General features: G+C 47.7%; 5 protein-coding genes across 6 annotated transcripts; all 5 read left to right on the top strand.

The window, feature by feature from the left end:
• The first annotated feature begins 12618 nt into the window (after positions 1 to 12618).
• Positions 12619 to 19966, top strand: LOC136551017 (AUGMIN subunit 3-like). The gene is made up of 18 exons (XM_066542616.1): positions 12619 to 12855; positions 13453 to 13489; positions 13693 to 13796; positions 14224 to 14419; positions 14919 to 14985; positions 15206 to 15309; positions 15954 to 15993; positions 16334 to 16388; positions 17041 to 17172; positions 17368 to 17437; positions 18095 to 18152; positions 18252 to 18307; positions 18391 to 18546; positions 18653 to 18764; positions 18871 to 19012; positions 19166 to 19241; positions 19325 to 19420; positions 19548 to 19966. Exons 1-18 carry the CDS (start codon positions 12677 to 12679, stop codon positions 19674 to 19676), a joined length of 1809 nt encoding a protein of 602 aa, XP_066398713.1. The 5' UTR covers positions 12619 to 12676; the 3' UTR covers positions 19677 to 19966.
• A 1753-nt stretch (positions 19967 to 21719) lies between these two features.
• Positions 21720 to 24288, top strand: LOC136548111 (uncharacterized). Its single transcript, XM_066539747.1, has 5 exons — positions 21720 to 21782; positions 22862 to 22931; positions 23014 to 23062; positions 23194 to 23317; positions 24129 to 24288. Exons 1-5 carry the CDS (start codon positions 21720 to 21722, stop codon positions 24171 to 24173), a joined length of 351 nt encoding a protein of 116 aa, XP_066395844.1. The 3' UTR covers positions 24174 to 24288.
• Positions 24289 to 24620: 332 nt separating this feature from the next.
• LOC136551018 (uncharacterized) lies at positions 24621 to 27334 on the top strand. Of its 2 annotated transcripts, none has more exons than XM_066542618.1 (4): positions 24621 to 24833; positions 24927 to 25120; positions 26190 to 27058; positions 27248 to 27334. In XM_066542618.1, the coding sequence occupies exons 1-3, from the start codon at positions 24731 to 24733 to the stop codon at positions 26310 to 26312; spliced, it is 420 nt and encodes a 139-aa protein (XP_066398715.1). In that variant the 5' UTR covers positions 24621 to 24730; the 3' UTR covers positions 26313 to 27058; positions 27248 to 27334. The 2 variants fall into 2 exon arrangements, with proteins under 2 accessions (XP_066398715.1, XP_066398714.1); XM_066542617.1 differs by having other exon boundaries at positions 27194 to 27329.
• A 17840-nt stretch (positions 27335 to 45174) lies between these two features.
• On the top strand, positions 45175 to 47373 carry LOC136551020 (F-box protein At2g23160-like). Its single transcript, XM_066542619.1, has 2 exons — positions 45175 to 45311; positions 45392 to 47373. The coding sequence occupies exon 2, from the start codon at positions 45425 to 45427 to the stop codon at positions 46655 to 46657; it is 1233 nt and encodes a 410-aa protein (XP_066398716.1). The 5' UTR covers positions 45175 to 45311; positions 45392 to 45424; the 3' UTR covers positions 46658 to 47373.
• Positions 47374 to 61881: 14508 nt separating this feature from the next.
• On the top strand, positions 61882 to 65043 carry LOC136548112 (uncharacterized). The gene is made up of 5 exons (XM_066539748.1): positions 61882 to 61911; positions 61997 to 62622; positions 62706 to 63245; positions 64417 to 64744; positions 65011 to 65043. Exons 1-5 carry the CDS (start codon positions 61882 to 61884, stop codon positions 65041 to 65043), a joined length of 1557 nt encoding a protein of 518 aa, XP_066395845.1.
• The last annotated feature ends 5069 nt before the right edge of the window (positions 65044 to 70112 follow it).

The raw sequence follows: 70112 nt of genomic DNA on the forward strand, positions 1-70112 counted from the left end.
GAGTACTTGGTTTGCGAGGCTTCTTGGAGACAGGCAAGCCAGATGAAGACCCGTCCATCCGCCCCCTCTTCGGGACGCTGCGAGGTCCACGAGGGACTAGACGAGGAACATACTCTTCATATAGATCATCAGATCCGAAAGATACCCCAGGAAGGGCTGTAAAAGTTTGAGACTTACTAATTACAGAAGTACCGGCTAGATGATCCCCGGCCTCCGCCACAGCAGGGAGAACATCAAGGCGGATCGGATCAACAAAGTTCCGACCAAGCACCTACGAAAAAAGACAAAACACCAAGACAAAGAAAAACTAAGCAAGAACGGACGCACAAAGAGTACATAAAGAACTCAAATAAAAGAAAAAGGAGGATAGACAACTCACAGCTGGGGGCGGGTTGTTGGCCGAGTACTCAGGGACGGCAGGAGGAATGACGCTCACTCCTTTCAGCATTTTCTGGAGACGCTCGAGTACCTCCTCACCGGTCAGCTCAAGAGCTGGGACCATGCGCGAAGAATCCTCAGCCCCAGAATACTCAAAGCCGAGATGTCCCCGCTCTTTCAAGGGCTGAACCCGACGACGAAGAAAACTTGAGACAATACCAAAGCCGGTCAATCCTTGCTGTTTCAGTGTACTAATCCTATCAAGGAGAGGTTGGATCGCTTGAATCTCAGCGGGAGACTCAAGCTTTTTGTCCCACCGGTCGTTCGCCACAGGACCGGATCCGGAGTGGACAACAAGAGAAGGGATCAAATTGGCAGCGTAAAACCACTCGGCGCGCCAATCCTTGACAGAATCGACCAGGTCATAATCAAAAAACTTGATTTTGAGACCCTGGCGAAACTGAATCCCGCAACCGCCAAGGACACTGGTTTCCTCGCGGCGGGGTTGAGGTTTTAGGCGAAAGAAAAAACGAAAAAGAGATAGAGAAGGAGGAATCCCAAGGAAGGCTTCACAAAGATGGACAAAAACGGAAAGATGGAGAACGGCATTGGGGGTTAGATGGTTCAAACTAACCCCAAAATACCCAAGAAACTGATGAAGGAAGACAGAAGCAGGGAGACAGAGACCTGCGCGGACAAAAGAGACAAAAAGGACAATCTCACCAGGACCCAAGGGCGGAACCCGATGCTCGCCCGGAACTCTCCATTCAGCGATGACTTTGTTCTGGATCAAGCCATCACTAACGAGCTCGCGCAGCTGGTCTTCGCTGGTTGTTGGAGCCGGCCAAACCTTCTGAGCTGCCCTCATGGCCACGAACTCCTGGTTTTCGATCAAAGAAAGCGACGACTCCTCGTCCACAAAGGTCGCCTGAGATTTGCTTGCGGTCTTCTTCTTTCCCATGAATTGGCGGAAGCAACAAAGGCGCTAAGGAGGATGAAGCTAGAACGATGGAGCTCGGGCGATAACGACAATGACGGCGGCGGTTTTCTGAGAACTAGGGTTTAAAGGAAAGAGCTGGGTGACAAGGGAAAGAAGATAAAAGGTCTTTAAATAGATTTCTCAGTGATACAAACGGCCCATAAGGCCCGTTAAAGCACATCGTGGGAAAACAACGGTCCATTTACCGACGCAGCTAAAACGACGGAGGGCACGAATCCACACAACGGTACGAACCAACGGGCGGATTTCAGACTTATCCGCGCAGCAACACAGCAGGGTTATCAGATGACCACAGGAACAACTCGTTGAACCAAGAAGAAAGAAAGGGCTACCTCACGAGTAACAAAAGAACCCGGTTATGTAAGAAAGAACTCGGTAGTCCCATGAATGACAGGGATCACAACAGAAGAGTCAAAGACAACTCAGAAGACAAGATTCGTTACATTACAAGCAACTTCAAAAGTAGAAGATTACAAACCCTACAAGACCCAACGAACTCGGCACCACGAAAAGCAAAGTAGCAAAGAGGAACACGGACACGACTAGACTCTGGAACGACTACGTGTCCCAAATTGCTACTCGGAAGGACAGACCGCCATCAGCTACACTGTTTTCTTCAAAGGACGAACGCAGTGCATCCAAGGCGGAAATCGGCAGCATGGCAGGGCAACATGGAGCAGAGAAGGCCGGCGGGCATCTGTCTACCCAAGACCAATGTGATGCTGGATATGATGTTGATCTGCACCGGACGGTCTCAAGACAGGCGACGAGGATCAACCCGGAACTGCCGGATGAAGGAACGAAGCCCACATCACAAGACTTCCTCCAACTACCACCACGTACATCCTGGCACAATGCTGTCGCGGGATTAGCCTACCTCTAATCCCTATCACAAGACTTCCTCCAGCTACGACAAGACACACAGGAACTACAAAATACGCCCGGGGGCTGCTCTACTTCACAAACTACCATGTTCACAACCAAGAAGGTTTCAACAGAATGTCCAATGGATGAAAACAAGCACTCCGGGACAGTATTTATAGGCCAAAGGATCGGCGCACATGGACCAGGAGCACCAACGAAATAAGCCCAACAAAGGACACAGTGAAAAGACAGGACTCAATAATGGATGACTCAGGCGAGAAGAAACAGTACTCGAAGACGGGCATATTCGGAAGAATATACTAGCACAGTACAACCCGTGAACAAAAGGCATTTACGCTCAACCACCACAATACAACTACATCTGGCAACAGCAGACTATCAAAGAATACGCCAAGACCTCGCATCCGAGTTCTTCCTGAAACAAAAAGAACCCGGACATAAGCTCGGAGGCTACATGCCGCGAAACTACTCGGATAACGAAATAATCCAAGTCTCGGGGACTACTTCAGAACACAAATTCTTCAAACAACATAAAAGATCAAGACCCTCTAACTTTTTGTTCCAAATAGCAAGAGGATCGGGGGCTACACTCAGTGAGTGCACTTTTTCCTCGAAAAAGCGCACGTCACCAAAAGATTTCCTCAACGCAGACCACTTCAAGACATTACGACAAAAAGAACCCGGAACGATCCATATTCGAGCTCTTTTTAAAACTTCAACGAACAATCAGAGCAACTTCAAGACAAGATCCTCCAGCTCCTTGTTCCAAATAGCAAGAGGCTCGGGGGCTACAACTAGATGGATGTATTTTTTCTTCAAAAAGCACTCGCGACTCAAAGATCCCAAGAAGCGCTACAAGGTTTCACTCCAGAAAGCACTCGGATGACATTTTGTTCCTACTCAACAAGACTTGAAGGAGCAGAGCGAGACTTTCAGAGCTCAACCATGAAGTGCTCGGGGGCTTGTCGATGCGGGACCCATAGGATACCCCGCAAAGGACAGAGAAGATCTAGTCTAACTAGGATTCTTCCCCTGTAATCTTAGTAGTATAACTATTAAGCAATCCTACTAGGATATCTCATTATAAACCGACTAGGACTCTGGCCTCCTGACTATATAAAGGAGGGCAGGGCTCCTAAGACAGAGAGAACAATTGTACAACACAACACTTGAGAATCAATCCAACGCAAAGGCTAAGGCCGACTGGACGTAAGGTTATTACTCGATCTACGATCGAGGGCCTGAACCAGGATAAATCGACTGTGTCTTGCATTAACCATCGTGTTCGGCATACGCCGAAGCCCGAACATACTGCCCCGGGTACCCCCGTGGCAGGCTATCGGTGATAAAACATCGACAAGAACACAGATTAGAACTTAGGGCAAAACCAAAATGTCACTGCGATACAGGAGGTAGTATTTGCTAAGTTCCTCCAGACTTCAGTAGAAAAAAAAGCCATCCTACATATCCCACAGTTGTAACTTGTCATTGGAAAGTATGAAATTTGTTTAGCCAAAGCCCCTGCAGATTACAAGATGTCCTTCCTGTCAAAATGCTTTACACTACTAGCCTACTAGTAAGAAAAGATCAAGGAAAAAAGAAAGAAAAATATTGCTAACATAACATACATTCAAATCAATAGGAGGCGGCTGATGTGATTTCCCCAGATTCTTAGAAGGGCTGCTGATGTGATTTCCCCATATTCAAATCAAGGAAAAAAGAAAGAAAAATATTGCTAACATAACAAGGTAGCATAACCAAGATAGCATTCTAAATGTATATAGCACTTTTATTCTAGAGGTAGCATAATTCAGTTGCCAATTACGCTCCAAGGATTAGTATAATAGGAAATCATTTTGGATGAGCAAATGCAAATTAAACCACAAATATTTTTTATATAAACCTAAAGCTGATTCTATGTGTAAGTAGCTAGCCTTCCAGATTTCTCAATACAACCTTGAGAGACATCTCATCAAGCAATTTACACCGCACTACATCTTACAGTCTCCATGCAGTGCAGATATTTGTGTCAATATAGATATAGCAATGTTGAGAAAAAACAAGGACATATAGAGAAGCTGTAGGTGAAAAAAATGAGGAATTGACCAAGATTGTAGCATCACTTAAAATTAGTTTGCTATTGAGTGCGCGTGAATCCAATCTATGGGTACAGAAGTGCCAGTTATTAGTAAGAATACAGAACATCTGTAACTAAGTTGACAAAAAGTGAGATTGTGTCTACAATGGATGCAAGGTAAAACAGATAGGATCAACCATGGCAACAAAAAGGGGAGGGGCACCGGCGGGGGAGAAGAAGGGGGAGGGGAGGGCCGCCGCCACCACCACGCCCCGCCGCCGGCCACGACCACCGCCGCCGCAGCCACTCGCCGGATCCGGGAGAGGGAGGGCCGGATCCGGCCGGGTGAAGAAGGGGGAGGGGAGGGGCACCCGCCGGGGAAGAAGAAGGGGGAGGGGAGGGGCGCTGGCGGGGGAGAAGAAGGGGGAGGGTGCGGATCTGCTCAGTCGGCGACGGCGGCGACGGATCCGGATGCGCTGCTCGGGTGAAGGGTGAAGAGGGAGACGGATCCGGCGTCGAGGGTGAAGGAAAGGGGCCGCGCCCGCCGGGTCGATGAAGAGGGAGAGGGAGGAGGGGAGGAGCGGCGGCGCTGCTCGAGGAGGGGAGGAGCCCCCGCGCTGAGTCGCAGAGGGAGGGGCACGGCGCTGAAAGGAGAGAGTGAGGGAGGGGGCATGGTCTACTGCGTGCGTGAGAGGGTGTTTGGGGGCGCGGCGGCCGGCGGGTTAGGGTTTGGATTTTTCTGTGCGTGCACATTTTTTTTCCGTGCGTTTTTAAAGAACCAACAGAATAAATTGTATTTTTCTGTGAGTGCTGATTTTTTCCGTGTGTATATTGTCACGCACAGAAAAATCATATAATTTTTCTGTGGGTTTTTGTATTTTTCTGTCGGTATATTTTGGAACCGACAGAAAAATCATAATTTTTCTATGCGTGCCGAAAAAAATGCACAGAAAAATTCATCACCCACAGAAAAAAGCGAGATTCCAGTAGTGTAAGCTGGGGACTCCTTAGCGTACCGATTCTTCGCCGCCGACCAGTTGGTTGGGCTGCTCGGTGCATGATTATTCACCAACCAACTGGTTGGATTGTTCGTCATTTCATCGTCAGCTACGCTGGGGCTCGTCAGCTAAGCTGGGGACTCCTCGGTGTTCCGATTCTTCACCGCCGACCAGTTGGTTGGGCTGCTCGGTGCATGATTCTTCACTAGCCAACCGGTCGGATTGTCCATCGCTTCATCGTTAGCTACGCTGGGGCTCGCCAGCTAAGCTGGGGACTCCTCGACATATCGATTCTTCGCCGCCGACCAATTGGTTGGGCTGTTCGGTGCACGATTCTTCACCAACCAACTGGTCGGATTATCCGTCGCTTCATCGTCAGCTACACTGGGGCTCGCCAGCTAAGTTGGGGACTCCTCGGCATACCGATTCTTCTCTGCCGACCAGTCGGTTGGGCTGCTTGGTGCATGATTTTTCGCCAACCAACTAGTCGGATTGTCCGTCGCTTCATCATCAGCTACGCTGGGGCTCACCAGCTAAGCTGGGACTCCTTGGCGTACCGATTCTTCACCGCCGACCAGTTGGTTGGGCTGCTCAGTGCACGATTATTCATCAACCAACTGGTTGGATTGTCTGTCGCTTCATCGTCAGCTACGCTGAGGCTCGCTAGCTAAGCTGGGGAGTCCTCAGTGTTCCGATTCTTCACCACCGACCAGTTGGTTGGGCTGCTCGGTGCACGATTCTTCACCAGCCAACTGGTCGGATTGTCCATCGCTTCATCATCAGCTACGCTGGGGCTTGCCAGCTAAGCTAGGGACTCCTCGGCATACTGATTCTTTGCCGCCGACCAGTTGGTTGGGTTGTTCGGTGCACGATTCTTCACCAACCAACTGGTTGGATTGTCCGTCGCTTCATCGTCAGCTACACTGGGGACTCCTCGGCGTACCGATTCTTCTCCGCCGACCAGTCGGTTGGGCTGCTTGGTGCACGATTCTTCGCCAACCAACTAGTCAGATTGTCCGTCGCTTTATCATCAGCTACGCTGGGCTCGCCAGCTAAGCTGGGGACTCCTCGGCGTGCTGATTCTTCACCACCGACTAGTTGGTTGGGCTGCTCGGTGCACGATTCTTCACCAACCAACTGGTTGGATTGTCCTTCGCTTCATCGTTAGCTACGTTGGGGCTTGCTTGCTAAGCTGGGGACTCCTCGGCGTTTTGATTCTTCGTGCAAGCGTCACCAGCTAAGCTAGGGACTCTCTTGGTGGTCGGATCTTGCTACGTCTCATCAATGTGCTATCAACTTGCTCCATGTTGTTCGGATCAGGGTACTGATCTTGGGTAGCACATCTGGGGTCTTGATATGCACATGACAGATGACATTGGCAAGCTTTTAGGCTTATTTTCTTTGACCCTGCTACAAGATTCATTCTTCATCTTCCAGCAGGCTCGAGGACTAAGTGGCTATACTTCATCTGACGATGAATGTAGTGTTTATTTCTTGATTTACCCTCCTTATTGACGGAGTCTAAATGGCTACACTTCTCCTAAGTGGAAGAATTTTCAAATTTTATCTTGAGCTTCTTATATCCTTCTGGCAAGCCTTACTTGGCTAAGTTCGAGGTCTCCTAACCAGTTAAATTGGTCGGCATTGATTTTCACCGTCCAGGTCACCAGTTAAACTGGTCAGCTTTGATTTTCACCGCCCAGGTCGTCAGTTAAACTGGTTGGTTTCGACTTCCACTGCTCGGATCACCAGTTAAACTGATCGACTTCACATCAAACTGCTCGAACTTGTTCAAGACAACGTTGCTCAAAGGATACAAGGTGCTCGAGGACTAGCTGTGGGGGATATACCCCCCGGTATCCATAAGACAAGACATAGGCCGCGCCCCAAAGGTGGTCCAGCCCACAAGATCAAGGCGTGCATCGCAAGACTACATGAAGATGTGATTTATTGTATAATACCAAATATGATATTTTCCTTGTAACCCTACCCCTCCAGAGTATATAAGGAGAGGCAGGGATCCCCTAGACCATATATCGAATCTGATATACAATCAATATAAATCAACAGAGCATAGAATGTAGGGTTTTACGTCACATTGATGGCCTAAACCTGTATAAATCTTGTGTCTTGTGTCTCTGTTATCATCTAGTTCCTGATCATGTGCATCTCTACCAATCAATCTACCTTTATGGGATACCCCTCGAAGGTCTGCCGAGCATCTTTTGTCGACAGAGTTATACAGTAGCATCTAGAAAAAAATCATAAAATTAAAATAAAGCATAATAAAACTAAAAAAATCATAAAACTAACGTCATGGTTCCTTTTCAGCTTTAAGACAGCCTTCGTATTTAGGATAGGTACAAGTACAACCAAGGAATTCCAGCAATTCACTGAGCATTTTTTATAAGCATTGACGACAAACATTTGGTAGAGTCTAGAGATGCAACAAATTAACCCAATATATTCCAAACAAGAAAAAAACATTTGATTTTCTTTGTCAATATCCGTGCCATACTCCCTCCACCACTAATCTCCACAATCACATCAGTGCCATACTCCCTCCGTCACTAAAGCATATCAATCCACATTTGCTTTGCTTTGTCGATATCAAATTTCCTTGCTTTCAGAAATCTCTAGAGCATATTTAGCTGGATTTATGTAGCTCAGCATCATATGATAGTCATCATGTCTTGCAGGCAACAACTCATCAAAGAGTAGTGCTTGTCTAAATGCTTCAACAGCTCCTCTAGATCGTGCACGTACTTGGTCTCCTGTTTGATTTACCTCCCTAAATTATTCCAAGAGGTTGGTATATCACAAATGTTCTCAAACATTTAAATCAACTAATGTAAAGTACAATGTAAACCATTTATTCTGCCATCATTTTAGCAAGCCAATCATTTACACATAAATATGTGAAATCGAGCAGCATCAGATGCTTACTATCAGTGGAATCAAGAAATGCAGACAACATGTAGTAATTTAGTAGGGCAGCTATGATAAAACCTGATGATCCAAAACTGTAGCAACATATATAACAAACTACAAAAGACAGAGAACAATGTATGAAACCCACACTCACATCATTGTACTATGGCTTTGCTTTCCTCTTCTGACCATAGCCTTTCTTCTTTCCTTCTACATGTAGAAATTAGTTGCTCCAATTTCAGTTGAACTTTCCCATATTCTATTTCTGAATCAAAGATCTTGGTTGCCCTTTACCTACATAAGGTTGTAGTTGATGCGATCTTCACTTCTTATCCGCAGTTTCCTGACATTTTTAGATAGAATATGCTTCTAAAAGAACTGTTAAATCAAAACTATAATCTAGACTAGAGGAACATAGAACATGTTGTCGCCTGTGATTGTTCTCCATTGATAAAAAAATCAGTTTCTATGAATACTCAAATGACAATCAGCTCACAAAATTTAGATCTGCAACTTAGTCCTCTAATGCATACATTTGAAAAGGAAAACCGACCATAATTCCTACCTGAAGCTTGTCATTTTCTTTTGACATCACCTTGCAACCTCTCTGCAAAGCTCGCATCTCTTGCACACATAGCCAAACAAGAACAAACTGCAGTCAATAGAGTATATAATTTGGCTTCAGAACTTGAGTATATATCCAGCTTTATTTAACCAAATCGCAATCACACATTAGCAAAGCAAGATCGTGACCATGACTTGTTTAAAAAATAATGACCACTGAAGTGTTGAACCTGAGTTGCTATCAAGATTTCCAGAACTGCTAGATTTTTTAAGGAAGTTGAGAAGTCACTGCTACATATTCAGAGAGTTAATTGTTGAACATTTACATAGTCAATGCATAGGAAATGCACCGCTTTTCTACTTACCTACACAAAAATCAGTAGCAACAACATCATTTGCAAATTTTATTCTTCTATTATATCCAGCCCTCTCTATTGCCTTTTTGAAATGGATCTTCAACTTTCTGCAAACAAAAGAAAATCTGAAGTGGAACTTGAATTTTCTTAACAATTCATTTACTTGAAGACCCTATCTTACCAATTCATTTATTGGAACAAACAAAAGCCAGGTTTCAGTAGTAACATTTCTAAGGTGAAATGATTACGGACAGTATGATAGCTTACCATTTCTGTAATCACAGTGGGGGCAGTAGGATAGTTTGCATTTCTCCCTCACTTTTTTCAAAGTCAAGGTGATTTGGGTACTGTCACCATCCTGCTGCAAATGTTGTGAAAGCAGAGGCAAATCTTTTCAAGATTAAGAAATTGGAAAGTGTAGATTGATGTTTCTCCATGACGAAGATAGATGATCTATACGTAGTGGGTCTTTATGAGCAAAAATGAAATTGCTAACAGCGGGGTCACTTGATTGGAATGGAGAGTGCACCTCTACAACGTCAGGTCTGATGCATATCTGTTTGAGGTCTGCAATCTTCATCCTTCACTCTAGCTTCTTCTTATTGGACAGACCTCCATCCTTCTTCTTATCGGCCTTCTCCGGCATGTACTCTACCTCCACCTCCGCCCCCATTTTTCACACCAATTCTCATCCTCGACAGGCAGTGCTAGGCACTTTGTGGCGGAGTCAACATATATTGGGGGGAATAAGCCATGTGTTTGCACGGGATCCATACGGCAAAATTCCCAAACTGCAAATGCAGAAAAGGTTATTCTCACCGAGAGTTCTCGAACTACATCATTCAATTTAATATTCAGTACAATAAAATAAAAAACAATGGCAAAGCATATTCACTATTATAACCTTGTTGTGACCCACAAGACCTTTCATAAAAAAATGCATGATAACAACCAGTCATATAATTTATCAGACTGCAGGTTTTTGCATGGAATCCATATGGCAAAATTCCCAAACTGCAGGTTGTAACTCAATTGTTTCCCTCCTTTTTTGCCTGTCTTTTCTTTTTTTTGGTTTCATAAGCTGTTCTTGTACCAGTACAAATAAAAACATGAAGTAAAGAGAAGTAAGCACAGAAGATAATGAAGATTTAAGGTTACTAACATTAGCAAACGCATTGCTGAGTTGTTATAGCAGGTCCACCAGGGAGTGGCTAACGTTGTGTGGCTTCCTTGCCAAGTAGAAACTGAAGCAACAACTTGCAGAAGCTTCCCATTGCAAACCTTCACCTGGGCACAGACGAACTCCTTCATTAGGCGTATGCTCATACCCACACGTCTAAATCGGTTGTTGCAAGTTTGCAATTCAACTCAAAAGTGCAAATCAAATTGATTGGCTATCGTACCACTGTGAATGAACTCTAATTTTGCTAGTGCATTCAAGTGTGTGCATGAGAACTCACCTCGATTTCCAAGTAATCGCCTTCCTGAGAAGCACCATTCGCCTCTTTCCTCATGATAACGGCAGAAACGACGCACGCACCTCGCCGCCGCCACCACACAAGCCTCCGCCTGCAACGCCGCACACGGATCCGCCGCCGCAGCCACGCTTGACTCAGCTAAAACACTAAGGGCTCTGGTGAACCCGGTCTGCATTCCTTCCTCATCACAGATACAACGCGAAACCCTCAAAATCCTCACCCCCGCAAAACCACGTAGAAAACCACAAGCAGAAATCGACCTCACACAACCACCTGAACCACATCGGCGGAGATCACCCACCGCGCGGAATTCCACAACTGGGACCCGCACCGGAGCTCACCTGGGGCGGATCTGGACGAAATCACGAGCGCGGGGCGCCTTTCGAACGCCCGCCGTGCTCCCTCTAGCTCTGCCGCCGCAGAGGCGTAACGTGCAACCACACGCTCAGCCCTGGCATCGACGGCGGCGCGCCACGCCTCGGCGAGCTTCGTGTTCATCGGCGCGCCGCGGGCCGGGAGATCCTCTGTGAGCAGGCCGTGTGATTAGCTTGGAGCGTTGAATCGTGGTTGGCTTCGAGCGTTGAATCGCGGTCGCGGAGTGTGAGGAGGGCGCGGGGGTGCGGGGGTGCGGGGGTGAGAAGGCGGGGTGAGAAGCCTGGCATCCCACATCCAATCGTGGCCATCGGATTTGGGTTAGGTGTTTTATTAGCCCTTGATTTTAATGGAGATGAATTTTTGTGTGTAATTTTGTGGGTGCATGTGGGGGTACGACCCCGGATACCCACGACAGACTATATGGGTTGCGCTGCCAGAGGCGGTCCAGCTCATAAGACGAAGATTTACGGTGCACGGTATTGCTCGGCGCGTACCGCAAGACATCAAGGGCGATATCCTGAAGATGCGACGAGATCTGTTAGGATATGCTCGATCCCGTGATTTATGTAATCTGTTATTACTTACCGGTTATCTCCTAGATCTAACCGACTTATAACCCTACCCCTGGCTATATAAGGCGAGTAGGGGACCCCTCAAAACACACGCAAATATCATACGATAGCCAATATAAACTGACAGATCACAGGAGTAGGGTATTACGTCGTGCTGACGGCCCGAACATGTCTAACTCTTGTGTCTCTGTTGCCTTCTTGTTCTCGATTACGCGCACCTCTGACAATCAATCTACCTTCGTGGGATACCCCTCGGAGGACTGCCGACGATATTCTGTCTACAATTAGCGCGCCAGGTAGGAGTATGTGTGCTATTTCTATACTTAAAAATAGTTTTAAATAAACTCAAGCCAACAGAGCGAAGAGCTTTGCGTTTAAGCTACTACCTCTCTCCCTCTGCGAAGTGCTTGAAGCACCGAGCGTTTCAGACTTTCAGTGGCGTCGTCGACCATGAGGCAGCTAGCTCGTCGCAGCAGCTGTCATTCTAACATTGTGTACTTAATAAAAAGCTAAGCATGTGTTTGATAGAGGGTAGGAGTGGGTAGGTTGGGTCGAACCTCTTTTTCAGAGTGTTTGGTTTGGAGTTTGGGGTTATGTTCATCCCAGGAAAAAATATTTCCAATAGACGTGGGTTCATCCGATTCCACTTCTATATTATTATTATGTATTTTAATATAAAAGGCTAAAATTGCTCCTCATAGGTGTCATTCATTGAAAACAAAGACATTATAGCCAAAAAAAAAATACACCCTCCATTTTAATTATAAGTCATTTTGATTTTTTTTATGTTTATTTTGCTGTCTACGTACATAGCAAAATGAACGTAAAAAAAAATTAAAACAACTTATAATTTTGAAACGGACTATTCGATTGATCCACAATCGTATCTGTAGGGTCCATGTGTCAGAGGGAGACCGCCTAGGCAGCCCGTGGAAACGTATCTCGTCAACGGTCAACACCCCGGCACCAGGGCCCGCCACCCCCACCCCTTTGCAAACTTCCATCCGACCCCTCCATTTCCCCCACGCGTCCCCACTCGGCCCCAACGCCGCCGCGCCGGCGATGAGCGCGAAGCAGCTCCGCGACGCCCTGGCCGCCGCGGGGTTCGACGGCGACGACCCCCTCGACGCAGAGAGCCTCGAGTGGGCGTTTCTCCAGGGGGAGGACTCCCGCCGGATGCTCGCGTGGGTCTGCGCCCGGCTCCGCCCCGGCAACGTCCTCTCCGCCACCGACCTCGAGCTGTACGGACCGATCCCCGCCGAAACCCTCGCGCCTTCGTTAATTCCATGATATGATATGATCGCAGTTGAATGCGCGGTGCGCGGGGGGATTTTTTTTTGGTTGCGAAATTAGCCTGGGCCCTGGGGACTGAATTGGCGGAGACGGGGCTTCCAGATTTCGGGTGTGCGATGCGGGAGGTATTAGGGCGTGGCTGGGCTTTGGTTTAGAATTTTGAATAGGTCGAAATTGGCTTCACGAATTGTTGGTTACGTTGCAAAAATGCTTGGAGGGAGTATGATGTGAAACTTGGGGAAGTGACGGGCTTGCATGAGAAGGCTCACACACTTTGCATATGCATGCTTTGATAACCGTGCATGATTAAGCTAAAGCGGATCTAGCAGAAAGGGATTGCTGGAATTTGTCCGTAGTGAAGCATACTAAGTGCTACGATGTGATGGCATAACTTATAACGAGCACTCTAAAAAAAAAACTTATAACGAGCAAAGTTGCGCGTGAAAGTATTAAACGAAAACATCATTTTGCTATTGAATCATTCATTGTTTAGTTTGTAATGGCTCTCAGGCTAATACCTGCTGCAACTGTTGCATGAACCGCAGGTACGAGCAGCTTGAAATGGAAGGCAAGTTATTGGAGGTATGCATATTTTGGTTTCATTTTTTTGGGTTATTTCATAAGTCACTTGCATTGTGAATTATATGTTATGATATGAGTAGCGAGATCCATTAAAACCATTGTAGATAGTAGATTCAGACGCCCGTGCATTGCTTTCATTTAACTCAAACTGTTAGCTCTATAAAGCGAGACATGCCCGCTCCTGATTTGGTTGCCATTTTCAGGGGGAAGATTTGGATTTTGCTTTTGATCGTATTTCGGCTTTCTCAGACAATGGGGAGAATCAGGAATACAAATTCTTGACGGACGAAAGTCTTGAAGACATCCGGTAGGCTGTCTCATTCGTTATAGGAATTGACGAGCTACCGTTATGTCCTGCTTCTTAGAGCTGCACTTTCCTTACAACCCTTGCAAATATACCCAATATAGCTTTTCTTATAAGAAATTGTTCTGCTCTGGTTTTGTCTTTCTTTTTTTTCCTGGAGTTTTACCTGCATGAGTATGTTGTTTCGAGGTACCTCTCGTTCATTTCGTTTTGCACATGATATACGATGAATTGATGCCTAAGTTCCTAACTTAGGCAATGGTTGAGTATTTGACTCTTAACATAACGAGTCTGACCTTGCTTGGATATCAGACAGTTTAGTGGGTCATATAGTGTAGTGTGACAAGGTTTGCTATGTTAGAAGATGCTTATCTTGTTAGCAGTTTGTTTTGATCTCTCCATTTATGGATGATTTTCTTTATTCTTCTAGTGAGTCAAAGCTTGCTTTTAGAGCTGAAGTTTCTGATTTGGAAAAGCAGCTTGCTTCTCTGGAGTGGAAGCTTGATATACTTACAGCACAAGCTACCACCATTAACCAGGGAAAGAAGTTCCGCTCATCTGCTAATACTAGAGCTAATGGACAACTTACTGGCTTAGATGAGATATTTGCTAAGAGAAGTTTAGAGGTAACGTTCCTTGGCTTTGTCCAAAGTAAGTAAACCATACTACTATGCTACCCAATCCGTACCTAATTTCATTAGATGTTACTGGGATCTCTGTTGCATATCATACCACAGTAATCATATCTGGCTTAGAACCTGTCATCCATTGCCTGCTCTATAATCATGGAAACATTGCAATCTGTGTTGATTATCCATGTAACATTCCTAGGCTAGTATTTTGCGATTTTCTGAGGGCTGAGGACTATTTCTATCCACTAAAAAACAGGCTATCTTGATAGGTGCTGACAAATAACAGGGTTTATTGGTCTGTTTGGTCCACAGGTTATTTATCCATTTTGTGTAGTTTTCTTTTGATGTTGTTTTATGTCAGTTCCTAACTAGTTGAACCCAAGTTTATGCTTCTTTCTGACATGTTCTATTCTTTCCTATAGAATTCATTCTAGCAATTAACAAGAGAAGACTTTGCTCTCTGTTCTGACTTTTTTTTAGAACTCTCTGATAGATGAATGCAATACTTGGAAAACTTACTGCAACCACGCAGGAGTTGTCTTACTATCACTCAGAAGCTGGTATTCTTCTTTCTCTTAACATGTACAATGCAAATAATTTCATCCGATTGCATTTGATGACATGCATTAATCACCTGGTACTTCCATTTTGACTTGTATTGTATATACATGCAAATGTGGTCATTGTCTAGTGCCACAGCTTGTCATATATAAGTGTATATTGGCTGATGTTTAAATTCTTGTCAATCTTTTGAATGCACAGCATTTTTTTTCCTTGCAGATATCAGGGTCTACCTATCATACTGTGACTTCCAGCCTTATGTGAGAAGTGCCCTGGTTTGTACCAAGGAACTAAACAAATGGTTCTCTAAGAAGTTTGAGAAGGTGTTTTTGCTTTCATGATCTTGCCATTCCTATATTAACTGGATTTTATGTTTAGAAACTTGAATTTACGATTAAAAGAAAATCCTATTTGACCATACGCATACAATGGATACTGATCTACATGATCTGGTGCATATGTGAAGCTATTGAAGCTGGAACAACTATGTGCTCCAGCCCATATTTTGATTGCTATTAAAATGAATTCTAAGTTCATTTTTTTCAAGTAATTATTTTTTTAAAGGCATTCATATTTTTACTAAATAGTCTATTGTAAATATTATATTGTCATTTTGTTCAAAAAACTATATTATATACTGTTGTTTCTCTCGAACGACGCAAGAGAACTGTGTGTCATTCCATTAAGTAAAGAAAAAAAGAACCAAAGGAGAGGCAGAGCATATATTATATATTGTCATTCTGCAATAGTTTCCTGCACTATTATAGTATATGCAAATAACAAATAAGTTTAATGGGAAACTACAATAGATTTTATTTTGAGTGGAAACGACTATAATAGATTATCACCTTATAAACAAATTACTGGTATTATATCTAGAGTAAACTAAATTATCGACAAATTTGCTTTTAGTTTGAATAATTTTGCCACCTGCTTGCTGACCAAACTTTTCTTGGCGGTATGGTAGGGACCACTCCAACTTGTTGTTCAAGATGACAAGTTAAGAGGTGAGTCTAGCTCCAGTCTCATAGTCTTTATTTTGCCAGCAGGAGCAGCTGAAGTTATTGATGTTTATCGTTTATTTTCATTTCACAGTTACCTTCTAAAATTTGGGCAAATCCTATTGCTTCATGTCTTCTATTTGTGAATCCTTTTTGCATACTGCACTCTGTAGATTTCCTTAGCAGTCATACTGTATGCATCTCAATTACATTTAGACTTGGATTTGGTCTTCAACATGAAATCATGCCTAGTAATTCATATTCCCATGTTCCTTCACATGTGGTTTAACAATTTATGCCAAAGTGGTATTAGGCCATTAAGCAATTTATCCTCCCTTCTGCGCAGGAGATTCAGTAAACTCCCACCATTTTGTTGTCGAACTGAGCCGAATTAACTCCATGTAAGTACTTTTTGGTCTGTCAATGTGGAAATTTTTGGATTACTACAGATCATTGCACCTTCATTTTTCTTTTGAAATGTCTTATTTTTTTTACCATCAGAAAAGTTGCGCAGTATTACTGCCAGGGCTTCTCCTGCTTCCGCCGAAGGATAAATTCTGATGAATCTTAGTTTTGGCAGATGGTGTTGATAGGAAATCAATTTAAAGTTTAATTAGCTTCATCTTTTACAGGGAACAAGTGGTATTTAGTTGAGTTTTGGAAGGAATTTTCGCATTGAATTCAGCTTATTAGTTTGTTTTCTTCAGCTTGACATTAACCTCAAACATCTCTGTGTAGTTAGTTTGGCTACTGGTAGGGTGCCATCTATTTCTGGCTTCCCCTATATTCTATATAATCCACCACCCCAGTTAACCCTGTCGCTACTAGTTTCATCACTTCACTGGAAAACTCACAAATAAACTATGCCACAATAAAATATACTTGCTTTTTTTCACGACATTACCTCGGAATCTGGATTTTTTTTGTTGATCTTTTAAGATGTACAGTTTTTATCTTTTATATGCATATACTTTATTGTTATCATCTAAGTAATGTCGTGTCTCTTTTCTTCTGAGGGGGATTGCTATTCTGATGCTGCTCATTTGTTGACAGATTTGCTAAAAGTAAGAGACAGTACATAGAAGCACAAGTGGAACATGCTAAAGAAGAGGCTATACTATCAGTTCTGAGAACTCAGTTGGCATCCCAACAGTCATATATTCATCAGGATAGCCATTCTCTAAGGTATGCAGGATATGCTTAATGCCAGATTGACAGCTAGTGGAGCATGATTAGTTGCTTTTGAAAGTTTAACTATAGTGCAGCAGCATGACATTATCCTGTTTGGTTTCTTTGAATTTGAACATGAACAAGTGGTCCACTGGCATTTCTCTTATCACTAATATGTCTGATTTGTGGTTTCACTTGTTTCATATTCAGGAGGAAAAACGCCGAACTTGCTGAAGAGCTTAAAGATCTTTCCCATCATGCGCAGAAATACTTATCTGAGGTAATTTTGTTACAAGATTTTTTTTTTTCATTGATAGAACATGAGCACCCTAAGAAAGGTTTCTCTATGATCTCAATGGATGATGTGGAGTTGCTAGGTTACATTACTTGAAACCTTGGTTTAATTTATTTGCCTGTCAAGTGTCATGCACTCAAAGATTTTTCAACAATCTCCTAGCCATATAACTCGTTCTATCAAGAACTCATTCCTGTTTTAGCTGAATTGAATGATCAAACAGTAAAGGGCGTACCCAGTGTAGAGAGCTCCCGCTTTGTGCGGGGTCTGGGAAAGAGTGTCAGTGGCAAGCCTTACCCTCGCCCAAACAGTATTGAAGCGAAAGGTTTTCCAAAAAATGAAACTAACAATCACATACTTGTTCAAAATCATTTTCATGTTTTGAATGTTGTGTTCTACTGTTCTTCATCCTCAACTCCAATACATAGTTTTGAGATATAGTTACTAGATGCTCTGTTGTTCATAGCTTATCTTTTTCTGAGTCAATTTCTGGCGTCTTTATCATCCATGTAGCTGTCCTACTGTACTTTACCTGGGTGAGTTCCAATTGTTTTCTGGTGGTGTACAAAGTTAATGTCTGTATTAATCATTGTTTCTTTGCACTATTGACTTCCTTATCTTTATGTGTTGCCCTTTATTCAGACTGTTACAGGCCTGTGTGCAGACCTTGCTCAGCTTTCAGGTGCAAATATTTTGGAAGGTGTGATCTTCATGACACTATAAATATATATACGTTTTCTTTTTGCATTCTCGAGTGAATAGTATGGCATGTTGTAACTATGATTTCATGACCTTCTAGGAGATCACAATTTAAAGCTTCTGCGCCAGGAATGCTATATAAGTCATCAGAAGAAGGTACCTTATGAGTTTGACAATTGTTTGTAGCAACACATCTTTTTACCCAATAAGTGGTCATGTAGACACTTTATTTCTTGCAGTTCATCAATCATCTGGTCAATCAACTTGCTGCTGATCTGTTTCTGAAGATAACCTGCCAGCTTGAAGAACAGATAAAAATATCGAGTGCCTACTCATTTCTTAAAGCTGTAGAATTGGAATTGCAGGGCTACTTCTCAGCTGTTGATGACCGCCTGGCATTGTTGCTGAGTTTTATCCATTAAGTTCAGCATATTATTTAGCTTCTTATCATTTTTCACTTGTGTTCTTACAAAATAGAGTATCTACATCATGGATATATAGGGCCGGTATCATTTAATTGATCAAGCAGCATCTGAAATGTTTGAAGAGGGATCAGTTGACAACAGCGATTCTTATCTTCATGCTGTGAGGGATATCCTTAGCAGTCACTCAAGTAAGCTGGCTCTGCTTACAATTCCTATATCCACCACTAGTTGGGATGTTTTTTTTTTTAACTATTAAGCTGGAATAATCCATTCATCTTTTAAATTTTTTTGTAGGTTCCCAAGCAATGTCACCAGAATATGTTTCATCATATGGTTTGATCGAGCAGATAACAGAGCTGCAAGATGAGCTCCAGTACCTTCAGCATGAGGCTGAAAATGTTCTTCCACGTGAGCGAGGAAGATGCACTGATGAACTGTGAGTTGTCCTAGCTAATTGTGCCTTGCGATTCCCCCCAGTATCAAGACGACAAATGCGTCACAGCTGAACTTGACATTAACAAACCCCTACTGCTCGAATAATATGTTAGCCCCTTGGTCTGATCATCCCATACTTTTTTACCTCTGGCAGATGCAGGATTATCCAAACACTGGAGCAAATTCTCGCTGTGCCCTTTTCTGATGAGCAACCAAAGCTTACACCATGGGTACGTTGCTCTCATCCCTCGGTCCTCTTTTTATTTCATATATGCTGTCACGAGTGGACTTCACCATTTTTTTTCTACTGCAGCCACTGGCGCAATCACTTGAAGACCTTGAAATGGTCAGCCAGCAAGTCTCTGCTTCCCTTAGTGAAGTGACAGTAGCTCGAGACGAAAAGGCCGAGGTACTCTTTAACATTTGGGCATTTGACTTTTGCACTCTTTGTTACGTACAATCTTGGGTTCAGAACCCTTCACGTCTTTCCCTGAGTTCGCTTAAAGTTGCTAGCTATATTTACGAATGTTCTGCAGATGTTGAAACAGCCTTCACGCAACGCGCAGCAGGAAAGGCAGGTGTTCTCAGATTTCTTCTGCCAGCCAAAACGACTCGTGAATCGAGTGGAAGAGCTGCTTTCCCGCTTTAGAGCTCTACCTGAGTAGTGTCCATTTCATTTGCCAAGATGGGTGGAGGAACCCTTGGTCCTCTGATTTTCAAACTGGCACCGTATCTCATTGCCTATTCATTTGTTTTTCTCGGATTTGGGCGATTGGAAGTGGAGTCGTGCAATGGTATATCCTCACTCATCAGGCTTTTGCATCTATTCAAAAGCATGCGGCACAGTTCTACTGAGATAAGACATTGTTTATGGTCTGCCCGGCCCGGCCCATTCCATATGGCAAATTAAGTTTGCACAATTATGTTGTTTTTCCTCCTCAGTAAAAAAACATAAATCTCGTTTTTGAGTAGCCAACTAATCTTAAATTTGTCTATATTTATAGAAAATAGTATCAATATCTGTATATCCAAATAGGTTTGTTATAAAATATATTTTATGATTAATTAATCTAATGATACTTGCATATCATAAATGTTAGTTTTTGTATACATATTTGGTCGATTTACTCCTAAAAGGTGAGATTTACGTTGTTTTTTGGAATGGAGGGAGCACCACTATTACTTTATGCTTAGGCTATCTTCAACAACCGTTACCCAAAATACAAGACTCATTTCATGTTTGGGTAGTGCTACAGGCAAATGGTTCAATATCTATTTTTGGTCTTCTTCAACAATAAGACTCAAAAGAGAACCCTATCTGTAAATATGTCTCCAAAAGAGAGGATATTTATATTTGGGTTATACTTCTCCTGACACTCAAAATGGGTCTTTCATATAGGTACCCTATTAGAGACAGTAGGTATTGTGTTGAAGATCTATTTTAGATATAAAGGAAAAAGTCTACTTAACCCCCCACCTTTCATACTTGGTCTACTTCATCCCCCAACTATGAAACCGTCTGTTTTACCCCCTAAACTTTCCAGAACTGTTTATTTTACCCCTGGGTGGTTTTCAGCGGCGGTTTGCTACAGTAACAGTGGGTTTGATACAGTGCCGGTGGTTTTGAATTTTTTTTTATTTATTTCCGGTGACTTTTTGAAAAATCATAGTGAATCATAGAAAAATCATAAAATGAAAAATCTAATTTTATTGGACTCCACATGAGTAGATCTACACAGTGAATATATAATACGGTATGCTTTAGTACAATTTTTTTTTAGCTTTAGATTAATTGGAAAATCCAATTTTTTCTGTAATTAATTAGATTTTATCTATAACTAGTGTTCGCCTACACGGCCGTGTAGACCGATTACTCGGCGTGTAATCGCTACTCGATAGCCGAACGTGCAGTTTAGGCCATAAACGGTAGGTTACACGGAATCGCCGTGTAAACGGTAAAAAACGGTCGTGTAATCGGTCTACACGGCCGTGTAGGCAAACACTGGGTAATATTTTGAAAATAATTTATCTATGTTATTTTCAAAATATTACAAATGTTTATGATGTGTAATAAGTACCATTAGATTAGTTGTGGAATATACTTTTATAATAAAATTATTTGAATATACAAATATTATCTATGTTATAGGAGAATATACACAGGTTATTATAGTTATTTTTACAAATAAAGTAAAAACGAGTAATCCGTGTAAAACCGTGTACACGCCGTGTACACGGTCTAAACGCTACACGAGACCTCGCCGACTGTCTACCGTTTAGGAAAATATTGTCTATAATTAAGTTATACATAGTCCAATAAGTACGAAATTTTTACTATAGTTCAAGCATACAATAATTAGCGTACCATAAAAATTTCACCACAATTGGACCATAGAAGCTGCAGCTATGAATTATTCCAATTAATTACAGACAAAATTAGATTTTTCAATTAATCTAAAGCTACAAAAAAAAATTGTACTAAAACATACCGTATTATATATTCACTGTGTAGATCTACTCATGTGGATTTCAATAAAATTAGATTTTTTATTTTATGATTTTTCTATGATTTACTATGATTTTTCAAAAATTTATCGAAAAAAATAAAAATTCAAAACACACGCACTGTACTGCAAGTGCAAGCCTACAACCTGACGCAGCAGTGCGCTAGCGCCAGGTGCCGTGCTGCCGGCCGCAGCGCCGCGCCCATGGGCCAGGTGCGGCCGGGCGAGTCAGCAGGCCAGGAAACCGCCCGGGAGGGCCAGGGGCCAGTTTGGTTGCCAATTTTTTTGGCAAAACGACACTGTAGCGTTTTCGTTGTTATTTGACAATTAGTGTCCAATATAGTTTAATTAGGCTTAAAACATTCGTCTCATGGATTTCGTCTAAACTGTGTAATTAGTTTTATTTTTTATTTATTTTTAATGCTTCATGCATACATCTACAGATTTGATGTGACGGAAAATCTTAAAAAATTTAGTATTTTAGAAGGGAACTAAATAGGGCCCAGGTCTCCTCACGGGAACGGGAGAGCACGAGTCCGGCCGACGGCACGCCGCCTGCTCGCCTACCTGCCGCTCACGCCACGCGCGGCGCGGCCGCAGCTCGCCGGCGTGCCGTGCCCCACTGGCCCGCTGACCAATGTGGAACAATTAATTGGTCGCTGCTGTCGATTGCCCTGCGTGCGGCTTGGTTTCCTCTAGACTGTGGTAGTTTCATTTCCTCTTAAGTTTTAGGCCGAGGATAAACAAAGATTTCCTGTTCCCTGCAAACAAGTGCTGTACCCTTTAGGGCAGTCCCAACGGTGTATTGATGATGGTTTCTATCCTCATTAAATGACTTGCCACATAGGTAAAATACTGATATGTCAACGTAGTTAATGAAGGAAGAGAGCAAAAATCATTAGAAATGGTTTCCTCATGAAGAAACCAGGTCTTCTCTTGACCCAATGCACTAAGAAACCATGAAATCGCTATTGGGGAGAAACCACCAGTTTCTAGGGAGCTCGTGCCGCACTTCCATTGAAGGAAGAAGATAGAGTTGGGAGAGAGAAAGAGAAAATAATTATTACTCATAGAAACATAGGTTGGAAAGCAGTACTTTTTTGATGCGGTATTCTATGTTATAGAAACTACTAGTTTCTTTCATTGGGACTGCCCTTACCATTTTTTTTAAAGGAATACTGTACTCCTTACCATTGAAACTTCAAACGGACAGATAGCTTCCATTTACCGTATTTGTGAGCATGTAAGCTGTAAATAAAGCCCAACCTAACCCACGACTCTGCTTATTGCTTCACGCTGCATTTGCCTCCCAACATGATGGTTATGACTTATGACTTTAATTACAGGATAGGGAAGCCAAGAAAGCGTTCAGGAAGTATCTTGAATCCAGCGGCGCGCTCGATACCCTCACGAAAGGTTTGTGTTCCATCCACTGTGTGCCGCTGTAAATCACTAGAGCTATGTAACTCGCTAGTTATATCTTCATCTCGCTGTGCAGTTCTTGTTGCGTTGTATGAGGAGAACGATAAGCCTTCATCTGCGGTCGAGTAAGTTGACTCATGTATATCTACTAGCGACTGAGATTTCCTTTTGCTTTTTTCGTTCACGAAATGGCAATCTTGGTTCAGTGATCCTAAGCATTTTTCCTGTACCTTCTAACATGCTTGTATACCCTTAGATTTGTTCAGCAGAAGCTGGGTGGGCCATCAATTTCTGACTATGAAAAGCTCAAGGCAGAGAAGTTGGATTTGCAATTGAAGTATGATAAGCTTTTAGAAACCCAAAAGGAAACATGCAGACAGGTATACAATGTTACTGTGTTGGCAATGTACACTACTCTGTCTGTTTACATGGCATATTTAATGTTCAGTAGCATTTAGTGTTACAACTTTCACCAAACTTTTGTATGGGGATATAGATCTCCACGGAAATGTCATGTATGATTAATAAGAAGTGTTAATTGTTAGTCTTAAAGCTTACTGCTTATTTGAAGTAATTCTACTTATTTGATGTTGAAACTCTTGCACTCCAATAATGTACTCATTGCAATAAGTTTGTCTTTAACTTAAGTGCTGGTAATGTTCTGAATTCCACTAGCCTTCATAATGTTCAGCTGTACCCAACTGGATGTGTTTGGATGTATAAATACCAATATACATTAAAAAAACTCTCATTTTCATCACTCTATGATCTGGCAAAAATATTCTGTCCTGTAAGGTACATGTTTCTCTCCTCAAGTCGTCATTCTTGTGTCTTGGTTTTATGCATAAAAAAGTTTAGTTAGACTGAAAGGTAGGTAGAATGTGCGGCATGGAGTTGATATAATAAGCTAGATGGTATTTCTGAACCAGTTTATCCTGTGGATTTCTAGGTTCTAGTTAACTTGCTTGTGTTGTTTCCCCATATGACAGTTAGCATTTTAGACTCGCAAAGTCCTATGCTTTTAGGGAAACAAAGAGATTGTATGTTCTGAGCACAAGATGGCATTCATCTGGAGTTCTGGGCTGCATTTCAGTTATGATTTCACAATTTTGTTGTGAATCCCAAGCAAATTTTGCATATGATTTCAACATAAATGAAACTGGCATTGACCAGTTGTCTCTCATTTTGCAGCTGGAAGAACTTAAGAATATGAAGTACGGTGCACCTTGGAACTGAAACAACGTGTGTTGACATTGTAAATGTGTCATGAAGCATGTACTTTTACACCTCTGTCTGAATTATTGCTAAGCTCTTACTGACTTCATGTATCCGATTTTAGCCATATGGACCCCTTTTGGATATGAAGGCACCCAGCTCACTCCTGGTCCCGGATATTTGATATCAACAATGCAGGATGAAGGATGTGACAACTATCATAGTTGAACCATGAGCAATTGTTTAGCCAGTAAAGAGTGTGGTCTATTGACTTAGACTTGGCATGCCTTGTAAATCAGATTTGAGGCGATTTCAGTGGAAGAGATATGGCGTGCAACGATACGTGTCAAGATTGCTGGGAAATTTCGAATAAAAACATGCTCAAAGAAATATTATTTTGTGAGTAATGCTAAAGGGAGATAATTTTTTTTAGGGGAACTAAAGGGAGATAATAATTGGATTAACTGATCGGTGGGTAATTATTTGAAATCTTCCTCGGTACGGAGCTCGGTAAATGTTATTTTGCAGTTCGGCCCCTCAGTCAGTCAGTCGTTGTATTCCTAGGCCTCCCGCCCGCAATGCCGTCCCCTTCCGCCTCCGCCATCGCCACCCGCTTCGCGGCCCACTGGATAGCTGACGCCCTCGCCGGCGACAAGTCCCTCGAGTTCTCCGTGCTCAAGGGTGAGGCTCCAAACCCTAACCTCCTCCGCCGTTCGCCTGGGCGCTTTCGGTCTCTCACCTGGTCTGCTTTATTGGCTCGTTGGCGGTCTGCAGCGTTGGTGGGCTCCTCGTCGGAGCCCTTCGCGGGCGCCTCGGAGGCCACGCGCGAGCGGGTCGCGCTCCGGTGTCTGCAGGAGGTGTCTTCCGTGATAGCCGCTGGGGCTGAGGCTGCGGCGACGGCGAGGGTGCTTAGGGTTGATGGCGGCGCTCGGTCGTGCGAGGATGTGCTGTTTCGGCTTATCAGAGAGGTGCGTGGTTCATATGCTGGGGTGCGCACTCTCGCGATCCACATTCACCTTCCAATTTTTTGTCAGATAGCGCAGAAGTTTTGTTGAGTGCTTGCATTTGTTTCTGTTCATGTTTGGAAGCATTTCATCCAGGGAATACTGGCAGTGGGTAGTTATTTGTAGCCTCCCTGTTCCTAATTTGGCGTCGCTGCTTTGTTACTTTTGATTGGCCGTTGGTAGAACTGTAGTGGTGGATCCGTTGGGATGGAGCATGGAATATGTCCTGGAAGTAGATTGTTGGCATTGGAGTATTGGGATTGGTATAAATCTGGACAGAAATACAGGATGTCTCGTTGCAAATGTATCTTGCTACAATGTCATTGTCACAACTTGTTGAAAGGAAAAAACAATGTAAACATATTGGGGTTCAATTTTTAGGAATCCCTTCCCATGGTAGCAAGCGGTAGAGTCTTACCGCCTGTGACCGGAAGGTCCCAGGTTCGAGTCGCGGTCTCCTCGCATTGCACAGGTGAGGGTAAGGCTTGCCACTGACACCCTTCCCTGGACCCCGCACAGAGCGGGAGCTCTCTGCACTGGGTACGCCATTCCCATGGTAGCAACATGGATTTGTATTCTGGTGACATGCTCCGAGATATTCCCCAACATTGGCAAAATCCCATAGCTACTTCCTCTTGTTATGCCAATTATGTGTTGCCTTGTCACCAATTATCCTAGAACTGTTATGGCTGTCGTGACATTTCTGTGACTGCTCTGCTCCGTATATGATTGTGAAGTTCTAAGAGATTACTGCATCTCCTTAAGATGGGTGTTTTCCCTAATCTTTTTATTTTTGCAGAAATTCAGTGTTGCCATCAAGCATGGACATTTAGTGTAGAAAATTTCCAATTATGTGCAGAGCCAGCCTATTGGTGCTTCTTTTTCATTAAGTGTGACTTTGAATTTTTCACATTTTGAAAAAGTCATATGATTTTAGTTGTTTTTTTAAGAAGACATGTAGCATTTGATTATTATGAAGCACTTCTCAGTTTCTAGTGTATTTGAGATTTTTGATACATAGTAAAATTTGCAGGTTGGAAGTTCTGGAAAATTGAAGAAGGATTTGCTTCCACCTTTCAGTCAAGACATCCAGGAAACTATATGTACCAAGAAACTTACATTACCAGAAACTTCTTTTCATCTAAAAGGAGTTTAACTGAAAACAAGTTTCTGGTAATGTAAGTTTCTGGTAGAATAATGGAAAAATGAACTTCTAATTTTCTCTTCAGCTAAAAGGAGTTGGCCCATGGATCACATTTATGACCCCACCACAATGGCACTGAACAATGTGACAATGATCAGTCCCTGCACAGCAGCCACGAATATGTAAATATAGAGAAGCCTGTGTTCCCTACAGACAATGCTGAGGTTCAGCAAGTAAATAAGCCCTTGTTTAGTTCCCAACCCAAAACTTTACATCATGTCACATTGAATGTTTGGACACATGCATGGAGTATTAAATATAGACTAAAAAATAATTAATTGCATAGTTTGCGACTAATTTGCGAGACAAATCTTTTAAGCCTAATTAGTTCATAATTTGACAATAAAGTGCTACAGTATGCACGTGTGCTAATGACGTATTAATTAGACTTAATAAATTCGTCTCGTGGTTTACTGACGGATTCTGTAATTTATTTTTTTATTAGTATCCGAATACCCCATGCGGCACTCCCATATAACATTCTATGGGACACCCCAAAACTTTACGTGCTGGATCTAAACAAGGCCTTAGTTGATGGAAGTGAAACAGGAAATCCCCAAAAGGATCCATCTGCACCAACTCCCATTTAATACTATTTCAAGAACTGAGCACATGTGTATTGCAGTTCCAATCCTGTTGCACCAACTGGAAGACGTAGAAAACTCTGTTGGACGGAAGAAGCAGCAGCTTATTTGAGGGTAATCGTTTTTTGGATGTAAATTTTATTGTTGAAACACCATCTTCGGCACTGGCTGTTCTGAGGCCAGGTTTGTAGTATGTAATTATGTGTTGCTTAGCCGTGTGTATTTATACTTTTCACTGTGATGATCCAGGAGGCGATGGCAAAATTCACTCCACAAAATGATGCGCCAATTCTATGGATTCAGATACTAGAATATGGCAGTGATGTGTTTCACAGGACACGGCGGCCATCTGATTTGAGGGTCAAGTGGAGGAACACGAAGAACAAGTGGACGAGCTATTGATGCTGACAATCTTACATATCATGTAGCCATTGTGTCATATTAGACTGCTAACCATATCTTCGTCTCTTTGAGTCCATCTGCAAATCTGATGCCGTCCACATGGAACACTGATGTGGTACTAGTACATAGTGAATGCTAATTCACTGGAAGTAGGAATGGAGGGTTTCTTCTAAGTTCTTACTAGGATGTGTATGCTTGGTAAGAGCGATATATGTAGCATGAATAATCTGTTTGTCTGAAATCAGCCGATTATTATTAAAGTAAAAAGGATAGAAATTCTTCATCCTTGGCTGAAGAGCTCATTGTGTACACTGGGAATAGGAAATATTATGTACACACTGCTTCTCTGCCTTCTGCATAGAATCCTATTTTCATTTTTTTTCCTGTTATACTTGATATATGTGCATTATTCACTTGTGATTGAGCCCTTGTATTTTTCTTTAAAGAAATTAGAAAAGTTTTGCTATGCCTATGGTAATATCTGCACTGTTGAATCTAAGAGAAAATTAGCATGAATTTGCTAATTGCGAAGTGTTGGAGGCCTCAGCTGGATGGCAAAAAATGGTTGAGCCCAAATTTGGATGCGTCCCAAACCTTTACTGCATAGGGCCCGTTCGCTGGTCTGAAACTTGGCTGAAACTGGCTGAAAAACACTGTTCCGGCTGAATTGTTGTGAGAGAAAAACACTGTTCTGGCTGAAAAAAGAAGCCGAACAAGCCATTTTTAAGACAAGCGAACGGGGAGTCAGCTTACCATCCCAGCAAAATCATTTTTAAGACTGCAGAGGTCCGTTTAGACGGTTTAAAATAGCTTAGGTTAGGATGATACTTAAGTTTTGTAAGTTTATCCATGACACTGAAGGTTACAAAAAAATCCCCATTAATATTAGGGAGATTTTGCTCAGTGACACTGCACAAACGTGCAATTTGCTGCTGAACACCGCCAACTCGAAAATTGGTCCAGTACCATTATGAAATTGAGATTCTTTGCTGTAACACATTGCGGCCATTATTTTATTCATTTCTTGTATTCGTGGAGAGAGAAGGTGGGAGAAATAACAATTTTGCCATCGTCTTCAACCTCCGGCTGTTACCGTTCGCACCCTTTCTTCTCCGACGAGGTCTTCCATGACTGGCAATTTCGTTCTTCGTTTTCCAAAATGACATTTTTGCCCTTCTTCAACCTATAGCTGTTCACTGTGGTCGTCTTCCACCTTCAGATGGGCGGCCATGGATGGCCACTTGCACAGGGGGCGGGGCACGCTCTGGCCATGGATGGGGGATAGGGGCGGCTGGGCTCACCGACCGGCGGTAGGAGCCCACGGCGACGACGCTAGGCCATAGGGAGGCGTCACTCGTCTCCGATCCATGAAGGGGCGGCTCCGGCGGTCACTTCGCGCGCATCGAGTGGTTTGAGACGCCCGACGTGGTGCGTGCGGGCGGCCTGCCGATGCAGTACCTGTGGGAGAGCGGCGGGCCGGAGTACCTCGCCGACGTGGGCCGCATCCTCGCCGAGCCGCGGTTCGCGGCCGCAGCAAGGCGGGGGCTGTCGCTGCTCGTGTTCGAGGACGCTTGGCCCATGGACGAGTCGGCGTGGGCCGTGCTTGCGTCGTCCCCGACTCCGCTCGGCGACGGGAGGAAGCTCCTGCTCATGTGCCGCGACGCCGACCTCGCCCGGCTCTGCATGGCGGACCCCGCGGGGGCGGTTTCGAGTCACGGCTGGCAACAGAATCGCGGCGGCTGTGGCGGCTAGGGCGTGCAGCTTGAGCGAAGCAGGTACTGGCGGCGGCACAGAGGGCCAGAGCCCGGGGCCAAGGTGGTCGCTGGTGGCGGCGCTGTAGGGAGCGCCCCGGGGCTTTGCTCCCATGCGGCGCTGGGCAAGGGGCCAAGGTGGCGTGGCTGCTGTTCTCAGGCGTAGAAACAGCGCGGCTGCCAGGCTGGGAAAACGAAGAACGAAATTGTCGGTCATGGAAGACCTCGCCGGAGAAGAAAGGGTGCGAACGGTAACAACCGGAGGTTGAAGACGAGGGCAAAAATGTTATTTCTCCCACCTTCTCTCTCCACAATTACGAGAAATGAATTAAATAATGGCCGCAGTGTGTTACAGCAAAGAATCTCAATTTCATAATGGTACTGGGCCAATTTTTGAGTTGGCGGTGTTCAACAGCAAATTGCACGTTTGTGCAGTGTCTTTGAGCAAAATTTCCCTTAATATTAATTGGACTAAGATGACACTAAAAAAACTTTAACCGATTTCTGTGTTTGCCAAACTAATCCTAAATCGGTTACCATAGCTAAGAGCATTTCCAAAAGTATCCTATTTTTCCTTCTAAAAACATATTGTTTTGCAATTTCTAAAAAGGTATTGGTACGAAAAAAGAAGATCATCTTCAAAAGTTTCCAATAATCCATTCCTAAAACATAAAAGACAATCTTACATCAAGAATCCTATACTATTTCTAAATTATTGTAACCACTTTTATATATTCTTTCTCTCTCATATATTTGCATCAGGAACCATTTTCCTACTTCTTATTCTTTCACGTACCCTTCCACCTTTGCATTAACCATTGATCGATATACATGGGATCCGCGCGACCGCTATTGCACGCAAAGCGCGACATGGGAGAATTTACCAAGTGCCTAAATTTTAGGAGCATGGATGTCGGTGTAGAAAATGACCAACACGTAAATATTTATAATTTTATTGTACGTTGTGATCGGAGGTAGCCTAGCACTCAATGACACAAGATTTATACCGATTCAGGCAACGTGCCCTACGTCCAGTTTGAGTCGGTCGGTGACTTTATTCCTGAGCCCAGGTGCTCGAAGTTTGCTGTGGGGTTACAAACGGAAAGGAGAAAGATGGGGGGTACAAGATGTCCGGTTGGACTCTGGTCTGAAGTCCAAGAGTGACGGGAGCTCCACTATACCCTAAATATTCGAGCGTATGCTCTGTGTAGCTTTAGAGTGTCTAAACCTACAGAGGGTGAATCAATATAAGTGAACTGCGGGATCTATCTGTTGAGAGAGAGCACATCCCCTTTTATAGATGAAGGGGACGGCCTTACAAGAGAGAGAGTACGTATGCTAAGTCTTGTTGCCCACGCCGTTGGATACAAGATGATTGTAGGCACCCATAACACTGTTAATGTTAGATGCATGTGGGAGGTTGCGTCGTCTTTTTCTGGTATAACAGATGTCGGAGCCTGCCATACTGTTGATGCCCAGAGGCACGTGGGGGAGCCTTACTGCGTTTATCTGGTATGGGAGTTGATGGCGCCCACAACACTGTAGGGCAAATATCGGCGCCCACAACACTGCTTAGGTTCTGACATGCCAAAAAGGTTACAGGGTACCCTTCTGACATGCCTTGTTGGTACTGTCCTGTAGGTGTACAGGGTATGGTCCTCGGTATTACAGTTGACTTGAGTGCCCTGCCTTACTTTCTCCGTCCGTTTCCTAGCCCTCACCGAGCGGGCGTCCCCGGTCGGTTGGTCCCAGTCGGCTCTAATTGCGCCAGTCGGAGAGGAGCTGTAAGCAGGAGTTCGGCACATCCCTGGTCGGAGACGCGGGTTAGAGTCGTAAGTGGTGTTTGGCCAGGCCTTCCAGACGGAGAGGTCGTCCGGAGGCGGGCCGGGGTCGAAAGCGAGCTCTGTTCTTCCTTAGCGAGCCTTCCGGTTGGAGAGGCGGGCCGGGGTCAGAAGCGAGCGTTGTTCCTCTTCGGCTAGGCCTTCCGGTCGGAGATTGGATCGCTCTTTTAGCCTGTCGTTTAGGTATTTGGTCCGGCCCATGAGTTGCGCGTCGTTCGCAACGTCGTCTGCTGGGCCAAGCCTTTGTTGAAAAGTCGGTCCATGAGGGACTCCGGGTTTATGAACCCGACAATGGATTATGAGTTGTTGGAGATGTGTTTTTTCTCATCTTGCTAAGAACCAAGGATTGTGATGGGAAATAGGATACTCTTGGAGATGCTCCAAGAATATAACTCACCCTTTGCTAAGATTGTAACTTGTTATTTCCATGGCTGATCCTTTTAGGGTCTGTTTTGAACACATGATTTTTACATGAATCGTGGGAAAAAAAAGTTCACATAAACAATTCAAAGTTTACAAGGAAAAATACAGGATCCAGAAAACCTTTTTGCATTTCAAAGGAGGCCTTAGTCCTTTCATTCTTGTACAGCCTGGCGTGGCCACACTAGTGTACACAGTGCCGGATGTTGAATGTTCAAGTTAATTAAAGAATCAAAAATAGCAAACTTGCGTTTCGTATTTCTTTTCTGAAATTCAATAAGCAAATGCATTCATGTCTGCACCTTCTATTTGATTTTGACATTTGTGGGATGCCGGCACATTTACAGATCGCACCTCCAATCTTGGGCTATTAGAAAATGTGCCCAGGCTTCTTTCCTCCCAAATCCTATCCTGCTGCTCACACACGGACACAGGCCCCACTGCGAGGGTTTAGAAATCCTCAAATCTGAGTGCTTGTTTAGTTTCTAACCAAATTCTTAAAAAATGCTACAGTAGCCACCACATCGAATCTTGCGATACGTGCATGGAGTATTAAATGTAGACGAAAAAAAAACTAATTGCACAGTTTGGTTGAAAATTACGAGACGAACGTTTTGAGTCTAATTAGTCTATGATTGAACACTAATTGCTAAATAAAAACGAAAGTGCTACAGTTGCTAAACACGCGGCGAGTAAGGGGCCGTTTGGCCGGGCTCCCGGCAGATCCGGGTCCTCAACTCTAGCTGCACTGTAGCACAAGGGAGCAGGAGCTGGAGAAACTCGAATTTTTGGCTCCGGTTGCGGCGGTGGTGTCAGTGAGAGGAAAAGAAATGAGAGAGAAGAATAGATTCTGTAAACAGTACAGCTACAGTGCCCCCTACAGTACCTAGAGGAGCCGGAGCCACTCGAAACTGTATAAAAAGGCAGAATTTTTTACTATTTGGCCATTTTTTGAAAGTTTCTCACAAATAGACCCTTGATGGAAAGAATTCCGGAAATGGACCCTGGGCTCGGCATCAATCACTCTGGCGCCAAGCTCGGCGCCACCGTCACTGGCGCCGAGCTCCTGGGCACGCCTGCCAGGGGGCTCGGCACCAGAGTGACTGACGCCGAACTCGACGCCGTAGATCTTGACGCCGAGCTCGGAAATATCTGCCACCGCCGCCGCTCCACCTTTCTTCTTCTCCCTCTCGCCCTAGCCTTTCCTGTCCGCGCCGTCGCCGCTCCACCGCCACGCTCGCGCCGAGCCACCGCGCCCGCGCCACGCTCGAGCCGCGGCACGCCCGCACCTGAAAGGTCGAGATGGCGGACTAGAGGGGGTGAATAGTCTTTTCTAAAATTAATCACGTTGGCTAACCGAAACAAGTACGGAATTAAAACTATTGGTCTAGCCAAGACTATACCTCACTATATATGTTCACTAGCACCTTACAAAGATAACAATTATGCAACAAAGGTGTCGGGCAAGTTAGAGTTCTCCTAAACAATTCTAGGAGCAAGGTTACATAAATCTATGCCACTAGTATTTTAAGCAACAAGAGAGCTCCTACACATGCTAATAAGCAAAAGCACAAAGCTAACAAAGCTCACTAGCAATGCTCAATAACAAGGCAACCAATGCCTAATTAGAGAGCGTAAATACTTAGCTACACAAACTAAGCAATGTGACTAACAAGGTTACTAAAACCAAATTAGCCACGCAAGGGAGCTACTTCTATGCTACACAAGCAAGAAGGTAATTAGCAAGCTACACAAGCTATCTAATTACAAGAGCAACTACATAAGCTTAATATGTATAAAAGTAATTGCAAGCTTGTGTAATGGGGATGCAAACCAACAGGAAGAACAAGGTTGACACGATGATTTTTCTCTCGAGGTTCACGTGTTTGCCAACACGCTAGTCCTCGTTGTGTCGACCGCTCACTTGGTGGTTCGGCGGCTAATTAGCATCATCCGCTAAACCCGCACATCGAGCGCCATAAGAACCTACCCCGGAAGTGAAGGTAGCTCAATGACACGCTTTACTAGAGTTGCTCTTCGTGGCTCCCGCGGGGCGAGCACAATGCCCCTCACAAGCACTTCTTCGGAGCGCCGCACAAGCTTCTTGCGCGCTTCGACGGAGACCACCACCAAGCCATCTAGGAGGTGGCAACCTCCAAGAGTAACAAGCACCACCGGCTTGCAACTCGATCACCTAGTGCCACTCGATGCAACCTCACGATGCAATCGCACTAGAATCGCTCACTCACACAATCGAATGATCACTATCAAGTATGTGTGAGATGGAGGGCTCCCAAGCACTCTCAAGTATGGACACAAAGTCCCCTTAGGTGCTCCACACCAGCCATGGCCGAAGGCCACTTCTATTTATAGCCCCAAGGGCTAAACTAGCCGTTACCCCTTCACTGGGCAAAAATCAGGCCGACCGGACACTACGGTCGTGTTGACCGGACGTTGGACCTCAGCGTCCGGTCGCCCACAGACGGCCATGTGTCCCGATTCCAATGGTCACTAGACCTGACCGGACGCAGTAGCTTCAACTGACCGAACACTGAACCCCCAGCGTCCGGTCGTTTCTAGTAAGGTATCGACCTCGACCGGACACGTCCAGTCACACTTGATCGAACGCAGCCCAGCGTACGGTCACACTCCGCTTTTGCGTCACCGTACGTCAGCCTGACCGGACACACCCTGCCAGCGTCCGGTGCTTTCAGATCTAGCGTCCGGTCAGTTGACCGACGCCAGCATCTTCGCGATCAACTTATTTTCACTTCTAACTTCTTCACCCTTGCTCCAATGAGCCAACCACAAGAATTTGCATCCGGTGCAATAGAAAATAGGCATTTCATTTCTACAAAAGCGCCGAATCCCACCTAGCTTGCGAGGCAGGAGGGAGAGAGGGACCCAAACCCATCTCAACCCTGCAAACACCATCTCCTTTGTAAATGTGCCAACACCACCAAGTGTACACCACCATGTGTATGTGTGTTAGCTTTTCACAATTATTTCCCAAAGGATGTTAGCCACTCAACTTGCCACGCCACTCGATCCTAGCGATGATGCAAAGTTAGATCACTCGAGTCGCATTAGATGACCGATATGCAAATAAGTTTGCTCCTCTTGATAGTACGGCCATCTATCCTAAACCCAGTCATAAACTTCTCTACACACCTATGACCGGTGAAATGAAATGCCCTAGGTTATACCTTTACCTTACGCATTCTATTCCATCTCCTCCAATATCGATGCAACACATGCACCAACACGATCAACAATGATATGATCCACTTCATATCATCACATGATCATATTGGTTCATCGATCTTGACTCTACTTGCTCTTCACCGTTGCCATCGTCCATCGACACCAAGTCTTGCTCAAGCTTCACCGCCACGCGGTCCATCACTCCAAAGTCTTCGACTTGCCCTTCACGCTTGCAACCGGTCCATCAAGCCAAGTTTTGTTTTGATCTTCTCTACCTTGATCACATGACTCAATGTCATGTCTCATGTGCATTTAAGCTCCTTCATCATCACATGTGTGAGCTTTGCAACATTTCCAAGCCATTTTCACCTCCATGGCATATGTTGCTCATACACATGTACCTGTGGACTAATCAACTGTGTATCTCACATAAACACAATTAGTCCACCTAAGTTATCACTCAATTACCAAAACCAAACAAGGACCTTTCAGCGTCGCGCCGCGCCCACCCGCGCCACCGCTGCTGCTCCGGCGGCTGAGCCCGCGCCCTCGCCACGCCGCGTCATCTCTGCTGCTCCGGTGTCTGAGCCCACGCCCTCACCGCGCCACGCCGCCGCTGCTGCTCTCTCGCCCAAGCCCGCACCGTGCCGCCGTGCCCTCACGCTGTTGCCCATGGTTGGCTGTAGCGCCGTGCCACCACGTCTTCCACCACCGTCCTCGCCTTAGCCTCGCCTTGGTCTCCACCACCGGCCTCGGCCTCGCCCCGCCTTGCCTCCCTCCACCGCTGGCCTTGCCCCACCTTGCCGCCATCCACCGCCGGCGTGCCTCCCGCACCCGTTGAGCTGGACTCACCGCGTGGAGCGCCGGGCACCCCGTGGCCGCCACGCGCCACCTCTGTCGTCGCCCGCGCCACCGCAGGCTCAGATCTTCGCCTTGACCTATGCCCGTCGTCCACCGACCAGGAAAGGTAAAAATTATGAATATGCAATGTACCTATTTAGTTGGTGTTTGTTATTTACTAGTTACTATGATGACTCAGTTAGTTGATTTAGTGAGATATATATGTAGATAGATAGAAACATAGATACATTGGTAAATAGATATAGTTAGATAGCTACTTAGATATGTAGTTATATTTATAGTTAACTATATATGATCTAGCTATTTAGTGAGTACACTATAAATATATACGTAGTTATTATCTTGATTACTTAGTTTGTAGTTAGAAAATACTTGTTAGGTACTATCTATCGTCTAATTTGGACTAAAGGACATGTGTTTCGTTATGTTTTTGAAATAGATGGACAACCTAGTGACCATATATCATGGAGGCACGGTTGAAAACGGTCGCTATGGATATATTGAGTTTATTGACATGCAAAGTGTGCCTGTGCTATTCAATGATAGGCCTTTATTTAGTGAGATGGTTGCAAGGGCTCGGGAGGAGCTACATTGCTTTAGAGGTGATGACATTGCAGTTGATGGTGTACTACACCTAGGTTGTCCTCCAAACATCTTCAGACGAATAATCTCAATTGGTTGTGCGGATCAATGGGAGAACTATGTGAGATCGGCTATGAAGAGCCAGCTGCAGTGTTTGGACGTGGTTGTGCGTCGAGTGTTAGTTGATCCAATCCCTCATGGGTTTACCCCAGTAATGGATCATCCGATACACATCGACCCTCCTATTCCAGAACCTTACCTGCATGTGTGGATTGCGCCTATGGTTCCTGATGCTCAATCTGTCCCCAATGCGGTATTTAGGGATGGTTGTCATACTCATGTTTTCGTGGCAGATCCTCCTTATGGGATCCCTTTGACACAGAATCATCCGAGTAAGTGTCTTAACTGCATAGTTTTTGGGAGCTTACCCTGTTCCTTACATCTATTTCTTTCATTCTTTTCTCATTTCTATAATGATGTTGCAGGAGATATTCCTGAGAATATGGATGTGCCCCATGTTGCTGCGCAAGTGCACTTTGGAGATGGATTCCATGGCTCTAATAGTGTTGAAATTATGCATGATTTGGAGCCATATGAGATGGCTAGGGCTCTTGATTCTGATGATGATCGTCCTATTAGAGAGCTGACGGAGAGTGATGTTGAGATGATGAGGCATATCTTTCTCGATCGTCGTGATCCTAGAGTTCATGAGTTCAGTGATCTTGCTCATTCCGATCAGGCATTTGTAGAAGGATGTGATAATGAGCTCCTAGAAGCTCCTAAGGCCAGTCCTAACATGGTAATTGAGGAGGGGAGGGTGTTCAATGACCTCCCTACTTTGAAGAGGTGGTTGTAGGCTTTTGTAATGATACGAAAGAGGCCTTACAGGGTATTGCATTCATATGTGGAGCGCCGTTATACAGTTGTGTGTGACAAGGAATGCTGCCCATGGAGGGTTTGTGCAAGGAAGCGACATATGACCAGGAAATGGAAGATCACAAAAGTTGTCGGGCCACACAATTGTGCTGACCATGAGCTGACACTGAGGCATCGGCAGTTGACATCTACCCTCATTGCCAAGCGGTTGATGGGAATTTTGTAGGGAGAACCCAATATGAAGGTGAGAACAGTTATCAGGACTGTTGAGGCATTGTATGGAGGATATGTGATAACTTATGGTAAAGCATGGAGGGCTAAGCAGCGAGTGTGGAAGATGATATATGGGGACTGGGAGGATGGATATGAGCAGCTACCAGTTCTTTTCAATGCAATCAAAGCGGTGAATCTAGGCATGCATTATGAGTACATCCCAAAACCTAATGCATGGAAGGATGAGAGGCAAATATTTTTTCGTGCCTTCTGGTGCTTCCCTTAGTGTGTCGAGGCCTTTAGGCACTATCATCCCATCTTCTCCATTGATGGTACGTTCTTGATTGGCAAATACTAGGGCACACTTCTTATAGCCATATCCTATGATGCGAACAACAAGTTGGTTCCTTTGGCATTTGCTTTGGTTGAGAAGGAGAACAATGATAGTTGGGGATGGTTCTTGAGGCTAGTCCGAATACACGTGGTTGGGCCTAGCAGGGAGGTTGGTGTCATATCTGATAGGCATCAAGGCATACTTAATGCCATGCGAGAGCAGTTAGATGGGTATGCACCTTTGCACCATCGTTGGTGTACTCGACACCTTGCCGAGAATCTACTCCAGAAGGACAGTGTAAAGAAAAACTTTGATCTATTCCAGGAGGCTACTCGATAGCTTGAGGACAAGTACTTTAGGGAAAAGTTGGAGCAGGTCAGAACTGCATCAAATGCAGAAGGTAGACAATGGCTCATAGGTTTGATGAGGGATTTGGAGAAATGGACGAGAGCTCACGACGCCAGTGGCTGGAGGTACAAGTTTTAGTACAGCAATATTGCAGAGTCATTCAATAAGTTGCTATTGGGGATATGTGGTATGCCCGTGAATGCAATTGTTCAATTCACCTTCTATAAGCTTGTTGCCTGGTTCAACGATAGACACGCCCATGCATTGCAGTTGAAGAGTGATGGAGAGATATGGGCTTCGAAACCAAAGGCACACCTAAAGAAGGCAAGAGAAAGGGCTGGCACACATGAGGTTGCATGCTTTGACCACGCCACAGGGACTTATCAGGTCGAGCATAGGGGTGGTACAATGTTCGACGACGAGGTCCAAGAGTCGAGGATACATGTGGTTGTCCTCCAAGATTTCAAGTGCACTTGTGGTAAACCAAAGCAATACCACTTTGTATGTTCTCATTTGGTGGCAGCAGCTAGGCATCGCAACTATAATATCGAGAGGAGGATACCTCATGAGTTCAGTGTCAACACGCTTGTGAACACATGGAGCCCCCGCTTTGTGCCTTTTCGAGACCCTAGAGAGTGGCCTCCATATGATGGGCTGAAGTACATTATGGATCTAGCTTACCGTTGGAACAAGCGTGGATCAAGGCAGAGGACGAGGCATAGGATGGTTATGGATCAGATACCCGGAAGAACTAGGCGTAGGAGAGGAACTCCATTTGTTACTGATCCTGAGCAGTATGAGTGCGGCAAGTGCGGTAGACTTGGCCACAACTCACGAAGTTGCCGTTGGCAGATTAGTGAGGTAGGACTATTGGTTTATAGTATTATTTTATATTTATCTTATTCATATATTTAATTATGCATGTCTCAATTTATGCTTGTATTTGTGTTAATTACTTATACATTTATAAGCTCATATTTTATTGTACATTGCAATTCTAATTCATTCACTTTTTTGTAGGATGGAGCAATTCCACCTCCTCGACTCGACGTACGAGGAGACCCACCGAGGACATCTCGTTGCACTAGGGCAGGTAATAATCTATAAGTTTTATTCGTACATGTGTTCATGAAGTAACATGTGACTATGTTTTATTCGATGTAGGAACTTCCGCACCTTCGTTCTAGGACCCACAGTGGGTTCTTGGACATTCGGTACGACGATAGGTACACTCCTTTCCTACAAAGAGCTGGCTTGAATGTCATCTCCTTTCAGGTTCGTCGTGGGTTGCCCAAGTTCAACTCAACGGCGATAACTGCGTTGGTAGACAGGTATTAAAGTGAATCATTGTCTCCATTCATGGCCATTTGTTCATGCGATTGACTTTTTGACAAGTAATCTTGCTTGGTCATAAATATAGGTGGCGGCCGGAGACTCACAGCTTCCACCTACCTTTCGGGGAGATGACAGTCTTGCTTCAGGACTGTCAGAAGATGCTAGGCCTAAGGATTCATGGGAACCCAGTCACCGGGCAGTGTAGGTCAGAGGGCTAGAGAGCATGAGTGGAGGCCTTCCTTGGGTGTGAGCTTGGCGAGCAAGGGGCTCACACTTCTAAAGTTCCCATCTCATGTCTACGTGTAGAGTTCGCATAGTGCCCCGAGGAGGCAGATGCGGAGACGGTTGGGTACTACTGCCGGGTGTGGATCCTACACCTTTTTGCTTACGTTCTCTTTCCCGACGCCACAGGTGACAATGCGTCCTGGATGTGGATCCATTGCCTCAGTGACTGGGACCAGGCGGGTTAGTACAGCTGGGTCCATATGGTGGAGAGGACGCACTTCCTTTTCAGTTGAGCAATGTCTGTGGGGCCGACGACTACTTCTATAGGATGAGGTGCCCTCTAATCTGCTTCTATGCTGTCGAGTACCACCTGCCAGATAGGGTTGCATGCTAATTTGGAGTGAGACAGCTTTGGCCTATGCCTCTGTTCTCGACTGGCGTTGACCTACACAAGTAAGTGTTTTGATATTTCAAATGTCTCATGATGATGGTCCATTTCTTATAATATGGTGCCACGTACGTGGATTAATGTAACGATGACATACGTGCAGGTTGGATCGTCAGAGGAGCAAGAAGATTTTTGACTAGGAGAGGCACCACCAGTCCTACATTGAGGAATGGGAGGAGATGCACGACAATGTGGACAACAACAATGAGCCACACACGAACTGTGAGTTTAGGTGGTACCAAGCTTGGTACCAGCGTTCGACACGGTGCAAGCTCAGGCTACAGTGGACTGAAACTGACTACGCCAACATCGAGTTCTCCGATGATGAAGACACGACATATGACCAGTCCACTCGTGCAGGGAGGCAGGTGGAGGTAGGACCGATCTTGGACAGAGTGGTAAGCCAATCATCTTATTTTGTTACATTGAGTTATATAACAATACATTAGGCGTTCTTGGACCGACATTAGGAGTTATCTATTGTAGTTATTGCAACCTTCGAGCCGTATAACCCTTATAATAAGTTACATTCTTGTACAAAAGAAAACAAAACTAAATGCTATATGTTTAGAAGTCTTATTATTGAGAACTTTGTTGTAGGGCAATACATTGAAATGCTCAGTTGAAGAGATCGAGCGCGTTCGACCGAGAGTCAATGACGACTACATACTTGGCTTCCTAGACGTAAGATTTAAAATATTCTTTCAAACATATCATTAATACGTTATATTCTTTCAGTTAACATAGTTTTATACAACAGATGCTGTCACGTCGTCTACGCCATGCGGCTGGTCGCTGTGGTTGCAGGACAGACATGACGCAAGACGTGTACGTTCCTTCCGCAGGAAGAGAAGCCTTGGGTTCCTCTAGTCAAGCAGCTACAGGGGACGAGGACGACGATGATGACATGGACAAGAGGCACAATGAGCTTGGGCCCTCTCAGCTCCATGACGCTCCATCAACTTATCCTACACCACCTCTAGGCACTAGGCGACGCCGTCCGCATGACCCTTACACTCCAAGCACCAGCCCTCTGGGTCACAAGGGTAAGGGCAAGAGTAGGAGGCAGTGAGGGACATGGTAGGTGTTACTATGAACTATTGTGAATTTTGTATTTACTTTTTGGGATTGTATGGACATTGTGGACTATTTGGACTTTGTATGACATATTATGTTGGTTGTGATATTCGTTGTGGTTGCATTATGCTCGTTGGATGATTAAATGTTTGGAATATATATTGATGTCTCTGTTTGTAACTGTGGATGCTCCTAATACAAGACCATATCTTGTGAAATTTTTGTGTGAACCTTTAATCATACTACACTTGTACAAAGACACAAATGTAGAACACAGATTCACTATAAATTTAGTACGTGTATAACCCAGTAAATATTGTACATACGCTTTGTAGAAGAATCTAGGATTACCAAGCAACAGTGAACGAATCTATGCTTTTCAGACTATAAACATAGACTTTTCAGATACACAGACAACATCGAATTATCACATCACTGATATAGACTTTTTAGATACACGGACAGCATGCAAGGAAGCACAACTCCACTCTATCTCCACCATCCATCTTATGACTGTTTGATCCAAGGGCTGAGGTGAAGAGGCACACGGATCGCTGACATGGCACATTGAGAGGCCTCCATTCCTCCTCTCAACCTATAAATAACTACTCACTCCCTCTCATTCACACAAACAACAAGGAAGAAGAACACTCCTCAGCATTTGCTTTCATTATAGTACCAATGTCTAGAGGGTCGTCCAGAGGGAGAGGAAAGGGAAAGGAAACTACCTGGGGGTGGGAGGGTCCTCTTGGTCCTGATTTCTTTGAGGAAGCTCTTTATGAGAGGTTCCCAGTTGAGAGCAAAAGTGATTTCACCAAAGAGGCACCACTGAGAGGATACGATAAAAGGAAAAAAGAGTGGCCAAAATGCATGTATGGTGAGGACTGCCTAGTGCAGATGTTCACCAAGGTTATAGATGGAGGTCGTCGTTTCTTCAAATGCCCGCGAGCATGGATAATTGCTATTACTATTTGTTTCTTTAATATGTTTGTCTTGTATATATCACTTACACGACATACTTATTGTAGTCTTTCTTGGCTGAAGAAAACTGTGGGTTCAGTAGGTGGGTCGATCCTCGACCTATTTATCCGCATGCAGAGTATATCTACTACCTACAGGACCGTATCTTCGATCTAGAAAGGGAAATTAGCAGCGGTTACAAGGACGACGAATAGGATGACAACAACAATGGTGCCGATTCACAGGAGGCACTCTGCAATGATCTATATTACACCTGCCCTAACCACAAGAAGAAGGGGCCTCCCCTGTCACCCCCGCCACCACCACCACCAACAACGGGAGGCTACTATAGAGAAGGTGCAACACAATTTACTATGTGGCCACACTACTAGAATGACTTTATCTTTTTCACATGTACATAGGTTTAATTACCTAAGGCATGTTAGGTTTAATTATCTAAGGCATGATTTAATTACCTAAGGCATGTTAGGTTTAGTCAAAGAAAACTCTGTACCCAGGTTTGGTACATGTAGTCACATGCCATTTAATATGTTTCGTGTATTGATTTATATAATGTCGTACATCGTTAAGTGTTTTTGCAGCACGTGTTCAATTTTAAATACGTCCGTATCATTAAGCGGAATATTAAGACCAATGATAATGAAAACAACCACATAATGAAAAGTTTGATACTATGCCACATTACACAACATATTAATACTACAACTACGTGCCGACAGTAGACATAGGGGCAAATGCACTTCTAAATCCTTAGTCTAAAACGTACTGAGTAATCAACTCAGTCCTCTACTACAACCCTGTTGCTATGGCTAGGCTCAACTGCGTTGCTCTGACCTGCCTGTCGCTTGTAGTAAGCGGCCTCCGCTTCATCTGCGGCCGATGTGGCCTGAGTGAAGAACGTGTCGTCATCCTCCTCTGCCTGTAAACCCACCTCTGCTAGAGCGATGAGCTCTCTCAGTCTGCCAGTGTTGTCGTTAGCCTCCTGCGTCTGAATGCCCGCCTCTGCTAGAGCGATGAGCTCGCTCAGTTTGCTAGTGTCGTCCTCAGCCTCCTGCGTCTATATGCCCGCCTCTGCTAGAGCAATGAGCTCACTCAGTCTGCTAGTGTCGTCCTCATCCTTATCTCCGTCATCACACAACACAATCGATGATTGAACGGTGCGACCAGCTCGTGATCTATGGCCATCTAACTTCTTCTCCTCATACCTTGCATGAGCCACCTCTGCAGCATGTTCCCTGCTGCAACCAATCTCTTCATATATAAAATGCAATTAGTTAGCAATGTGATTATATTATATTTAAAACCAGGCAACGAAAAAAAGGTTTTCAAGCATTCACTGGCACATAATGTAGCAACATGCTCGTTCAAGACCTGCATCTGTACTCTTGTCTCCTCCTTTGCCTCATTTCTTGCCCTCTCCTCCTCTAACGTCATCCGCCTCTCCAATCCCCATTTGTTAAGACCAACATCGACCGGGTTACAAATACCGCGTTGTCTAGCAAACTCACGCATCTTTTCTTTGTGATGTTTAATGAATAGGTTGACGTAGTCAGATCCATATCTCCTCTTCCGTGTAATTAGTTGCCTCTTCTTTAGTTCATCAAGAACTTAGCTTGACCATCATAACATTTCCAACGGCATTTCCTAGTGCTCTGTTCAAAAGAAATATTATATCATATATGTCTTAGCAAAACAAACAAAATACGATTTCATGTTTACCAGAAAAATAACGAACCTCATCATACTCAATCATATGGCCACAATAATGGCCTATTCCAAGCTTCGAAAGGACTAGGCCATAGTTGGATTTTACACCATATTCGCACATGACAGGAGGTGCTTTGTAGATTACCCGTTCTTTCTTCTTTTCCTTAACCCTCCGCGGTTCTTTTGGCCATTGGTTCTTAGGACCATACAACCACTCCTTGAAACGACACTTCGCCATTGAATACACCTAAATAATGAGACATTAGTATATGAACACATATAGCTTAAGATTTTAACACATACACTTTGCACTTACTTCATGCTTGTTTGGACATACAAACTCCAACGTATTCTCAAGGTTTATCACAGCTCGATCTCCGTAATCGCACAGAGGAGGTTACTCGAGTCGTCTAACTGCGGCTAGGTGCTTCTCCTTAGTCGTCATTGCCGGAGGGTTAGGGGGGTGGAACTTACCGCTTGAAGTGCTCACATAGATGTCTCCCTCTAAACCAATCGTAAAAAAAGAGGTACCTAGGATCAAACTTGTCTGCACCATCGATCCACTAAAAGAAAAAGCACCTCTTATGGTCCTACACAACGAGATTCCAATAAAATATTAGTACCATACTTAAACAAATAAAGAAAAAGGATAGTATAAACAATTTCTTACATTAAACCGACTACATGTGTAGAAGCAACGCGTGGCTGTGTCCGGATGTTTCGATTGAAAAACATGGGCTGGGAAACCACAGTCACAGTTAGGGACAGGAAGGTCAGGAGGGATGAGGGCATCTTTGCTAGACGCGTCAGGGTATAATTCTCGAGGACGACCCCGTTTTCGCCAAAACTCCTCCCGAAACATTTCTTGCATCTAACAAAAAGGATGTAATTTAACAAACATAAATAAAAATATCACAAAAAAATATCAATGAGAACTATAACTACAATACAACCAATTTCGTTCTAAGAACCAAAAGCAGTTAATATTATACCCTAAACCTAGGGTTTCTCATTTCATCCACAATAATGAACCCATAACATAACTACATGCGCCTAGGTTTGCTAGCTTTTTTCACGCCTTGGAATCAACCTACGGTTGTATAATACATATATTGAGGGATATAATGAAACCCTAAGTGATGACGATTCTTAGGTTGAAAAATCCGACTAATATGTACCGAATCGATGCGAAAAAACAAGGAGGTGAGCGAGTATACCTTGCTTTCAAAAATCTACGGATCAAATCAAGATTTTTAAGGTCAATATGTCGATTTAAGAGGTAGGGTGAAGTTGGGAGAGAAAACCCCGAGAGGGAGGAGAAAGAAGAGAAAGAACGCTCGGGGAAGAAGGTTGGGATGTGGTTAAATGCAGGGGGCTCGATGCCCAGATCTACGGCGCCGAGCTCGGCGCCAGTCACTCTGGCGCCGAGCTCGACGCCAGCATTTCCCCGTGCCCAGGAGCTCGGCGCCAGTGACGGTGGCGTCGAGCCCAGGATCCATTTTCGAAATTGAATTTTTTTGGGTCTATCTGTGAGAAATTAAAAAAAAAAAAGGCCAAGTAAAAAATTCGCCCAAAAGGCCCCCTCCGGTTAGCGCCGTCGCCGTCGACGCCGACCCTCTCCTGCTGCTCACACACGGCCACGGGCCACACGGCGACACCGACCCTTGCCCTCACTGCGAGAGGCGAGACGAATCCCCCCATCTAAGCAAGGTCCCCGCCGGCTAGCGCCGCCGCCGTCGACGCCGACCCTCTCCGGCCGCCGGTACGTTGCCCGTTCGCTGCATTTCCCACTCCCTGTCTCTCGTGCGCATCCATCCCTAACCTCACCGTCCCAACTCGCAGCTTGCGGCGTGTCCCTTCTCCGCTCCCGGCGGCATGGACCGTGCAAAGGGGAGGGCGGTGGCGGTCCTCCACGACGACCTTATGGTGGAGATCCTCTCGCGCGTGCCCGTCAAGGACCTCTGCCGATCCACGTGCGTGTCCAAACCCTGGCGCGACCTCATCACCGACCCCCTCAACCGCAAGAAGCTGCCCCAGACCCTAGAAGGCTTCTTCCACGGCGGCGCCGACGGGCATCACAGCTACGGCCATTTCACGAGCCTGTCGGGGAGCGGAGAATGCGTGCCTCCAGTCGACCCTTCCTTCTCCTTCCTCACGGCGAAGCTGCCTGGGGTCGAGCGCATGATCCTCTTGGATTCCTGCAACGGGCTCCTGCTGTTTGGCTGCACCCGGGAGGACAAGTTTGGGTACATCGTGTGCAACCCTGCGACCGAGGAACTGGTGACTGTGCCCTCCAGCTCTGCCTCTTGTCCGCCTCCGCCTCCACTGGAGGAGGGCTATTATGACGCCAATGATGGAGAAGAAAGATTTGCACACACCTTTCTGATGTTTGACCCGGCTGTCTCCTTGCACTTCCACTTGTTCCACATCTGGGAGAATAGGACGATGGTGAAGGTGGAAACGGTGCACTCTTACTCGTCTGAAACCAGGGCATGGACTGACAGGTCAAGCAAGTGGAAGCGAGGTGAAAAGGGCGGTGAATGGGGATTGTGGGGTAAGGCCATAATCCAATTCACTTACGGCAGGGCTTTGGTCAATGGTCTGCTGCATTTTGTTGTCTCCCGTGTTCGGAAACATGAGTTTCTGATAGTTGCAGTGGATGGGAAAGGGAAAACTTGTAGGATCATCGGCTGGCATGATAAGCATGCGTCGGCGGAAGCTACTTTTATTGGTCAATCCCAAGGTCATCTGCACTGCATCAGTATGAATAAGCAATCACAACGCTCCCGTATGCACTACTTCACGTGGTTGTCAGTTTGGGTTCTTCAGGACTATGATACACAAGAATGGATCCTGAAGCACAATGTGAGCACTTCGCAATTATTTGGTTTGCTGAGTTGCCCAATCATCGACTTTGATATTGTGGCCATGCATCCAGATCACAATTCGATAATCCTTGTTCAGGGTTCCAACCAGAAACTGGTATTGTATGACATGGATAGTAAGGAACTGTGTGCCCTGCGCAGTCTAGGAGAGGACTGTATGTTTATTTTTATCCCGTATGTTCCCTGTTTCATGGAGTCACCGTTTCTTGCCACCAAGGACTGAGGTGGTTTCTTGTGGGATACTTCTTTGAATGTTCAGCAAGAGCTTGATCTTCCAAGTATGGTGCAACTAGCAGTGTGGGTAGATCTACTAGAATTAGGTGGTGTAAAGTTGGATAAATCTATTATCTTTATGTGATATATTCTGCTGGTGCTTTAATATACCCCTTTTGTAATGCTGTGAGAAAGCTGTTTACAAGACAGCATGCAGGTTAGCATTACATATGCTAGTTATTTGGTTAATGCATAAAGCCATGAACTAGTTCAAGCTGCCCAACACATCCAAGTTATGAGTTTGAAATGCTACCCTTTATGTTTCCAGATTGATGTCTCCATCTTTTATATGTGCTTCCTTTTTCTCAGCCATACCAGCGAGCAATTACTGACTGAATTTGTGTTTCCTAGAGGTTGTATATGTTTATTTATGCTGGAAAATGCATTTATCTTCCATATGTAGCAGAGGTTATGTCTCAGAAATGTTTGAACTGAGAGCTCTGTCACATTAAGCTCAAAGGTTGTCTAATCGGCTGTGATTGATTGTTGCTGCTGGTTCCTTGCATTCACCTTGGAGCAGAAGCTGAATCATGAATGTATTCTATTCAGCTATAGTCAATTGTTCCTTATGACAACCAGTCTAAGTGGAGCTAGTGTTTTTACATAACATACTCTACGACTCTAAGTGAACTGTGGATTTTTCTTTCTTCTGTCCTGTACATGTGAAGAAATGAGAAAATATTTCATATAATATTTCTCTACTTATTCTATCTTGCAGTTTTACAATAACTTTGCCAATTGTTTTTACGTTGAAGAAGGAACAAAAATTATATCCCATATTTTGCCAAATGCCAATGTCCCTTTGTTTACTAAAATTTAAAGGTTAAAGAACTGGTGGTATTATCCTTGAAATCTTCCTACATGGTATAGCTAGTTTCTAACAAATGTTTCCATGTATGCTTTTGAAGAATAAGTGGCACTATGTAGCAGATGATGGTAGTTGATTGCATTATATACATTCTTTGCAATAACATAAATGCCTGGTTCCAGTTTTGTGAAAACCGGAAGTGAGTTTAACCTCGATTTAAGGATTGGCAGCGTAATACATACAGGGGCAATGCTCAAACCTACAATTCTGACAGCATTTTTTTTTTACTGAATATGACAAATATGACATTCTATTTGTCTCGAATTAACAGTCCTACAGAGTCATTTCCTTCTGTTTAGCAGAAGTCTTTAGTTCTCCAGGCCTTGGGCCTTTTTCCAGTGGCTGCCTCTGAATCAACGCACTTCCTTCCATGTTCAGGTTTCTCATCTGGACTTTGACTATCAGAGGATCTTCTACCAGTAACTTGGGCTATGTTTTGGTAAGTCTTAGATACACCCCTAAAGCAATCTCTCCATGCAAACAAGTATGTACATGTATAGTTCTCTTTCAAACAAGTATCCCCCAGAGTAATTTCTTGTGTTTGCTTCAGATGAAGCGAAAGCCTCGAGTGTACCTGTACAGTCCTTGATCCATCACATGTTTAGAACTACAGCTGCTGCTCTGTTCACTAGTACTCCCTCCGTTCCTAATGTAGGGCCTTGTTTAGATTGAAAAAAATTTCAACCTGATGAATAGTAGCACTTTCGTCTTATTTGGTAAATATTGTCCAATCGTGGACCAACTAAGCTCAAAAGATTCATCTCGTGATTTCCAACTAAACTGTGCAATTAGTTATTTTTTTTACCTACATTTAATGCTCCATGCAAACGGCTAAAAATTGATGTGATGGAGAGAGAGTGAAAAAACTTGGAATTTTGAGGGTATCTAAACAAGGCCTAGGTTGTATTAGTTGTGCTCTATCCTCTATGTCAAACTAGTTTAATATTGACCAAGTTTAGAAGAATGGGTCAACATCTATCACATCAAAGTAATTATGTTAGATCAAACTAAATTTATTTGGTTTTGCAAATGTCAACACATATGCTAGTTGTTTAGTTAATGCATAAAGCCATGAACTAGTTCGAGCTGCCCAACACATCCAAGTTATCAGTTATGAGTTCGAAATGCTACCCTTTGAGTTTCCAGAACCATGTCTCCGTCTTATATACGTGCTTCCTTTTTCTCGGCCTTTATTAGCTTGCAATTACTAACTGAATTTATGTTTCGTCGATACAGTGTATGTTTATTTATGCTGGAAAATGCATTTATCTTCCACAAGTAGCGGAGGTCATGTCTCAGAACCTAGTTATTACTTTCTTTTCCTTTTGGGCCTTGTGGCCTTGTACTTTCCTTTTTTCAGTTTTAGCGTTGCTCTCTCTTTTGTAACCCTTGTACAGAACATTCTTTCATTTAATTGAAAAAACAAAAAATATTAGGTAGGGGATTCCCCTACTGATTCGGTCAAAAAAAAGGTCATGTCTCAGATATGTTTGAACGGAGAGCTTTGAAACATTAAGCTTAAAGGTTGTCTAATCGTGAGATCAGTTGTTGCTGCTTGTTACTTGCATTTGCTTCGGCCATTGTGCAGAAGCTGAACCATGAATGTATTCTACTCGGCTATAGCCAATAACTCCTTATTACAACCAGTCAAAGCTGGGATGTGAACTGCAGAATTTTCTTTCTTCTGCCCTGTAGATGTGAAGAAATGAAAAATATATAATATATTCCATGCAATGTTTCTCTACTTATTCTATCTAGCAATTTTTACAATAACTTTGCCAATTGTGTCAGGAGCAGGCACAAGAGGAAGCTGAAGATTGCTGACAGTCTGAAGAACACTGTTCACGAACCAGCAACGAGTGCTGACTGCGCGAATGTGGGGTCCGGCGGTTTGGTTGTTGATGCGCTGGTAATGTGCTGTAGGTGTTGAGGTGTGTGTCGGCCGGCTGTTAGTGGTCTGATGAGAGAGTATAAATACCGAAGGCTGTCTATAAAGAAGGCATCTTGTAATAGCGCATTCGTAAACTTTGAACATTCTGTTCTCTGAAACCCTCTCCCTGACTAGACTCTATCCGACTCCTCCTGTCTTCTTCTTCTTCATTCTGTTGCGAATTCTTCAAGCTATCCATCCGATCCTTAGTAGGATCGCCACAGATTCTTCTGACGCTAAAGAAGGAACAAAAATCATTTCCCATATTTCGCCAAATGCCAAGGTTCCTTTGTGTAGTAAAATTTAAATTTTAAAGAACCGGAAGCATTGTCCTTGAAATCTCCCTAGTTCACGGTTTCAGTAAAACATATAGTATGTCAAAAATATTTTTTTTAGGAATGTCAATAAAAAAAATATAAATGAGTAGTACCAACTTACGTGCCTACAGAAAATGGGCCAAGGCCCAACAAACCAAAATACCGACCCCTACACCTTCACTTATACTCCCTCGTCCTAAATTACAAGATGTTTTGGCTTTTCTGGATGCATATATTTTTTTATGCACTTAGATATACACTGTGTTTAGGTTCATAGTAAAACTAATATATCTAGAAAAGTCAAAATGTCTTATAATTTAAAATGAAGGGAGTACAATTTTATTTGCCGCCTCAGCATTAGTACGTGACCGAACATGTATATGCCAAGTCAAAGCACAAGAGGTAAGAAAGAACAGGTGCGGATGCACGAGGGTGCAGTGCACTGCCAGGGTGCACATGGCCGCATGCGTTTGGGTAAATCTTAGGTAACGGTAACGAGGGAATAGACGAATAGTCGCGTAGAGCTCCTTTACAACGAGGTGTTGGCCCGTATCAAAAAAAAAAAACGAGGTGTTGGCGTGTTGGGCTGCTGATTCTGGGTGTGCTCGTGGGGTGGTTGCGCAGATTTGTCTTTGTTTCTTGTCTCCTCCCCGTTTCTGTTTTTTTTTTTGGTCTTTGCTTGGACTAGAGGCGAAGCATCGCTGACACGATGGAATGCAGCAGCGGCACGGGCACACGGACGGCGCAGGGCAACTGGGCAAGCGAAGGAGATACCCTTGAGTACGGACATGCGGTGGACTCACATGAGTCACGTCTCACTGGTCGGTTTGTTCACGGGCAGCAGCCGGTACGGGCAAGAGGATCTCAACAGGAGTTGCCCGTTCGCAGACGCAATCTGCGGAGCACGGGCACACCGCACACCTTGTCTTTCTCTGATCATCTCTCTGCATGTGCATGTGCATGTGCTTGTGCTGTGCGCGAATAAATAGGGACCAGGACAAGGGGGCCCAAGCTAGATTCTGCGGTCCGCGCTGCGGGCCTGCGGCCACGAAAGACGAATTGCAAAAGCTGTGGAATGTGAATACCAGCCATTGTCAAATGGGAATATTACGCTGCCAACGCAACGCCTCACGGGCCGTAGAGATGGGAATACTAGTCACGGCCCCAGCCTCACGGGTGGCCAGCTGCTCAGCTCTCTACTCGCCGCTGCATCCACTCGATTCACGTATTGGATGCTTTGGTGAGGGGAGCCGGGGGAGAGAGCCAGTCTAGCACGGTGAGATGCATGTTTAAACTGTGCATTCAGTCATATTTGGTTATCTTTGTTGTTGGTCTAGTATGAGATGAGATCTTGTTTGGTTGCATGCATGGATGAGAGTTTTCAGTGTATGACACTTGGGTCCCTGCGTCATGCTTGAATCAAGCCATCCTATATGGAGAGGGAAGTGAAAATTGAGAAGACGAAGTCGTGCGGGATGGAGGAGGGCAGATGAATGAAAGGATACAGGCGAAAGGTGCGAGGAAGGCAACCAAACACGCCGCATGAATAAGGTCAGACATCAAAACGGTACAGGAACGACCCGATTCGGCCTACCAATCACGCCCATAGTGGATAGACGTGTGGTGAGGTACTCACAGACAGGACCGACCATGCACGACCTGGAACTAGAACCATCGGCGTTGCTGGCGTGCAGTCGGTGAAGCGGTAGCGACAGGGTTGTCCGAACCAGACCATCCATTCACCGTTTTGCCTGCTTCATCTTATTCCTCTGTCGTGTTTAGTTCCCCGCCTCGCACGTTTTGTCTCCTTCGTTTCATTCCTCTGTCCTCTACCATCCCGTGTGGCTCCGTCTTCTTAATTTCCATTTCCCTCGTGATCAAGAACGGCACGATGCACCCATGATACAAGGGCCCATGTGTCACAGGGTACTACTGTACAACCCATCTCCCCGTAAAACAAAAACCTTACATATAGCACGATGTGAGAATTGTTACGACCCTTCCTGTGAGAACAAGGCCATGTTTAGTTGGGCTGTGGCTTTTGCAAAAGCTGTTGTGGACTGTGACTTTGTAAAAGCTGATATGGGAAAGCTGTTGTGGGATAGTTGAAAGCCTGTTTGGTTGAGCTACTGTGGCTTTTAAAAAAGTTTTTCATTTATGAGCGGGCCCCACATGTCATACGCAGAATGGATCTTCTTCCTCCTCTCGCCAGATCGAGCTCGACGCGCCAGGATGGCCGTGTTCGCTGGGGCTGGCCGCGCCGCGGCGGTCGGGGCAGGCTGCGGCCGCCGCCCGTGGATGGCCGAGCCGCACCAGGCGGGGAAGGTGCCCGTAGATGGGGATGCGCCTGGGTTGTCTTCTTCTCCAATCTCACCGCCGGAGGGGATGTGCCTAGGCTGGTGCAGCTCGACCGCCAGAGGGCGCCCGCGGCAGCAGAGCTCGACCGCAACGGCGGCGGAGGCGGCCCATGGAGGCGGAGCTTGCCCCGCGACGGGGAAGGGGGCTCGCCGGCCGGAGAGGACGGGCCAGCGCCGGCGCTCGCGCGGATCTGGGGCCAGGGCCTCACCCGTGCCCGCGCGGAGCCATGATGCGTCGTCGGGGATGCGGCCGGGGTAGGGGCCACCGCCGCGATGCGCGCACGGCGTCGCCGGGCAGATTCCGCGCTGCCACAGGGAAGGGTAGAGGTCCACGCCCCCTCCAGGATGGAGCTCGAGGAGGAGCGCTCCTCCGAGTGAGGAGGACGCCAGTAGAGCTAGCTCCGGCAGCCGGCGCCGACGAGGGGCGCCGACGAGGTCGCTGAGCGGCGCCGTAGCGAGAAAAGTCACGACGTTGCGGACGGCAGAAGATGCGCGGGTGGAATAGAAAAGAAAGAACAAACCGTTATCTACGTAACGAGTGGCAGGTGGGTAATTTTCAAACCCAAAAGCAGCTGAAAGCAAAAGAGAGGCTGTTTTCAATGTTGTACTAGAGAAAAACAGATTTTGGTCTAAAACTGGTCTGGGCTTTGGGTCTTTTGGATGAGCTTTTAGTTTTTTTTCTGACAAAACGGCCAAGGAGTACTGTGCTACGGAGTACTACTACTAGTAAAACCAAACGAAGCAAAAGAGTTGTCACGGCCGTTAGCCTCCTCCCCAGCCGGAGCCGGCAGCCGCACAGCACGAACAATGGCACATGGGCAAGCACGGTACGAGTAGCACAGCATGTCAGCATCCCCAAAGGGTTCTCCTGTCCCATCGCTTGCCGTGCAAAAAAAAAAAAAAAAAAAAAAACAGGGCCGGCAAGCCGTATCTACTTGCCTCCGGCATGTTCGGTTGGCTGTTTCGTATCGTTGCGGGTTCGTTAAGAAGTACGGTTAGCTGGTTTGTGTGAGAGAAAAATACTGTTTCGACTGAAAATTTACGATCGTTTACGACAAGCCACAGCCAAATAAACAGGCTGCTCGTCGGTGCCGTGCCATCACTCTGTCAGCCGGCGACGGCGAAACCCCAATCCCAATCGCAGGATCCGCAACGGCGAACCCCTTCAGCTTTCGGTGGGGCAACATATGGCATCTGAGAAGGAAGAGGAATGGAACGGAGGAACGAGGAGGATGGAGACGGCTCCTGCCCCCACGATATTTGGGTGGGGTCGGGGAATGGAGAGCAAGGCCGATCCCAAAACAAATAGAGTCTGCCTACTACACAACCATATATTTTATGTAGTTTCAATATATGAATTTTTTTACACCATAAGATTAAGATTCAACAACCTCCACCCTTCTTCTACCTTCAGCCTTCATAGATCACATAACATAATTTTTTTTCTATAGAAGGACAAATCACAGATCCACCGTCGGCGCCACCGCGCGCCAGGGCGAGCTAGCAGGTCGCCGGTGGTCACCCGTGAGAAAAAGAGAGGGAGAGAGATAAAAAAAATCTATATATTTTTTGATGTTAAAACACATGAGCGTTGTATAGCATTCATGAACCAATTATCCTCCGCCGACCACGATTTAGAGCCTTTTTCTTTTTCTTCTTGCTACCAGTGGCGTAGCCACAGGGTATGCCGGGTATGCACCGGCATACCCTGCAAACCAGTAGTATATATATACTATTATATTGTACATACGCTGTATTTGTTAAAAAGAAAAAACATATGTGGACACCATCACATGATGACGGGAGGCTCATATGATGCACTGACACGGCCCATGCGGCAAGGGAACTCCAATTCTCCAAAGTCCAAACGTCCGGTATGTACGCTCCATATACGACCCTTTGAATTTCCTAATCTAATCTCAATCAGACGGAGAGCCACGGAGGAACACGTGCGTCGCCACCTGACAGGTGAGTCTGTGATGCCCCGGCCAGCCGCGGCCCTTGGTGCCCTGCTGCCCTTCGCCATGCTCGGAATGCTGGATCGGAGGATCGCTGTCTAATTTCCATGTCCTGTCTGCAGTATATACGGTTGCGCCGGTCATGACTTATCGTCTTGATTCGCTATTTTGGTTAGGTAAATTTTAATCTTTGCTCTTCGTCTTTTTAGAAAATTATTTTCTACATTCATAGTTATTTGGTAATATTTATAGCCAGTTGAACCTCCTAATCCCCCACCTGATCAGGTTGAACAAGCGGTGGAAGAGCAGTGGTTGATCGGGTTGATGAAGAAGATATAGTAAGACATTCATATTCCTTGGAAAGTGTCGAATAAAACAGTCTAAAAAATAGCATTGTAAGCCTCTGGTACTCTTTTATGTCTATATTTAAACTATCAATACGTCTTTTGAACTTTTTATATTGTATTTAGTAGATGGTTTCAACTTAATTCTTAAATTTAAGCCTTATCATGTTACTTAGTGCATGTATATCAAATCACGTTGTAAAATTTACAATTGTTACCGAATTGCTAAAATAGATTTATCGAATTGTATATGAAAATTTTTTGGCGGCATACCCAAAATTAAAATCCTAGATTCGCCACTGCTTGCTACTGTAGTAATATTTCACTACTTCATCTACCGAGCAAGCTACGTCTACGTACTACCTAGGATTCGTTCAACTCCACGTGACGTCACGGTCACGGCACGGGAGAAGCCAACTTTCAGATGTTCATCAAGTTTTAGTGTTGGCCGATCGGGCACGCATGGAATTTCTGCTAATCCACTGAAAACCTGGACCGCTCAAAAGTTGCAAAAGAAAGGGGGCATGCAAACCAACAGGTTTGGAGCCAGTTTAGTTCCCTCCCAAAATACTAAATTTTTTAAGATTCTCCGTCACATCGAATCTTTGACGCATGAATGAAGTATTAAATATAAATAAAAATAAAACTAATTATACAGTTAGACGAAATCCACGAGACGAATCTTTTAAGCCTAATTAGATTATGATTGAACACTAATTGTTAAATAACAATGAAAATGCTACAGTGCCATTTTACTAAAAATTTCGACATCTAAACAGGCCCTTGTTTGAACGACGAAACATGTATATGTATATGCGTTTCCAATTTATCTGGAGGTGTTCACTGGCAAACAGAGAGCTTGAATCTGTCGTAAAGAGAGCTTGGATCCTGTCGTAAAGAGAGCTTGATCTTGTTACAAACTGATAAACAAAGGGTCGGTGTATTTAAATTAATAATATTTAAATTAATATTATGTAGTATTATAAAATTTGAACTACTTATTATGTAATAGGAACACAATATAAAAGCACATGTATATATTTAAAGTAACGTTAACAGACATATTAAACAACTTCACTAGGAAAATAAGCAACTTCTATGTATTTAAACGGACACAAACGTCATTGAAGCTAGGAGGTTTATCAAACCATTCCAAATCGCCGTATTACCCACTACTAAGTACCGACACTTGAAAACTAGTATCTATAGTGACAACCTTTACTACTATAAACTAACTAAATAATAAATACCTAATCAATCCCTAAATCCAAAGGCCTAACTAACAATAACCTAAACCCTAACTACCTAACCAAACTTTAACTATACTACAACACACAACCTAAACGCTAAAAACTACCTACCTAAATAAATAAATTCACTAACCTAACTATACTAAATCACTAACCCTAACTAAAATAACATTCATAATAACAAGAAATCGAGAGAGAGAGAGAGAGAGCTACCTTGATATGAGCCGAAGAAGAGGTGCGCTGGCAGGAGAGGCGGCGGCGGCTGGCGCAGGCGAGGCGGCGGCGCTGTCGGTCGACGGCGGATTTCGAGGGCGAGGGCGGGCGCAGTGGGGGCGTCGCGGGCTTTAATTGGGCCTTGCCGCGGCACCTGCGATGGCGCGTCACAGCCGCGCCAAGATAGGTGGCGCGGCAGACCCTGCCACGACGACGCCACGTCATCCTCCCGTCGTGCCACCATGCATGGCGCGGCACAGGCGTTTCGCCGCGCCATGACAATAGGCGTGGCCAAAAATGTTAGTTTTGGAAAAAAAAAACAATGTTAGATTTAAAATTAGTTTACAAAAAGTGTTAAAAAAATCTCTAAGGGCCAAGGTCAATTTGAGCAACGGCTCGTACGTGGGGGTACTGGTGCGGGCCGCCGTGGCGCCGACCCTACAAAATCCCCCGCTCCACCGACCACGATTTGGAAGCACCGCCATTCCTGGCGAGCCGTAAAACCGAGAGCATGGGGCCATGGACTGGACCAGCACCGGCACCGGCACCGGGCCAACGGCCCATGCTGCCGCTGCAGTGAGCGAGTGCGTCGTCAGTGCGTGGCCCTCCACCCCGCGTGATGGCCGAAAAGTCGTCGGCGCTGTAAAAAAAAAAGGTGGTGGTGCGGCTGTAACAGTCAGCTCTCCTCGGTCCTCGGTCCTGGCACGCGCGCGGAGACTCTCCGCCGCGGCCGGTCCAAGACTCCGTCTCCGTCCGAGCGCAAGTCCAACGCCTTTTCTCTTCCCCGTAGGAGCAGCCAGGACGAAAAGCGACGCCGGCAAACCCAGCGCAAATGGGCGTCCGCTTAGCGTGGAGTATAGATGGCCAAAGGGCCAGGCCCGGCATGGGCCCTTAGCAGGCACGGCCCGAAGGGGGGTTGGGCCGGCATGGCACGCCGTGACACCCGGGCTGTGGCGAGGCGGGTGTCGTGCCTGACCAACAGCCCAACACGGCCTGCTGGGTCGTTTTTTGGGTCGAGCTGGCCCAAGAAGCACGGTCCGAGGCGAGGATCGGGCCAGCCCGCAGCTCGAAACAGGTGAGAGCGAGTGAGAGAGAGGGTAGGAAGGGAGGAGGAGGCCAAGGCGTGGTGGAGGCCGATGCTCTCGAGCTGGACCCGGAGGTGGCCGACATCCTCAACTTCAAGCTGGATCCGGAGGTGGCCGACGTCCTCGACCCTCGAGCTAGATCCGGAGGTGGCCGACGTCCTCGACCTTGAACCGGATGTGGAGGAGGCCGATGCCCTAGAGCTGGATCCGGAGGAGGGTGTGGAGGCCGGCCACCGCCGTGTGCGCTGCGGTTTCGCGAGGGGGGCATGGAGTGCCGTGGAGGAGCGATGTGGCTGCAAGGGGAGCCACGAGGCACGAGCGGGGCTGCGGGGGGCGAGGAGTCGCGCGACACGAGAGTCGCGACCACGAGCGCGAGACCGCGGGGAGTGCGGCGGTGGGGGGAGATGGAAATGAAGTTGGGCTCTTAGCAGGCTGTCAGGCCGCTTGTCGGTGTTTCGGACCGGGAGGCCCTCAACCAACTAGTAAATTTGTACTGCGTGTTCTCAATCCCAGATGGCGATGCAAAGAGACACAAGGCTTATACTGGTTCAGGCGATCGGTGCCCTATATCCAGTCTGAGAGATCGATCTTGTATTCCTTACACCGAGGTGCTCGTAGTAGGGGGTTACAAGCAGGGTGAGAGAGGGAGCCAGTCCCAGGTCTTGGCACGGAGTGATGCGGGCTGCTTGAGACGTGCTCTCCGACAGCGGGGGAGTATGCGTGTTATAGGGTGTTGTTTTGTGTGTGTGCCTGTGTTCCTCCCCTAGAAACGGCCCAAATCCTTTCCTTTTATAGTTGAAGGGAGGACCAGGGTAGTACGTATGCTAACTATACGGCATCGTGCGAACGGAGGCGGCGTGTTCGAGCTCTGTAGCCTGTTCCTGTGGCGGCATGGTCGTCGGAGTGGTCCGTCCTTGAAGCGCTGGGGCGACGTGCTGGTCACATCCGATCTTGTGCGTCATGGGAGCTCCAGGGCTACCTCGAAGCGGGCGCGGCGGTCAGCGTGCGGGTTGACTGCGCGCAAGGCCGAGGCTTGGTAGGTGCTGAGGCCGAACCATGGTGGGGGTCTCGGCAGTCGTGAATCTTGAGATGGCCGAGGCTCGGAGGGAGCGGTCGGTCTGGTACGCTGGTTCGGAGGCGATGATGACCCAGGCTAGACCTCCCATGCCGCGTTGTCCTCGGGGCAGGTGTTACGGGGCACAGCGTAACGCCGGCGCTGATCATGGGCACAGCGTCGGAACACAGTGGCCAGTAATCCCCGTTGTGCCTTGTCTTAGCCGGTATGGTGTTGGTGCGACTCCTTGTCCCGTCGGCAACTCCGTGGTGTCGAGCCGTCGTCCGGCTGAGATTGCGGGAGTGGTTGACGCATTAATAGGACGTGACATGCTGTCGGGAAGACTGGTCGAGGCAGGAGCGACGGGTTATTGACAAGCCAGCCTCGGGCGATATGGAGAATAGTTGTCTCAGTCGAGGCTGTACGCACGGGGCCTCGGGCGAGACGGAAATTGGGCTCCTTGCCGAGACCTCTCGTGAGAGGCCTCGCGCGAGGCGGAGATTTCGTCAGGGTGTCGAAACCTCCCATGCGAGGCCTCAGGCGAGGCGGAGAGCCGATGGGCTCGGACGGGGTTGGTGGTGAACCTATGGCTTACCTTCTGGCTTTGTTGTTGATAAGATTTAAGTGACTCTTTTGGTGTACGCTCGGGGTACCCCGTTTTATGGTACCCGATAGTAGCCCCCGAGCCTTAGGGGGAGTGCGTGCACTCTCCCTGAGGGTTTGTCGAGACTTGGCTTGCGGCCGCTCCTGTAGGGATTGTGTTTTTTTGTACTTCGAGGCCTCGGTGGGTGCGCGTGAGCGCACCCACCGGGTGTAGCCCCCAAGGCCCTGGGGGAGTGGATTCATTCCCCCAGGGTCTTTTTTTCTCACTTTGAGTGAGGGATTTTGCATTTACCGAGCCCACAAGTGCGAGTTCGGGTCGCGGGGTTTAGGCAAGGTCGCAGGAAGAGCCCCCGAGCCTCTGCATGGAGCGAGAGGGCGATCGAGAGCACCCCTGACTTTTTGTATGACCCTCGCGTTTCCTTTTCGCTCGGAAGGAGGGGTGGGATATGCCAGGCTACCCTCGGTGGGCGCGAGCGGTGACATTCCCGGTGAGCTATTATCGGGTAATCTGAGTGGAGGCCCGAGCCCCGTTCGCTAAGGGTCGGCTAGCGGTCCGGAGACGCACTCCAAGAGTACCAGAGGGTTTCTCTAGTGGGTGCCGGGGCCGTTCGCTGGGCCCCGGTGGCTCGTTGCCTCCCTACGGTGGGATCCCATTCGAAGACCTCCCTACCGGTCTCGGACACGACTTGGGGCGTCCCGATCGATCGTTCGCTTAGGCCTTGGCCATACTTGGGCTTGCCCACAGTCGTCCCTGACTCTATTGCCCTGGGGTGGCTGTCGAAACCCTAGGGGGCCCAGCCTTCGAACCCCTGGACCGTAACGGGCTCGATGCCCTTTATCATGTTTTTAACAAAACTTCCAGCGCAGGCTTTGGTCGTTTGTCTTTGTCTTGGGTACAGGAGAAGCCCCCGAGCCTCTGCACGGAGCGAGAGGGCGGTCAGGGGTCCTCCTGACTTTTTTGTTCGACCCTCACATATCCTTTTCGTTCGGACGGAGGGGTTGTTTGCTGAGCCCATTCGGGTGCGAGCCTGGGTCGCTGGGTCTCGGCAAGGTTGCAGGAAGAACCCCCTAGCCTCCGCATGGAGCGAGAGGGCCATCAGGAGTTCCCCTGGCTTTTTGTATGCCCCTCGCACGTGAGGGTTTGTTTGCCGAGGCCCCCTTGGGTGCGAGCCTGGGTCGCGGGGTCTCGGCATATCTGCAGGAAGAGCCCCTAGCCTCTACACGGAGCGAGAGGGCCATCAGGAGCTCCCCTGTCTTTTTGTACGACCCTCACACTTCCTTTTCGCTCGGAAGGAGGGTTTGTTTTGCCGAGCCCCCTCGAGTGCGAGCTGGGGTCGCTGGGTCTCGGCAAGGTTGCAGGAAGAGCCCCTTAGCCTCTGCACAGGGCAAGAAGGCCGTTAGGGGTTCTCCTGACCTTTTTGTACGACCCTCATGCTTCCTTTTCGCTCGGAAGGAGGGGTGGAATGTGCCATGCTACCCTCGGTGGGTACGAGCGGTGGCACTTCCGGTGAGCTGTTATCGGGTAGTCCAAGTGGAGGCCCGTACCTCATTCGCTAGGGGTCGGCTAGCAGTCTAGAGACGCACTCCAAGAGTACCGAAGGGTTTCTCTAGTGGGTGCCGGGGCCGTTCGCTGGGCCCTGGTGGCTCGGTGCCTCCCTACAGTGGGATCCCATTCGGAGACCTCCCTACCGTTCTCGAACATGACTTTGGGCGTCCCAAGCGTTTCGCTTGCTTGGGTCTCGGCCCCGTATGGGCTCACCCACGGTCGTCCCTGACTCTGGCGGCTGTCGAAACCCCTAGGGGCCTAGCCTTCGAACCCCTGGACCGTAACGGGCTCGACGCCTGGTTCCTTCATCTGAAAGGAATAGGGCGGGGGGAATATCTTCCCCATCATCTCGACAACGACTGGCGTGCCTTTTGAGGCGGTTTTCTGGGGAGACGGAACGTCGCCTGCTGCCATAGCAGTCGAGCGCGACGTGGCGTCAGCGGATGGGACGTAACTGTTCCCGTAATTAATGAGAAAAAGGTGGGCGCGTGGGCGATAAAATCGGATCTGGGTTAACCGCGCCGGATTCAGGGGAAACTTCCCCGATTTCATCGCCCGTCCGTTTCGCCTTTACCCTGCATAAATACGCAACGAGCCTCGCCCCTCCTCACCTTACCTTGTCTACGTTAGTTCTGCCCCCATCGAGCCGTCGCTAGAGCAGCGGACACTGGGAAGAAGAAGGGAGAAAGGCGAGCCAGAGAGAGAGAGAGAGAGAGAGAGAGAGACAAACTCACCACCGCATTCGAACCCTCCACTACCCTTATGGCCGGCGACATCATTGTCATCGAGGCGGACCCTTGGGATCCGTCTGACGTCACCGTGGAGATGCTTTAGTCACTCATCGATGGCGGACTCCTTCGTCTGGTGACGGACCCCAACAGGTCAGAGTGGATCGCTCCGTCGGGCGAGCTGGAGCCAAGGCCTCACGACGGTGACGTCGTGAGCTTCGTCTCCTTTCACGAGCACGGCCTCGGCGTTCCGGCAGATCGGTTCATGCGGGTGCTCCCGCACTACTATGGCATGGAGCTCCATAACTTCAACCCCAACTCCATCGCGTAGGCGGCCATCTTCGTCGCTGTCTGCGAGGGGTACTTGGGGATTGCTCCCCATTGGGAGTTGTGGCTCCATCTCTTTTGGGCGGGGCACACCACTAAACCAACGGGCACGTCGGGCATGAGGAAAGTGGTGAGGGCCGGCGGCTGCACTCTCCAAGTGCGTCAGGACTGCCAACACCTCTACATCCCGGCCCAGCTCGCGTCATCCAATCGTCAATGGTACACGAGCTGGTTCTATCTTCGCAACGACGATGGAGGACTTCCCCCCTACACTGGGCGGATTGTGGGGAGCTGCCCGAAGAGGTGGAAGTACGGCGTCCTGAGGGAGGATCAGCCCAAGCTGCAGCCGCTTCTGGAGGGGCTGGAGAGGCTACGGAGCCGTGGCCTTACTGCGGCTGTGGTCATGGCTGCCTTCCACCACCGAAGGGTGCTGCCGCTGATGGCTCGGCGGCGGTGCCTGTTCGAGATGAGGCCGGGTGAACCAAATGAGGGCATCCGGATGTCCTCCTCCGCCCTTTCCGATGAGAAAATTCTCCATCGGGTGGGGGAGACGATGGAGGTGGAGCTGAGGGGCGGCAACCTGACCCCATCGCGATGCGCCTATCGTGGGGGTTCCTCTCGCTGGTAAGTCACGCGCCGCTATGGCCCCTGAGCCTTCTCCGCTTCTCCCTACTTCTCGTTCCCTTATGCACATTCGCCATTCCTTCAGGGGATGATGGACGTGCGCGCCTCTCCACCGCCCGTTCCTGAGGACGCGAGGCGGTGGGCGATCAACCGGGCGCACGCCGAGGCACAGAAAAAGTGGAAGGACGCCAAGGCGGTGAAGCGCACGAAGAAGATCCTTGCGCACGAGGAACTGGACAAGCGCCGCCGCCAGCAAAGGAAGGATGGCCTCCTGTTGGAGGAGTCCCCATCGTCGTCGGTATCGATGGATGCCTCGGACGGGGATGACGGGGGTGAGATGGGGCGGGGTCCCCTAGACCATCTCCCTGACGTCGGGGAGACGGTGCCCGGGGCATCGGCAAATAGTCCGGCGCTCCCAGAGGGAGGAGGAGGAGCTGTCCCGAGGTACGCAGTCGCCCGCCCTGGGGTCGAGGCCGACACGCTTGAGGCGTGGGCGCTAGGCAAGCATGCCGTTAGCCCGATGGGCCCGACGGTAGTAGCGGAGCAGGCGGCGGTGGGTGCAACGCCACCGCCCCTGCAGAGGATCAAGGGAGCGCCGGGGCCCGTCGGGGACCGGTCGGCACTGGTGGATGCGGAGGCCGCGCCCCTGCCGCGGCCACCGCCCTTGCAGACGAGGGTTGCAGTGCCGAAGCGGCTGCAGCCTCACTCGGGGTAAGCGTATTTTTGGGTAGAGCCGCAGCGTTTTCCGTTCGCTCTTTGGTCTTGTGCTGACCCTGTAGGTGATTTGTCCTTAGTCGGAAGCGATCTGCGGAGGTGCTTTCCTTGGCGCCCCTCAAGGCGCTCAAGGTGAGCCCTGGCTCCTCCGCCCACTGGGTGGCAGAGGTGCAGGCCGCCCTACAACACGGCGCGGCATCAGCGAGGGCCGACCCGAAGGAGCCGGTCACCCAAGGAGGGGTTGCCGAGGCGACCCCGACACAGACAGGGGAGGGAGTGCTTTCACCCCGCGAGGGCGAGGCTCATGAGTCGGATGGGGCCGAGGTGCCCTTAGTTGCCGAGGCCACCGAGGTCGAGGTCCCTAGGGTCCCTGAGGCTAAGGCGATGGAGGCCGGGGCGCTCAAGACCGCCGAGGCCACAGCGGCGGGGGTCGATGTTTCTGCGACCACCGAGGCCACGATGGCGGAGGCCGGAGCCCCCGAGACCGCCAAGGCCATGATTGCGGAGGCTGGACCCCTCGAGATCACCGAGGCCGACGTGACGGTGGCGAGGCCGTCTGCCCAGGAGGTGGAGATGAAGGCGGCAGAGGCCTTGGTGGCGCCCTTAGTTCAGGGCCCACCGTTGTTATGAGAGAGCGCCCGAGAGGCGGAGGTCTATCCGATCTCCTCCGATGATACTTCCTGGGCACGGGAGGTGGTCGACGCCGAGGAGACCGGCGCCGTGGAACAGCCGGTTCTGACCCTGGGCGAGGGAAGCTTGGCCCTCGTGCGGGTGCGACCCGAGCCTCGTGGGTGGGATCACCCGCGTGTACTGTGGCGGAGCCAGGATGACCCTGAGGGGGAGCCTCTGTTCGCCCTTGAGGACGCAGCCGAGGGCGGGCACTGGGACACCTTCGAGCAATATCGCCAGCTCATGGAGTGGTCACTACGGACGGTGCTGTCCGTGGTGGCCGACAAACTGCCCGGAGTCGCCCAGGTTCGCGCTTTCTTTTCTCGTGCGATGTCGTCTTTTTCTGAGTTTTGTTGTAGTGAATGACCCCTGTTCTGCTTCCCCAGGAGCTCGAGACCCGGTCCCTTGGGAAGTCGGTCTTTTTCCGGCGGGAGAGGGATGTCTAGGACCAGCTCCAGCGGCAAAAGGGCCTGCTTGCGGGTGCCAACGAGCTTCTAGCGGCGCGGAGCGCGGAGGTGGAGGACCTTCGGCTTCATTGTGCTGACGCGAAGGTCGAGGTGGTCATGGCCCAGGAGTAGGTCACCCCTTTGGCGGCGTGGGTCAAGGAGTTGGAGGAGGAGCTTACCCACGTCACCGGTGATCGAGATGCCTTCAGGTCCCGGGCTGAAGAAGCGACGGCCTCGGGCAAGGCCCTTGCTGGGCAGCTGGGGGCAGAGCAGAGTGCGCACCAGCTAACGAAAGGCGCCTTGGATGAGGCCCTTACAGCGGTTGAGGCCTCTTGGACCGAGGCTGTGGTCTAGAGGGGAAAGGCCGAGGGTGAGTACTGTCCCCCTCGTTTTCTTCGTTTTTCTTATGTTCGCCTCCTAACTCCCTGGTGTGATGCAGAGCTGGGGAGAGAGGTCTCTAGGGCTACCGAGGCTTCTCGGGTCGAGGCCCAGCGCCTAAAGGAAAAGGCCGATGCCTCCATGGCCGAGGCCCAACACTGGGGAGAGAAGGCCGAGGCCTCTCGGGCCGAGGCCCGACGCTGGGAGCAGAAGGCGAGGGGTGAGTTCCACAGGCTTCCATCCCTTTTTTGGCTTGTTTTTCTTCGCACTCAATCTCACTCTGTTTCCTTGGGCGTAGGGTTGGAGGCGGAGTTCACCCGGCAGCCGAGGCTTCTATTGTGGTGCAGGCGGTGCTCGAGACTGAGATTGGGGAGCACGAGACGCTGAAAAGTGCCGCCCATACCGCCTGTGAGGCCTCAGAGATCGAGGGGGTTCAGTCAGGCAGCTCCCTTGGGAGCCGTTTGATTGCGCTGAGTGGCCAAATGCGCGAGCAGCTCCGAGGAGCGCTGCACACGGGTGTCAAGCGCGCGTTGGCTGTCATCGCCTCTCACTACATCAGCGTTGACCTCTCGGCCATCAGTGATGGCTATGTCCTGCCTGATGATGATGAGGAGGCCGACGTGGCGGTCACGAAGCTGATGGAGGTGGCGAAAGGCCCTGGCATGGCGCTAGCAACGCTGTTCGAAGAGGAGGTGGTCCCTCCCCTGCCGTCTGCCGATGCTGGAGGCCCTGAGCCTTGACCTAGGCCCAAGGGGCCATGTAAAAATAGAGTAGGAATTATCTTTGTATCGTAACGCTTGTGGCCGTCGAGGCCTTTCTTTTTGAAGTACTCGTGTTTCTTAGTCGTTGGTCTTGTATTTTCGAGCCTCTGCCTTCTGTTATCTCTGATCAGATTTCTTTTGCAAAAAACCTCCTTGGAGCTTAAGCAGTCCCTTGGGCGAGAGGTGGTGAGGGATTGCCGTAGCCCGAAGGCGTAGGCCATCTCGCGACTCTACCAGCCTCTTGCTTAGGAAACAGACTTTGGTCCGTGGGCTTTTTACAACCGATTCGTCAGAGCGTGCTAGAGAGACTTGGCGTAGGATTTTTTTCGAAAAACAACTGAAGAATGGTGCTTGAAAAATGGTGCGTGGGACTTAGGGGGAGTCCCCCATCTAGCCCCCGAGGGAGGCTTGGTTCTGCAGAGGTAGAGCCAAGTCTGCCTTACAGTGTTATCGTATTGCCGAGACCCACGATGGACTCGGGGGGTTTCTCGAAAAACTAGAACAGCTAAAGAACGCTTCTTAATTGTATTCCGAGAAACAATATATACAATGTTTGGAAATTTAAGGGTAAAAGCGACGTAGTTGTTCTATGTTCCAAGCGTTGGTGAAGATTTCGCCCTTCTCATTGGCTAGCTTGTAGGTCCCGGGCTTCAGTACTTGGGCGACGATGTACGGCCCTTCCCATGGTGGGGTCAGCTTGTGGCGGCCCTTGTTGCTCTGTGTTAGCCTCAACACCAGGTCGCCTACCTTCAAGTCTCTGTTTCGAATGCGCCGAGCCTGATAGCGTCGCATGGCTTACTGGTACTTGGCCGAATGTAGTAGCGCAACGTCTCGGGCTTCCTCTAGTTGGTCGAGGGCATCTTCGTGGGCGGTGCGGTTGCTTTGCTCGTTGTAGGCCTGTAGCCTCGGGGAACCATATTCCAAATCAGTGGGGAGGATGGCCTCGGCACCATAGACCAGGAAGAAAGGTGTGAACCCCGTGGCTCGGCTTGGAGTGTTCCTCAGGCTCCAGGTGACCGATGGGAGTTCGGCGAGCCATTTCTTGCCAAACTTCTTCAACCAGTTGTAAATTCTTGGCTTGAGGCCTTGTAGGATCATGCCGTTGGCACGTTCTACTTGGCCATTTGTCCTTGGATGTCCTACGGCCGACCAAGCCACACGGATGTGGTGGTCGTCGCAGAACGCCAAGAATTTTTTGCTGGTGAACTGTGTCCCGTTGTCGGTGATGATGGTGTTTGGGACCCTGAACCTATGGATAATGTCGGTGAAGAATAGCACTGCTTGCTCGGATTTGATTTGATTGATCGGACAAGCCTCAATCCACTTGGAAAATTTATCGATTGCTACCAAGAGATGGGTGTAGCCCCCAGGCGCCTTCTGCAGAGGCCCGACCATGTCGAGCCCCCATACTGCAAATGGCCAAGTGATGGGGATGGTTTAGAGGGCTTGGGCCAGGAGGTGTGTCTGCCGTGCGTAGTACTGGCATCCCTCGCAGGAGCGTACTAACTTGGTGGCGTCGGCAACCACCGTCGGCCAGTAGAACCCTTGGCGGAAGGTGTTTCTGATGAGCGTCTAAGGCGCCGCGTGGTGCCCGTAGGCCCCTGTGTGCAAGTCCCAAAGTAGGGCTTGGCCTGCCTCGGTGGTGATGCATCGTTGGAGGACGCCAGAGGGACTTCACCTGTACAATTCGTGATTGTAGAGGACGTAAGTCTTGGCTTGTCGCGCAAGCCATCGGGCTTTGGTCCTATCGCTAGGAAGCTCTCCCTGAGCGAGCCAATCAAGGAATGGGACTCGCCAGTCTGTGTTCTGGTCGGTCTGGGGAGGCCCTGTGTCCACTTCCATGACCTCGGGCTCGGCCGAAGGCGTCTTGGCAGTCGAGGAGGCATCGAGCCTCACGGTGGGTTCAGCTGGTGGGCCCTCTTCCGCTGCTGAGGCGTAGTCAACGGAAGGCTTGTGGAGGTCCCTGGCAAAGACGTTCGGGGGGATCGGAGCCCGTGTCGAGGCCATCTTTGCCAGTTCGTCCGTGGCCTCGTTGTATTTCTGGGCGATGTGGTTGAGTTCGAGACCGTCGAACTTGTCTTCTAGGCGACGTACCACCTTGCAGTACGCCTCCATTTTGGGGTCGAGGCAGTTTGACTCCTTCATGACTTGATCAATGACGAGTTACGAGTCGCCCCGAATGTCAAGACGTCGTACTCCAAGCTCGATGGCGATCTGCAAGCCATTGACGAGGGCTTCATACTCGGCCACATTGTTGGAGGCGGCGAAGTGGAGCCAAACCATGTAGCACATGTGTATTCCGAGGGGCGAGATGAAGAGCAGACCCGCGCTTGCCTCGGACTTCATCAGGGACCCGTCGAAGTACATGGTCCAGCACTCCGTCCGAATTTGAGAAGGTGGCAGTTGGGTGTCGGTCCACTCAGCCACAAAATCGGCCAAGACTTGAGACTTGATTGCTTTCCGAGGTGCAAAGGTCAGGGCTTCCCGCATGAGTTCGACAACCCATTTGGCTATCCTACCCAAGGCCTCCTGGTTATGGATTACCTCTCCTAGGGGGAAGGACGATATTACTGTTACTGGGTAGGACTCGAAGTAGTGGCGCAGCTTGCGTTGAGTCAAGACTACGGCGTAGATAAGCTTTTGGATGTGGGGGTAGCATGCTTTGGTCTCAGAGAGCACTTCGCTGATGAAGTAGACAGGTCGTTGGATGGGTAGAGCATACCCCTCTTCCTGCCTCTCTACTACTACGGCCGCGCTGACCACTTGGGTTGTTGCAGCGACTTATAGTAAGAGGGCCTCGTCCCTGGCCAGCGGTACCAAGATGGGAGGATTGGTGAGCAGCGCTTTGAGCTTGGCGAGGGCTTCTTCGGCCTCGGGGGTCCAAGAGAAGCGTTCGGATTTTCTCAAGAGGCGGTACAGAGGCAAGCCTTTTTCGCCGAGGTGCGAGATGAAGCGGCTCAGGGCCGCAAGGCATCCCATGACCCTCTGTACTCCCTTGAGGTCTCTGATTGGTCCCATGCTAGTTACAGCCGAGACCTTCTCCGGGTTGGCTTTGATGCCACGTTCTAAGACTATGAATCCCAAGAGCATGCCTCGAGGGACCCTGAACACACACTTCTCGGGATTGAGCTTGATGCCCTTCTCTCTAAGGCATTTGAAGGCTATCTTCAAGTCATCGACGAGATCCTCGGCCTTTCTGGACTTGACCATGATGTCGTCTACATAGGCCTCGACGGTTCGCCCGATGTGGTCGCCAAAGACCTGGGTCATGCACCGCTGGTAAGTGGCCCCTGCGTTTCTGAGGCCGAAAGGCATAGTCATGTAGCAGTACATGCCGAATGGGGTGATGAAAGAAGTCACGAGCTGGTCGGACTCTTTCATCTTGATCTGATGGTAACCAGAATATGCATCAAGGAAAGACAAAGTCTCGCATCCCGTAGTGGAGTCAACGATTTGATCGATTCGAGGTAATGGGAAGTTGACTTTTAGACAGGCTTTATTCAAACCAGTGTAGTCTACACACATCCTCCATTTCCCATTTTTCTTTTTGACCAACACAGGGTTAGCTAACCACTCTAGATGGGATACTTCCCTGATGAACCCGGCCACCAAAAGTTTCTGCACCTCCTCGCTGATGGTCCTACGCTTTTCCTCATCGAATCGGCGTAGGCGCTGCTTCACCGGTCTAGAGCTGGCCCAGATGTCTAAGGCGTGCTCGGCGACCTCCCTTGGTATGCCCGGCATGTCTGAGGGACTCCACGCGAACATGTCGGCGTTTGCGCGGAGAAAGTCGACGAGCACGGCCTCCTATTTGATGTTGAGGGTGGCGCTTATCCTCAGCGCTCGGTCGTTGGGGCAGGCGGGGTCGACTAGGACAAGCTTGATGGCCTCCGCGGGCTCGAACGTCCCAGCTCGATGCTTGGGCTCAGGCAGCTGGCTACCGAGTCGGTCGAGGTCGACGATGAGGGTCTCGGCTTCCACGAGAGCCTCGGCGTATTCGATGCACTCGACGTCGCAGTCGTATGCATGCTCGTACGTGGACTCGATCGTGATGACGCCGTTGGGACCCGGCATCTTGAGCTTGAGGTAGGTGTAGTTGGGGACCACCATGAACTTGGCGTAGCATGGCCGCCCCAGGATGGCATGGTAGGTTCCCCTGAATCTGACCACCTCGAAGGTAAGTACCTCCTTGCGGTAGTTGGATAGGGTGCCGAAGCAGACGGGAAGGTCGATGCGCCCGAGGGGTCGCGTGCGTTTCCCTGGCACGATGCCATGGAAGGGCGCGGCGTCACCCCGGAGCCGCGAATGGTCGATCTCTAGGTGCTCCAGGGTACTGGCGTAGAGGATGTTGAGGCTGCTGCCTCCGTCCATCAATACCTTGGTGAGCCAGGTGTTGCCGACGATCAGGTCGACAACAAGCGGGTACTGCCCGGGATTCGGGACATGGTCGGGGTGGTCATCTCGATCAAAGGTGATCGCTTCCCAAGACCAGTCGAGGTATCGGGGAGTGACCACCTTGACCGAGAAGACCTCTCGGCGCTCCCTCTTCCGTTGGCGTGCTGTGAGGCACGCTGAGGGTCCGCCAAAGATCATGAAGGCGCTGTGAACCTCGGGGAACCCATCGTCCTTGTCATCGTCCCGGTCGCCGGCCCCTTTCGGCTTGGTGTCGTCGTTGGGGGGGGCTGAGCTTGGCGTAGTAACGCCTGAGCATGGAGCAATCCTCGAGGGCGTGCTTTACCGGGCCCTGATGGTACGGGCAAGGTTTCCTAAGCATGTCGTCGAAGGGCCTAGGGCCATTGAGGCCTCTGGGATTCTTGCGTTCTGCGGTCGCAACCAAATCAGCCTCTAGGACCTCCTGCTTCCCCAGGCGGCCCTTTTTCTTTCTCTTGGGGAGGTGGGAGGCTGAGGCCTCGGGGGCCTCGTCTCTCCGCTTCCCCTTGGCATTGCTGTCGGGGAAGATGGCTCCAACAGCCTCTTCGCCCGAGGCGAAGTTGGTGGCGATGTCGAGGAGCGCGGCAGCTGAGCGCGGCATGTTCCGACCTAACTCTTGGACCAAGTCCTGGTAGGTGGTGCCAGAGAGGAAAGCCTAGACGATTTCTGAGTCGCCGACGTTGGGCAATTCGGTGCACTATTTGGAGAAGCGTCGGATGAAGTCTCGGAGAGACTCGTCCGGTTTCTGGCGACAGCTCTTAAGATCCCAGGAGTTCCCAGGGCGCACGCATGTGCCCTGGAA

Source organism: Miscanthus floridulus, chromosome 4 (genome assembly GCF_019320115.1).
Source record: "Miscanthus floridulus cultivar M001 chromosome 4, ASM1932011v1, whole genome shotgun sequence".
Taxonomy (NCBI): domain Eukaryota; kingdom Viridiplantae; phylum Streptophyta; class Magnoliopsida; order Poales; family Poaceae; genus Miscanthus; species Miscanthus floridulus.

Excerpts from the sequence above, each read along its gene's own strand:
- LOC136548111 (XM_066539747.1), top strand. The coding sequence starts at position 21,720 with ATGGGCCAGGTGCGGCCGGGCGAGTCAGCAGGCCAGGAAACCGCCCGG. Across the intron at positions 22,932-23,013 it reads GCTCGATACCCTCACGAAAG|TTCTTGTTGCGTTGTATGAG; the intron begins GTTTGTGTTCCA and ends CTCGCTGTGCAG. Across the intron at positions 23,063-23,193 it reads AAGCCTTCATCTGCGGTCGA|ATTTGTTCAGCAGAAGCTGG; the intron begins GTAAGTTGACTC and ends GTATACCCTTAG.
- LOC136551017 (XM_066542616.1), top strand. The coding sequence starts at position 12,677 with ATGAGCGCGAAGCAGCTCCGCGACGCCCTGGCCGCCGCGGGGTTCGAC. Across the intron at positions 14,420-14,918 it reads TTGCTAAGAGAAGTTTAGAG|ATGAATGCAATACTTGGAAA; the intron begins GTAACGTTCCTT and ends ACTCTCTGATAG. Across the intron at positions 18,547-18,652 it reads CAGCTGTTGATGACCGCCTG|GGCCGGTATCATTTAATTGA; the intron begins GCATTGTTGCTG and ends ATGGATATATAG.
- LOC136548112 (XM_066539748.1), top strand. The coding sequence starts at position 61,882 with ATGCGCCTATCGTGGGGGTTCCTCTCGCTG. Across the intron at positions 61,912-61,996 it reads CGTGGGGGTTCCTCTCGCTG|GGGATGATGGACGTGCGCGC; the intron begins GTAAGTCACGCG and ends CCATTCCTTCAG. Across the intron at positions 62,623-62,705 it reads CGGCTGCAGCCTCACTCGGG|TCGGAAGCGATCTGCGGAGG; the intron begins GTAAGCGTATTT and ends ATTTGTCCTTAG.
- LOC136551020 (XM_066542619.1), top strand. The coding sequence starts at position 45,425 with ATGGACCGTGCAAAGGGGAGGGCGGTGGCGGTCCTCCACGACGACCTT.
- LOC136551018 (XM_066542618.1), top strand. The coding sequence starts at position 24,731 with ATGCCGTCCCCTTCCGCCTCCGCCATCGCCACCCGCTTCGCGGCCCAC. Across the intron at positions 24,834-24,926 it reads CGAGTTCTCCGTGCTCAAGG|CGTTGGTGGGCTCCTCGTCG; the intron begins GTGAGGCTCCAA and ends GGCGGTCTGCAG. Across the intron at positions 25,121-26,189 it reads TGTTTCGGCTTATCAGAGAG|GTTGGAAGTTCTGGAAAATT; the intron begins GTGCGTGGTTCA and ends TAAAATTTGCAG.